A 72,089-nucleotide genomic window follows, 5' to 3' on the forward strand; every position below is an offset into this window, starting at 1 on the left:
ATAACTTAGAATCATATTGAAATTGAATTATGAACTTCGCCCTCAGGGCTTGGTCTGGTGGTTGAGGTTGCTGAAGATGGAGCCTCAGGTCCCTGGTTCGAACCTTGCTGCCAGCAAGTTGCTGAGGGTGGTGAATAGTCTGCGGGGTCCACTCCCTGCGGGACACACCCAAAAAAAAAAAAAAAAATTATGAACTTCAGTGAGCCAAATATATCAATGTGTTGAACTGAGCCGTAACATAGTCAATAATCAATAGTCAATCATTAAGGTGTGTGTCTATATGCACATATATGTATGTGCATATAAACATGTATGTATGCATCATAAAAGACGGATATAACTATAGATTAAAAAAGTTAACTCAAACAAGCATGTAAAACTTTAGTCATAAGAATAAATTATATACAATAATATACAATCAGTTTTGGGTTATCATAGAAATCGAAGATATGAAATCTAAATTTGAATTGAATTATCAAATGATGAACTTGGTTTTACTAGAAATCAAATTGAAATTGAATCCATTGAATTCAATTTATTGAATTAAATTAAATTCAATCAATTAACTACATTGTTGCTCACCTATAGCGAGCCAACCAGTTGAAATCTTGACCCCCTTATCCCTAACTTTGAAATCTTGACCCCCTGATCCCTAACTTTATCCGTATCGCAATTCAAATTTTGAAACATTGGTTTAGGGTAGGGACAAAAATCGAGAGAGAAAGAAATGTGACATGGTAATTTGTATATTTAATGTGGGTATAGGTCACATGCCGAATAGCTCAAACCATTGTGAACCAAATAGCTCGATTTACCAAAGTCAATTTAATTCATTTAGTTAATCAAATTGTTGCTCACCCATAGCAAGCCAACAGGTTGAAACTCTTGGAATCTAACTCCTAACTTCGGTCAAATCACGGTTCAAATTTTGAAACATTGGTTTTAGGTAGGGACAAGAGAGAAAGAAAGGTAACATTGGAGATCATAATGCCAAATAGCTCTAACTATTGTTAGCCAAATCGCTTGATTTATTGGATTCTTTAATTCATTTAGTTAATCAAATTGTTGCTTACCATTCATGAGGCGACCAGTTAAAACTCTTGATCCCTGACTGCTAAGATCAGGCTAATCACGGCTTTAATTTTCAAACATTGGTTTAAGTTAGGGATGAGAGAGAAAGAAAGGTCGAAAGGCAGTTTGTGTATTTAATTTGCAAGTAGGTCATAATGTCAAATAGCTCGAACCATTATTAGCCAAATAGCTCAAGTTATAGTATTCAATTTAGGTAATCAAATTGTTGCCCACACCTACTGAGCAACTAGTTGAAACTCTTAATCTCTAACCCCTAAGTTCGGTCGAATAATAGTTCAAATTTCGAAACACTAGTTTAGGATAGAGATTTAGAAAGAAGGCGACAAGGTGATTTGTATTTTTAATGTGGATGTAGGTCATAAGGCCAAATAGCTCGGGCCATTCAGAAAATCCGAGAATATAGATTATCATTCTGCCAACCTAAAAATTCAGGCAAATCTTCAACTTCGAATGCATGAATGCATTCCTGAATAAAGTGATCTTTTGGCTAATGAATATATATATATATATAGTCTCTAGGGTCATTTACCTCCAAGTTTACGTAAGTTCATTTCTTATTTCACATTATACTTCATCTTATAATGAATATTATCTTTGTTTTATAATGTTCTTGTATTGGTTCTCATTCTATTGGTAAATATATAGACCTACCCCCCAATTTGTCAAAACATCAAAGACTTTCTCTCCACTTTAAAAAATCAATTGAGGTACCCAATGCTCTGTATCACAAATATATTCATGTACAACTCACTACAGTTGGAAAAAAAATTGATCGCACAGTAAACAAATCAAGTTTAACTATAAGATTAAATTTGTTTAGTAATCAAGTGGAACTCGAATTTGCCTGTGAACAGATCTAATATATTAGTAAACATATGCATTTGATACACACACATACATGCATATATATATATGTGTGTGTATCTGTTGAGATATGCCAACTTTTCCTATAGATTTTATCAGATTGGGTTTGATATCAAAATAATTTAGTTATTAGAAAATAAGGATATTTGTTAACCAAAGATCATGTTGGTTTGTTAACAAATATATTAGCTAAGATTTGCTAGTAGTAGAAGATTATATTTTGTTAAGATTTTTAGAATAATTGTTAGTTGGATATTTTGCTAATTTGTTTCATGTAATCACTATAAATAGTGACTTGATGAATATAGAACACAAGCTTATTTTCTACCTTCAATACAAGTCTCTTATAAGTTTTTTTTTTTTTTTGCAACACCAAAGTGTTGTTTCTTAGCTTATGTCCTAAAAAACAACAAAGTGGTATCAGAACCTAAATCTTAAGGGCCTGTTTCTTTAAGAGTGAGTGAATCTGGTGAAAATTCCTTTTTCACACTTAAGCCCTCGACATCAAAATGCCAGGAAATAATTTCTTGTCAAATCCTCCAAGTTTCACCGGTGAAAATTACCAAATCTGGGCTGTCAAAATGAAATCCTATTTGGATGCTAATGATCTTTGGGATGTGGTAGAGATAGATCCTGTTCCTGAATTGCCGGAAGATCCAACTATTGCAGAGATGAGAGCCCATAGAGATGCAGTCAAAAGGAGATCAAAAGCCATGACTTGCATTCATTCAGCAGTTTCCGATGCAGTATTCACAAAAATTATGACTTGTGAAACTGCAAAAGAAGCTTGGGATGCTCTCAAAGTGGCTTTTCAAGGCAATGACAGAACAAAACAGATGCAAGTTTTGAACTTTAGGAGAGAATTTGAACTCCTTAGGATGAAAGACAAAGAAAACATTAAAGAGTATTCTGACAGACTCTTAAATGTTGTGAACAAAATCAGATTGATTGGAGAACAACTTCCAAATAGCAGAGTTGTGGAGAAAGTCTTGGTGAGTTTACCAGAAAGGTTTGAAGCCAAGATTTTCTCTCTTGAAAATTCAAGAGATCTCTCTCGAATGACCTTGCCAGAATTGATCAATGCTTTAGAGGCATAAGAACAAAGACGAGCCATAAGAACTGAAGGAGTCATTGAAGGTACTTTTCGAACAATAAATGAGGATCAAATTCGACAAGGTGATAGAAACGACCAAGAGAAAAATAGTCAAGATGAGAAGAAAAATGGCAAAAATCCTCCGTGTTCACACTGTAAGAAAACCTCACATCTTTCAATATATTGTTAGTTTAGACCTGACATTCAATGTAGGTTTTGTAAGCAAATGGAACATATGGAGAGAGTTTGCAAAAATAAAGGAAAAAGAGAACATCACGCTCAGATGGTTGATGAAAAAGATGAGGAGCAACTTTTCATGGCCACATGTTTTGCAAGCAATAATTTCAATACTGAAACTTGGCTAATAGACAGTGGTTGCACTCATCACATGGCATACGATGAATCTATATTTAGGAAACTTGATAAATCGCAAATCTCCAAAGTCAAAATTGGAAATGGAGATTCTATTGAGATGAAAGGCAAAGGTAGTGTTGCTATTAATTATGATTCAGGTACCAAAATTATTTCTAATGTTTTGTATGTACTTGAAATTAATCAAAATCTATTAAGTGTTGGACAGTTATTAGAGAAGAATTATTCTGTCATCTTCAAAAATAGGACTTGTGTTATACATGATCCAGTTGGGAATGAGCTTTTCTCAGTGAAAATGAGAGGCAAAAATTTTGCTTTGAATTTGTCAGAAATTGACAATTCTAAGATGCAGTATGGTGAACCAAAAAATTCAGATGTTGCTAAAATTCAGGAGGAGATCACTGATGAGGCAATTGAAGGAGGTTACATTATAAAAATTCATGAAATGCTACCCAAGGATGATGGTGGTGACATAGCTGATAAAAGGCCATACAAAAATTTAAAGGATTGTTTTATGTCTCTCATAGCAATCATTTTTTGTATTGTGAATTTCTTCTTCAGGTTCATCTATTACGTATGGGAGTTCCACTTTCAAGTTGCAAAGAAGTCATTTGAATACATCGGAAAATTTGGTATTGATTTTGAAATTTGGCCCAAGAAACATTGCAAGACTGATGGCCAGATTGTAGACATTTTTATGAAAGTCTTGTCTAAAACAAAGTTCAAAGATTTGCGAAGGCAATTGAAAATCTGTAGCAAAAGTGATAAGGAGGAGTGTTGATACATGCCAACTTTTCCTACAGATTTTATCAGATTGGGTTTGATATCAAAATAATTTAGTTATTAGAAAATAAGGATATTTGTTAACCAAAGATTATGTTGGTTTGTTAACAAATATATTAGCTAAGATTTGCTAGTAGTAGAAGATTATATTTTGTTGAGATTTTTAGGATAATTGTTGGTTGGATATTTTGCTAGTTTGTTTTATGTAATCACTATAAATAGTGAGTTGATGAATGTAGAATACAAGCTCATTTTCTACTTTCAATACAAGTCTCTTATAAGTTTTTTTTTGTAACACTAAGGTACTGTTTCTTAGTTTATGCTCCAAAAAACCAACAGTGTCCATCTATCCTATGCATATATATGCTACAAAAAATTAGATCCTCAAACCTCTGATTCTCTAGCCGCCGCTCAAACCTCAAAAGCCCTTTGTTGTCATCCTGTGGCTTAGTCTTCCACTCAAGTACATTCACATCCCCACGCCTCAAAACCCTCATTCTCATCCTCAAGACATTTCTACTCTTAAACTCCCTTAGATCCTTGCACCGCAGGTAGGTGGATGTTTACCCTTTTTTCCTACTCATTCTTCTTAACATCCCAATCTTTAGCCTTTATTTTCTTGTTATCTCTATCGTGCATATGGAGGCAACAAGGCCAGATTTTTTTTATTTTCCCTCCCCCCCCCACAAAACCTTCCATTCTTAAAAGTTTCCTAACTATCACTCTTAAATTTTCTTCAAATTAGTTCAGTCCTTTATTCTTCAAAAAAAAAAAAAGTTTAGCCTTTTTAAACTTCAAAGAGCCGAATACTCTTACAATGTTAATCAATTGAGTTCGAACAATCCCTTGTGCTCGTTTAATAATCAATAAACTCTAACCTTCGTTTGCATAACACTCGAACTGAACATACTATACGATGTGTTATTAAAGCAAACTTATATAACTGGCAACACTCACAAAACACAAAAGAACATGTAAACTAGAAGGCATGCCATGAGGATATTCGTGTCCAAGGAAAGAAAATAAGTGAAATAAAGAACACAAACACTAGTTACAACATACATTGAACCCATGTTCCGAGTTAAAGGGCTAACATTTACTCTGATAAAGCAAGTAAAAACTACATGTGCGTGTCCCTTAAAGGGCTCACATTGCTGATCTAGATAGCAAGTAATACATCAAGGACTGGTCTCAAAGGGCTCACATCTCTCCATGGTAGAAAGTGAACATACCAGGCAAACTCCAATTGTAGGGATCATAAGAAAATGCAACGAAAGCTTTAAGCAAATAATCCAAGATAACTATAACAATCACATATTCATTGTCACATCCCATTTTTTGAAATAAAAGAGAAATGGTGTTTACAAATGAACAGTAATTGAGTTGAAATTAAGAAGAATTTGGTGTCTACATTCATATCAATCAGGAGGTAATCAACATGTTAAATCAGTCCTACAAGTCAAGTAATTACCACATTTCAAGGATACAAGGTTTTAGGTAAGGTCACCGAGCGTAGGATTGAGCTAGAAAAGGCCTAGAATATCAAAGAAAGTCTAAAACTTGCGTCGCATGGAAGAGTTATTTCACAATTTAGGGTTAAAATCGTATTCTAAAACTTGCCATGCCAGCCCGGCTTTTTTCTGGCGGCAATAGTCAATTTGTTGTTTGGATAACGAAAGGAAAGTTTTGATTGGAAATTCTTGTGGATTATATTATATGTTTAAAAATTGTTTTTAATTTTAAAATAACCTTAAAAAGTAACTAATCTTATTTTAATGTATCTACTTTCTGCCAAATTATCACATAGAACTATAGTAAATTTTTTTTCAAATCACAATTATTGAAATCTTACAAATCCTATAAATTATTTCTTTTCACCACCATATCGTTGATTAGTATTCACATTGTTCATCATTTCTTCCCTTAATTTTGAATTAACTTAGTGTAAAAAAGAGAATTAACTGTTACACCGACATATTTCAATATTGTTAGAAATTGAATATTTATTGATGAAGAAAAATGGATTGTTGGATCTTTTCTACTTAATTAAATATGAATATATAGTTCTAAGTTTATGGTCATAATAAAAATCTAAATTATCTAAAAAAACATTTATATAAAAAAAAAAGAATATATACCAAGTTTTTAAAATGTGGTACATTATTTGATGTATACTATCATATTATAGTGAACATATATAAACAAATTTTAAAAATTAGTAAATAATTGAACATTTAGAATACATTAATTTTTTAAAATTGATATGAATAAACATGTAAGATTATTGTTAATTTTTTATTTTCAATTATTCATCTTTGTGTAAATTCACAATAAATAAAGAAAGATAGTGCTAAGGCACGAACAAATTTCTAGTTTTTGTGTTAAAATAAAGAGTAAATCTTGTATACACTGATAGTGTATACATTATTATGGTTGGATGCACAACATATATGCAAAATTTGGGTTTCAAATTTAAATTCGGATTAGATGCCATACATCCAATGGTAAAAATGTATACACTGTCAGTGTATAAAAGATTTGAGATTCAAATTCACCCAAAATAGAAGTCATTCGAAATTCCTCCTCTGACATCTCTTCTTTGCGGTCTTCCCGCTCCTACAATATCGATTCAACTTTTTAGATTGTACCAACGAAATTTTTTTTTTATTTTTGCGCCTGAAACATTTAATGATTTTATGTTTTACTCCATTGCTTTGTTAATTACAAACTATCTCCATACCAAGATAAATGCTATCCAAACAATATATTTTGAATTGGAGTGAATTTCAAATGTATTCATTTCAAATCCATTCACATCAAATCCTTCGTTCAATCCAAATAGACCCAATGTCTCTACAATTGGCAATGACAATTACAGAGCATAAATAACAATCCGGATTGAGTCCAACTTATGTTGACCAAATATGGGCTATCAACTTTAAAAATAAATTTTTAAGAAAATTTAAATTTTGAATGGCTCAGATCAACTCGAGACAATCAATTGGGCTCCATAATTACTAAAGGCCTTTAAGGCATTTTTGTCCAAATTGATCTAGGAGAATATCGTTTTACATTCTTCTTATTACCAGGGATTTTCCAAATTTTCGAGGGTGGCAGCCGCCACTGGTCCCAAATCTCATCGACTCATGACTCAGGAGTAGGAACTATTTCCCCATGTGGATTTCATAATCCCTGTAAAATTATTGACCAGCTGGTCCTATGAATGTTTACTAATGTTTATCCTATACAATTTGCACGGATGGGGCTTTGGTTTGGTTGATTAAGGTTGAGCACCTAGCAATCATGGGCACTTAGTTCAAGTCTCATTAAAAAATTCAAGTCTCATTAAATGTGAGTTTATCCTATTTATGGGATATCTAGTTGTAATTTTAGTCAATTATACTATTTACATATCGATCCCACCAATTTTACTTTTTAATAAATGGAAGGTTCTGAATTCAAAACTTCTTACTTACAATTCTTCCTACTTTATCATCCAATCCAACCCTTCGCACTCTTTCCCCCCAAATCCCATCAATGTTGCTTACTTGTTAATCAACAAATGGATCCCTTCCACCTTATTAACCAATCCAACCCTCCCTATTCCACCAATGTCTCTTAGTTGTAAATCAACACAATTAGATTTGTTGTCTCCTTTGCTTTAGATTCCCAAACCAATGGTTCCGCTGATCAATCAGAAGCAGCCTCGCCTTCGTTTTCTATCTCATTCACTTTCATTGGCTGCCTGTATTGTGAGAGCAACCATGATAAGAAGGGATATAGGCCATCAAAAACCCCACAGGAGAAAACAAATTATTTATGAGTGGTCCTAGTCCAAAAACTTTTACCCACCTTCAGAGCCACTTGTATGCTAAGTGCCAATTGCCAACTTGACATGCCTTTTTAAAAATAAAATTAGTGAAAAATGTGCCATACGTAAAGAACAAAGAACAAAATTAAAAGAAACTTCGAACAAAATTGAAATTAAAGGAGTTGAGTGTTGTAAGTAAAAGAAAGAAACATAAATAACTATGATACGCAGTTGAAGCGTGAATAGAAGATAAATCTGATGCTCCTTATTTATATCTCGCAATCTTTGTTTAGCAATATTGTAAGAGAATAGGGGGACAAAGTGGGTAGAAATATAAGTTTGTGGGGAGAAAGGAAAAAGGAATACGCAAACGAAGTTGAGGATAAGAAGATGTCCAATTGAGTGGCTAACCAATCATCCACAGATATTTTGGTAAGTTTAAAAGTAAGGCATATAATTGGGAACTTTTGGTATCTCACTACAGTTTTCTTTTAAAGTAATTTATGCACCATTAAAAAGAAATTAGTCACCATTTCAATTGAAGGAAAGGAAAGGAAAAGAATGGATATTAGTGGAAAAAAAAGAAGAAGTTGAGAGTAGAACGACAAAAAGTTCAAAGAAACAATATTGGTGGGATTACTATCTTATCCATTCACATCGCAGTCGCCCAATTCACCATTTTTTCTTAAAGTGAAAGAAAAAGTATTTTATGCTTTTTCTGATCTGAAATAAATTTTAGTTTGTTATACATAAAAAAGAATAGTTGTCGTGTAGATGCTTTGTGAATGTACTCAATATACATAAATTTCGAGATACTTAATTATGTTACCCAATTTGCCATGTTAATGTAGATTTTGTAGCATAATTAATTTTAATTGAAGATGGCTTTTGTTTAATTCTTCCTATACCATGTCCATAGTGGCTAAATTTATTTGCTCAAAACTAATTCTAATCTTAAATCCTATTTCTTTTCGTATCCATGATTCATTCATGGTATAGGATGAGGAGATGCTTATATCGGTTAATAGCTAGGATAAATATTTTTTGAATGACATCTCGGCACACTGCAGCATAAAAGCAGTTCAACCTAACAATCAAGATTTGGTCTAGAAAATGAATACTCAAAACCGTGTTTCATATAATTTTTCTAGAGATTTGAGTTAAATTATGCACCTATTTCTCTCTCTCTCTCATTGTTGTCTTAACCTGAAAATTGATATCTCTTGCACTTTATTTTCTTTTTTATTATATATATATATATATATAAAGTTTCAATTCTAGATTCTAAAAGAAAATTTCATGTCTCAATTTCAGCAGCATCTCTCTTGCTCAAGATGTTCCTCTTTAAACTAAATTAGGTGAGATACAAATGCAGTAGAATAGTGTTGTCATACGCAAATTGTGGACATTTGAAAATTTTGAAAGGAAATTTGTTGGTCGTTGATATCACGAAGCATGTTTTGTCAATCATATGATGCATGTTTCTTTCCTTTAGCATGTGGCTTTTTCATTTTCATTTTCATATGATGATGTTAGCTAAGTAGCTTTAAAGATATGCATCGATCTCCGTCTCTCCCTTAAAATTTTTCCTCTAAAAGGTCTCAACGCATCCACACAAAGCCCATTCATTAGTGCTGGCCGGGGTGCTGCCAATAAAGATGCAGAAAGAGTTGGGACTGTGTGATGTGGATGGCAAAATCTAGCAGAAACCAGAAAGATCACCTTTTTCTTTTCTACTTCTACGTGCATTTATTTTATAGTCCATGCATGCACTTGATACCTTGTTGGATAAATGACTACAACAATGTTAACACTATCTGCTTGAGTCGTGCGTAGTACTGTCCTAAGAAACTATTTCATGAAATTGAAATATTTTTCAAGAATTAAACAAGCTTTCTTCTATTTATTGTGAACAAGAAAGACAAGCTTTCTTCTTGTTGTAAACTAGAAGGACCAGAACTAGCAAATTAAAACCAGCAGATATATATAAAAAAAAGAAGATGAGAACAGAATTATCAGGAAGATATCAACTAACAAAAAATAAAAGAGAGAGAGAGAGAGAGAGAGAGCAGCTATCAAAAGATATCAACTGAAGCTGCTGGGGTGATTTTCTGAGGAGGGAATGGATCCTATTTATAGATTTTAGAATGAGGTGCAACCCTTCTCACTTCCGGTGTGGACAAAAGACTGCAACTCTTCTCACTTCTCAATGTGGGACAAAGAAAGCAATACTTCTCATTTTTCGATGTGGGACAAAGAATATTTTTTTGAAATACTATATATTTTACAACAATCTCCTTCCTATTTCAAAAAAATTCTTCGGATGGAGGACAAGAAAATAATCTGCTGGATTTATTTGGATGAAATGTAATTCGTTTGGTATCTTTTGGACTATGAACCAAACTTAGATTGATAAAACATGACCTACAGAATTATTGGTGAAATATAAATTTGTATGAACCAATAACTTTTGATGTATGACAGAGATTTTATCAATCACATTACAACCCATAATTTGCTGTTAACGCGGTTTTGCGCCTTTTGGCCGTGCGCCTGCCTGGTTATTCATGAGAACTATAAAGATTTGACCAATGAATCTTATAGGAACGGCCCCACTCCACTCTCATATAGGTGAATTTATCAAGTGTGTATTGCTTTAACTACACCTCCCTAATGGGATATGAATTCATTAAGAGTTTTAACTCATCCTCACAATTACTCAAAGCACTTATCTCTGGAGGGACTTAAATTGAAGTGCTTTACCATCAATATTAACTTGTTATTACCCATATGAACCTACTTCATGGGATCACCAATCACATAGGTTGGGTTACCGTCTCTATTGACAACTTGTTGGTCGAAGTCCCATTTCTTTTGTAGTTTGAAGAATCAATTTTCTTCCTACGGGTTTAGTCAGAGGATCGGCCAAATTCAACTCTGACTTTACATAATCAATGGAAATAATTTCATCTCTAAGCAGCTGCTTTACGACATCATGTCTCAATCTCATGTGTCTACTTTTACAATTATAAGATTTATTTTTTGCAATAGCAATTGCCGCTTGACAATCACAGTGTATAGACACAGGAGGCAACAGTTCCTTAATAGGAGGAATATTAGCTAAGAATTTTCTCAACCAATCTGCCTCAGAGCCAGTCAACTCCAGAGCTATGAACTCCGATTCCATAGTTGACCGAGCAATGATTGTCTGTCTGGCAGACTTCCATGCTACTGCACCACCACCAAGGGTGAACACATAACCACTAGTGGATTTTGTATCATTTGAATCAGAGATCCAATTAGCATCACTGTAACCCTCTAATACAGTGGAAAATCCACTATACAGGATACCAAAATTCATGGTACCTCTCAAATATTTCATTAGTCTGACTAATGCAAATCAATGCTCACGGTTGGGATTATGAGTATATCTACTCAGTCTACATACAGCATAAGCTATATCAGGTCTAGTGAAATTCATCAGATGCATCAGACTCCCAATAATCTGAGCATATTTAGACTGAGCAATTGGGTCACCATTATTTTTCTTTAATTGAGTGTTAGCGTTATAAGGAGTACTCACAGGTGTCACATCATAATTTTTAAACTTCCTAAGAAGTCTCTCTGTATAATGTTCTTGTGACAACATTATACCATCACCTTTCCTTATAATTTTAACACCCAGTATCATTTTGGCTTCACCCAAATCTTTCATATCAAAATTAGAAGACAAAAAATATTTAGTACTATTTACAATATCTAGACTAGTACCAAATATAAGCATGTCATCCACATATAAACTGATTATCACATATTGATCATTTATAATTTTCACATATACACATTTATCCACTTCTACAGACGAGAATCCATCTTTTATCAATACTTGATCAAATTTCTCATGTCATTATTTAGGAGCTTGTTTCAGACCGTAAAGAGATTTAATTAGTTTGCAAACCTTATTTTCTTGCCCAGATACAATACATCCCTCAGGTTGAAACATATAAATTTCTTCTTCTAAATCACCATTTAAAAATGCTGTTTTGACATCCATTTGATGAACAACAAGTTTATGGATAGAAGCTAAAGCAAATAAAACTCGAATAGATGCAATTCTAGTTACTGGTGCAAATGTATCGAAATAGTCAATATTTTGTTTTTGAGAAAATCCTTTTGCTACTAAACGAGCTTTGTACTTTTCTATAGAGCCATTAGAGTTATATTTTCTTTTAAAAATCCATTTGCAACCAATAGGTTTTTCACCAGGAGGTAAGTCTACCAAAATCCAAGTTTTATTTGTCAAGATAGAATCAATTTCAGATTTAATTGCTTCTTTCCAAAATTTTACAATCAGAAGAAGAAATAGCATCGGAGTATGTTAAAGGATCATTATCAATAAGAAAGGTTTGAAAATCATTTCCATATGAAAATTCTTTTCTTGGCCTTTTGCTCCTTCTTAATTCCTCAATTAGAATAATTTCCTTATTTATTTCAACAGGTGCATGAGAAATTTTACTAGACAGTGGAAAAACATGTTCAAAAAATTTGGCATTCTTTGTCTCAATAATTGTATTACAATCCAGCACATCACTTCTTAAAACAAGAAATCTATATGCAGCACTACGTTCAGCATATCCAATAAACATACAATCAGAAGATTTATAACCTAGTTTTCTTTTCTTAGGTTCAGACAACAATACTTTAGCAAGACACCCCCATACTTTCAAATATTTCAAATTAGGTTTATAATTTTTCCATAACTCATAAGGGGTTTTACCAGTTTTCTTATGAGATATCCTATTTTGTAAGTGACACGCAGATAAGATAGCTTCTCCCCATAAATTATCAGGAGCATGAGAACTAACTAACATAGAATTCATCATTTCTTTTAGTGTTCTATTTTTCCTTTCAGCTACTCCATTAGATTCGGGTGAATAAGGAGGTGTCATTTCGTGTATTATGCCTTCATATTCACAAAATTTATCTAAGGCTAAATATTCGCCTCCTCTATCAGACCTAATTCTTTTTATCTTCTTATTAAGTTGATTTTCTACCTCAAACTTATAAGATAAAAAGACATTATGGGTATCATCTTTATTTCTAAGTAAATAAAGTTTAGTATATCTAGAGTAGTCATCTATAAAAGTAACATAATATCTTTTTCCTCCTCTAGTCATAGTTTGTTTCAAATCACCTAAATCTGTGTGGATTAAATTTAATAGTTCAGTTTCTCTTTGAACAGTTATACAAGTCTTCTTTGTCATTTTAGTTTCTGTACATATCTCACATTTGTCCATTTTTTCATTAATACCAGAAATTAGACCACAAGATTGCATTTTCTTTATATAACTCATATTAACATGTCCTAATCTTGCATGCCATAAAGAAATTGAATCAATAATGTAAGCAGAAGAAGAAGCATTCTCATTGATCACATTGGAAATGTTAAGTACAAAAAGTCCCTGGTTACAATAGCCTTTCCCAACAAACACATTATTTCTTGTCATTATAATCTTATCAGATTCGAATGACACTTTCACCCCAACTTTTCCGAGCAAAACTACAGAAACAAGATTTGCCCGAATATTTGGAACATACAGCACATCATTAAGGGCCAAAGTTTTTCCTGAAGAGAGTTTCAAGAACACTTTACCCTTACCAAGAACTTTAGCAGTTCGTGAGTCTCCAAGGTAGACTACTTCTCCATCATCCTCTATTAGAGTATAAGAGGAAAACGCTTCTCGATTTGCACATATGTGCCGAGTAGCTCCAGAGTCTACCACCGACTCTTTCACATTGGCTGCAATGTTTACTTGTGAGATAACTGTAGCAATTATTTCATCTCCTTCGACCAAATTAGCCTTAGAAGGATTACCAGTTGCTTTGTCACCTTTATTATATCTGCACTGAGCAGCATGGTGACTTGGTTTTCCACAACTGTAGCAATTGCCTTTTTTTTTTCTTAAAATTGGGATTCTTTGGTTTGTAGTTGGGATTCCAAGACTTGTTACTTTGGGATTTATTGGCGTACCTTTTGTTGTTGCTTTGTACCAGATTAGCTTTAAATGTCATCTCCTTTATTTTGGTAGCTCTCTACTCCTTCCTGTGTGAATCTTCAATCAGGATATGTTTCACGAGTTCATCAATTGTGTAATTTTCTTCTTTGTGCTTCAGGTTATTTTTGTAGTCGGCTCATGACTCGAGTAGCTTTTCAATTAGCATGCCTGCAGCAAATTTCTCGGGTAGTTTGATCTCTTCATTTTTCAACTCCTCGAGTAACATTTGGTATTCTGTGACCCGAGCTTTCATTTCTTTGTCGTCGGTCATCTGCCATTGATTGTATTTTCCCACAACAAATTTTTGTTTGGTTGCGTCTTCAGCGGTAAACTTCGTTACCAACGCTTCCCAAATTTGTTTGGCTTCTTTGCAGCTACAGAATATGTCAAATAACTCATTAGAAAACGTTTGTAAAATTGTGCGTCGACATACCTTATTGGCATATTGACGTGCACAGGGTATACATATCAATTTAACCTCATTCTAATCAAGTTTTACATTTATAAACTCCTAAACACCCCACACGCGATTTATCGCAAGTATACGAATCGTGAGCGAGTATAGGGTATTAAGGGTCGATCCCACAAGGAAGATTGCAATTACCGGTACTACTAAAGCTTCTCTATTATTTAGACTATCAATGAATTATAACAAATTTTACCTACTCAAATTATACAAAATAACAAATAAAAGCTCCTTAGGTTGTGGTATCCCTAACTACTCATGCAAGTGCTATATTTGGATCATTAATTACTACATTTAGGTTAATTATGGTGTAATTTTCTTATGCATTTGAATCCTACTTTCGTAGTGAATCAATTATACCTATAACTAATCCATACCTATTTTCATGGTTATGAAATTAGCTACAAGTTCATTTCTTCAATGAAATTACATGATATGAATCACTAAAAACCACATAAGTGCACCTCTACTTTCGTGAGTGTACTCCTTATGTTTAGCACTTCTTGAACTAGTGTTAAATCTCAATTTCCATTGCAGAAACAACACCTTAGATAATCATAATTAATGGTACCAGATTAATCATGATTTAAAGAGTCAAAGTGCTAAATAACTTGCTCAAATCATAGCAATCAAATAACCAAATAATAAACACTAACAATCATAGAAAGTTCAACCAAACCCAAGGCTTAAACTTTAGATACACATATTAAACACAAAATCCAGAACTTGTATATTAACTAAACTTGGAATCAAATACAAAAGATAAAGAGTTTGGAAGGAATACAACCCTTGTCACATGAGCTTTCTTCCTTGCCTTCTTCATCCTCCATCTTCATCCTAATCTAGATAATAAACCAGAATGGAAAAGCTACACTACTCTATACTAAGCTAAACTAATACTAGGAAGATGAAAGAGCTACATTTCTGCAGACTCCAAGCTTCTCCCGTAGCTCACTCTCTATTTTTCTGCTATGAACTCCTCCTTTTGCTCTATCTCCTCTCTCTCCTATTTTGCAATGAATTTGGCTATTTAATGATGAAAGGTGGTCAAGAAATGAAGCTTTACACTTTCTCCTTACAGCTGGTAATGTCTCTCACATGTCTAGCATCACATGTGAGTTGGTGGAGGTGCAATTGAGTTTTACGCGTATAAAGCAGCCTTTTCTGACCAGTGATCCGAGCTGCTACAGTGCCTCGGATCCACTAACCCAGAAACAGCCGAGGGTTCGGATGAATAGTGGATCCGAGTGTGGATCACTTGCTCTGTTTTTTTGCCCAACTTCAACCGATCTTTTCTTGATGTTAGAGGCTTAACCAGCTCATGCCTAAAACACGAACGTTGTAGCCTTTTGATTTATCTTTCCAATGCATCAAGAATCACCTCATTTGGATCTGTGTAGGCTGAGATATGACTGAAATACCCTTGCCTGCTCCATGCCTTGTTCCAGTTTCGACCAATAGCAATTGACTCTGTACTTCGGCTTTTTGACCTGGAAAACCTTCAAACTGGATTCGGATGTCTTCACCAAAGTTGTAGATCTATCTCTTATCTTCAAATGGGTTCAAGAATCATCCCAATCCGATCATTGTAGCTCAAGTTATAGCCGAAATACGAAAATGTGTCAAAACTGTCAAAATACACAAAATCCAAGTAAAAAGTGATAAAAACCTCATTTAATCACTTAAAAGCATTTTTCACCAATTATAGCCAAAATGATTCATATTCTTCCAATAATATAACCAAAGTGACTAAAAATAATATAAAATGTCATACAATTATTACGCAAATTAGTCACTTATCAAACTCCCCCACACTTAAATCATTGCTTGTCCTCAAGCAATTCACACATAATCAAATGCAATGATTCAAGAGGTGAAACAATATATGCACTTTGTCCAATTTAATTCCTCAAAACTTGGAAAATAATCATTATACAATTATTCAATTTACACTAAATACTCATAATATCAAGTAAAGGAAAGATAATTATACCCTAAATTCAACAAGTTAAACTTAATCTCTTACCCTAACTTAATTTTACAAATAAGCAAATCACATAGTCAATTTATAGCTTTCCTCCTCCTATAATCATCTTTTTCTCAAAATTCTATAACTAAGAGGGATTTATTCACACAAATTTTACTTAAATAGTGAGAATGTCTTTTTACGCGAAAATCGACACTTTTAGGTGAAGATCCCCGGTTACTCAACATTTCACTTATTCAAGTTGCTATGCATACTCTTAATTCAAGTACCTTTTTACGCGAATGTCGACATTTGTTGATGCCAACCCCCGGTTACTCGGTACATGAATCATTGGAGTAGAACAATTTTTATTTACTTTCTCTTTTTTTTTTCTTTTTCAGAAATAAAGGACAATAAATAGATAACCCCTCTTAGAAAATATATAAGAATAATCAAAGGAGGAATATAACCTTTATCGACTATATCAATCACTTACTTGCAAAATTAAGTAAAGAGAAGAAATCTCATTAAACATGTAAAATTATAGGCATAATTTTCCTCACTTTACCAAATATACTTTCTAAAATGTAAAAATTCTAATTGCATAATACTATTTCCAAGTTAAATGAGGACTAAACCTTCCAACATACATATAAAGTTTCAACAATTGGAAGAATATAAACATTTAAAGTTGGAACAAATTAGCCCTTTTTGAATGAAAATACAAAAATTTGAAGAACTTTTGGGCCATAGTGAAATATTGGAAAAGATTTTAGAAAATTTTTTTACAGAGTTTCTCCTTATAAATGGATGAAAACTCTGTGCCAACAAATCCAATTTCAAGCAAATTATCCACATGGCAAATAGTTCAAACATAATTCCAACATTTCTAAGCATTTAAATCCACAAAATATCATCACATGGCAAGTAAATGCAAGTTTAATATTTTCCTCCCCCACACTTAAACTTCACATTGTCCTTAATGTGAGAAAGGAAAAATAACGAAAATAAGAGAAAGTCATACTCCCCTAATGAACTTGCGCTATCCGAATCCATGGCAATGTGATGAATTTCCAACTTTACTTGAAAGAATGGAGACTTCAATTAATGCACCTTGAAAAAAAAACAAAAATACAATTCTTAAGAATAAAAGCTTGAAGCTCGAATTTTTTCTGATTGCAGAAGTGGATCCGAGGCCTTGGATCCATACGGATCCGAGCTCGGATCAAGAAGCTCGAAGTTTTTCTCTGATTGCAGAAGTGGATCCGAGGCCTTGGATCCATATGGATCCGAGGCCTTGGATCCATTGAATCTGCACTTATTGCAGAATTTTTGCAATTTTCAGTTTGACCTCAATTCTTCAAAATACACCCTAGATCATTTCTATGTCAAAATAAACCATTCACGCACATGTAAAATGATCTAAACATGCATTCTAAACCTCTTTAATGCATCAAAAACCATAATTACTGAATTTGAGGTATTGAGATCTTTGATCAAACTTCGCCTTTTTCATCTCATTTGGTCACTTTTGCATTTTTTTCCAAAACCTACAAATGAAAAATAACAAAATAACTCAAACTCATACTTTAAACATAAAATCACTCCAAAGTAACACCAACTTAAACAAGTATTGGGTTGCCTCCCAATAAGCGCTTCTTTAAAGTCAATAGCTTGACTATTTCACCTCATTTTTCAAGGAGGTTTAGTTAACGAATAATCCACCATTTTAGGCCTTGGTGGATCATTGTAAGGTGACTTAATAGAAAAAGCCACATGATCTAATGATGTGAGAGATGGAAGTGACTTACATATTCTAAGTGTTTCATAGATATTATCTTGAATATATACCACTTGAGAACTTACCAAAGGAAATGTCATGAGAATATCTTGGGCAGGAATACCTTTAGAACCTATACTTTCAATGCACTCCTCAAGAGGGGTGAAAATTGAGCCATTAAAACTCACCTCTTGAGGTTCAAAGTTAGTTCCACAGATATTATCATATGAAATGGATATTTGCTCATTAAAACACTCTTGAGATTCATCATTTTCATCAAAATGCAACCCATTTTCACATACAACATTCCCACCATTCATGCTAGGATCATTTTGTACATTATTAGAGGAAATAACTTCACATAATGCACTCAATTGCTCATGTATTCGACCAAAGTGAGAAGCTAATTCATCTATTCTTTCCTCAATCCTATCAAAACGGTCGAAAGTCATATTAGCTAATTTTTCTATAGCTAACTCCCAAGATGGCTTAGAATCGTTAGCTACTTTTTCTATTGCCAACTCCCAAGATGGTTTTGATTCATATTGGACACATTCAGATTGGTAATCATAAAAATATGAAGAATTACTATAAGTAAATTGATTATCCCAACCATAAGCAGGAGAATTTCTCCAATTAGCACTATATTGATCAAAACAAGGATTGTAATGCTCTAATTCATAATAGTAATCCACATTTTGTACTTGCATACATGTATTAGTAGCATGATAACCTCCACACAAGTCACAAATCACATGATAAGAATTAAAAGCATTAACATTCCTCCCTTGCTCAATTTCATGCTTAATTGTGTCCATTTGAACTTGTAACTTAATTACATCAAATTTTGCCTTTAGGCACCTTAAACCATCTTCAAAAGACATACATTCAGTAAATTCTTGGTTACCTCTGTTGAAGGAGCTTTGCACTTGGTAACCATCCATTGTCAAACCTCCATTTCTCAAGCATTGTCCTCCCCTATTTTCTACTCTCCTTGATCCCCTAAACATGCTCTCAAAGTAGCTCAAAAACAAGTTTAGTCAAGAAGAATAGATGACTTTAAACATACAAAAACAAGACATTAAACATAAAAGACTCAACAAGACTCAAAACAAACAAGACACTTAACCAACAAAAACAAGTGAAATTGTCTAAATTAATAAAGTTGCTTTTCACACCGATATTGCCAAATCTTCCCCGGCAACGGCGCCAAAAACTTGACGTGCGCAGGGTATACATATCAATTTAACCTCATTCTAATCAAGTTTTACATTTATAAACTCCTAAACACCCCACACGCGATTTATCGCAAGTATACGAATCGTGAGCGAGTATAGGGTATTAAGGGTCGATCCCACAAGGAAGATTGCAATTACCGGTACTACTAAAGCTTCTCTATTATTTAGACTATCAATGAATTATAACAAATTTTACCTACTCAAATTATACAAAATCACAAATAAAAGCTCCTTAGGTTGTGGTATCCCTAACTACTCATGCAAGTGCTATATTTGGATCATTGAATACTATATCTAGGCTAGTTATGGTGTAATTTCCTTAAACATGTGAAACCTACTTTCGTAGTGAATCAACTATACTCATAACTAATCCATACCTATTTTCATGGTTATGAAATTAGCTACAAGTTCATTTCTTCAATGAAATTACATGAAATGAATCACTAAAAACCACATAAGTGCACCTCTACTTTCGTGAGTGTACTCCCTATGTTTAGCACTTCTTGAACTAGTGTTAAATCTCAATTTTCATTGTAGAAATAACACCTTAAATAATCATAATTAATGGTACCAGATTAATCATGATTTCAAGAGCCAAAGTGCTAAATAACTTGCTCAAATCATAGCAATCAAATAGCCAAATAATAAACACTAACAATCATAGAAAGTTCAACCAAACCCAAGGCTTAAACTTTAGATACACATATTAAACACAAAATTCAGAACTTGTATATTAACTAAACTTGGAATCAAATACAAAAGATAAAGAGTTTGGAAGGAATACAACCCTTGTCACATGAGCTTTCTTCCTTGCCTTCTTCATCCTCCATCTTCATCCTAATCTAGATAATAAACCAGAATGGAAAAGCTACACTACTCTATACTAAGCTAAACTAATACTAGGAAGATGAAAGAGCTACATTTCTGCAGACTCCAAGCTTCTCCCGTAGCTCACTCTCTATTTTTCTGCTATGAACTCCTCCTTTTGCTCTATCTCCTCTCTCTCCTATTTTGCAATGAATTTGGCTATTTAATGATGAAAGGTGGTCAAGAAATGAAGCTTTACACTTTCTCCTTACAGCTGGTAATGTCTCTCACATGTCTAGCATCACATGTGAGTTGGTGGAGGTGCAATTGAGTTTTATGCGTATAAAGCAGCCTTTTCTGACCAGTGATCCGAGCTGCTACAGTGCCTCGGATCCACTAACCCAGAAACAGCCGAGGGTTCGGATGAATAGTGGATCCGAGTGTGGATCACTTGCTCTGTTTTTTTGCCCAACTTCAACCGATCTTTTCTTGATGTTAGAGGCTTAACCAGCTCATGCCTAAAACACGAACGTTGTAGCCTTTTGATTTATCTTTCCAATGCATCAAGAATCACCTCATTTGGATCTGTGTAGGCTGAGATATGACTGAAATACCCTTGCCTGCTCCATGCCTTGTTCCAGTTTCGACCAATAGCAATTGACTCTGTACTTCGGCTTTTTGACCTGGAAAACCTTCAAACTGGATTCAGATGTCTTCACCAAAGTTGTAGATCTATCTCTTATCTTCAAATGGGTTCAAGAATCATCCCAATCCGATCATTGTAGCTCAAGTTATAGCCGAAATACGAAAATGTGTCAAAACTGTCAAAATACACAAAATCCAAGTAAAAAGTGATAAAAACCTCATTTAATCACTTAAAAGCATTTTTCACCAATTATAGCCAAAATGATTCATATTCTTCCAATAATATAACCAAAGTGACTAAAAATAATATAAAATGTCATACAATTATTACGTAAATTAGTCACTTATCACATATTGCCATGACTCTTGTATCTTGACATCTACGGTGGCAGCAGGTTGAGATTCTGTCAGTGCATAGGCCACTCCATGTATGTTGAATAGAGAGTAGACACGTTCTTGCCACCTTTTGAAGTTTTCATCAACAAAAACCTCAATTCTAGAGACGTCAGGAAATGGTTTCGCAAAAGGTAGTGCGACTGCGACTGCTGCGGAGGATGGTTGTGGGGTGTTAACACTGTCGGAGGCCATAGTTTCTTAGATTGTTGGATAAATGGCTACAACAATGTTAACACTATCTGCTTGAGTCGTGCGTAACACTGTCCTAAGAAACTATTTCATGAAATTGAAATGTTTCCCAAGAATTAAACAAGCCTTCTTCTATTTATTGCGAACAAGAAAGACAAGCTTTCTTCTTGTTGCAAACTAGAAGGACCATAACTAGCAAATTAAAACCAGCAGATATATATATATATAAAAAAAAGATGAGAACAGAATTATCAGAAAGATATCAACTAACAAAAAATAAAAGAGAGAGAGAGAGAGAGCAGCTATCAAAAGATATCAACTGAAGCTGCTGGGGTGATTTTCTGAGGAGGGAATGGATCCTATTTATAGATTTTAGAATGAGGTGCAACCCTTCTCACTTCCGATGTGGGACAAAAGACTGCAACTCTTCTCACTTCTCAATGTGGGACAGAGAAAGCAATATTTCTCATTTTTCGACGTGGGACAAAGAATATTTTTTTGAAATACTATATATTTTACAACATACCTTGCCAAGGAATTCCACTTGTAGCAGCCCCAAAGACCGACAATTTGTTGCAAGGGGATTTACTTTACCTTCTCTCTCTCTCTATCTATTCAACATGTACTTGAGAAAATATCGTGTGATGCTTTTCATCTGTCACAGATATTGCTACATTCTGGAGCTCAAGCTAGTCCCGCTAGTAAGTCGTACCAGTACATCTTACTGTGACAACAACAAATGGCACTGAATGATTAAAAGAGAAGAGGGAGGGCCAGTTTGAACTCAGCTGTTAACGAGTTCAGGTCCACTCCTTCAGCAAACTTATGGTAGAAGAAAATGGGCAGGAAGGGATGGTTATTACAGGAATTCACTAATGACATTTTGGCTTCAACAGCATGCACCATCCCTCATGCATTTGTGACATTAATTTCATGGGCTTTTCGAAAAACAAAAAAGAAAAGAAAAAAGTTCAAATCGCACTCAAGTTACCTTCGTCTAATGCAAGGATGTTAATGTCTTTTGACTAACAAAATCTCTGTCATTTTGAACGCTCAGCATTTACCACCATTTTATAGATTAACCTACTGCAACAATTATGTTTGCGATTATATTGCAAGACGCACCAAATGTGAGGGACTATATTGCAAATCACACTCTCAGACTACAAATGTCTTTTAGCTAACAAATATCTTAGGTGTTACGGTCGCCAGTTGAGGGAGTAAAGTGGAATAAAAATAATGTTCTAGACCATGTCACCAAACACGCCAAATGCTAGGGTATTTATTATGTTTAATCCATTCTGATGCCAAAGTGTAAAAGTTGCAAAATGTCAATCCGGATGAATCTTTTTCTTTTTTTCTTCAATTATTTACTTTCATTTTTCTGGATTCGTGAACATCACATACATTTGGAAACTACAGCATTTGCAAACATGAGGCTTGACTACTAGTATAAATAAGCAGCTCCACTAGCTAAGTCCTCATCATCACTTCATCCACTGAAGCAAATTAGTACCAATACTATAGTAGTCTCGTTGAAACCAATGGCCTCTTCAGGGTTTGCTATCGTTCTCTTTGTCATTGCCCTCACGTTTCCTACACCCCTTTTTGGTGCACACACTCCATCTTCTTCATTTACTGCGTTGAATCAGCTCAAATATTGGTCAGAAAATGTCCAAGGTACCATGCCTGGAAATCTTCTGTCCAAACTATCTCCATTGAATAAGGAGCAAGCTGAACATTTCACTTCATTAGTGTCCAAGAAAAATCTTCCATTCAATGCAAATCATTGTTCTCTTGCAAACCTAGCTTGTTCGCCCAAATCATTCGTTAATAATTTGATGCACAATATTTTTTATGGCTATGGCAGAATTAGCCCATCTCATGTGCAGCATGTTGATCCCTCTTCTTTCCTCAGAATCTCGCTTCTCAAACAAGGAAGCATGGTACATCTCCCAGACTTGGAAAACCAATTACCTCAACATTCATTTCTTCCTTCTCAAATTGCATCAAAGATCTCTATTGCAGAAAATGACCTACAAAAACTTTTTCCTCAATCCTTGAAAAACCCACAAACAAAAGATGCAATTCAATCTACCATTGTTTATTGCAACACTCCTGCTCTTAAGGATGAGATTCAGAGCTGTGTAAAATCCCTTGAAGATATGGTTGAATTTGCAAAGACTGCAACAGGTAACAACCATTTGGTCGCATTGACTTCAAAAAACACAAAGGGTTCTGGAAAAGATTTGATAGTTGGACAGATTAAAAAGCTTAAATTTGGGAAAACTGTGTCATGTCATGAATTATTTCTTCCTTTTTCAACATATTTCTGCCATTTGCTGTCCAAAACTGAAGTGTATGCAGTGGATGTTCTTGAACCTAAGACTAAAATTCCAATTAATACAGTCACGGTGATATGTCATATGGATACTTCAGACTGGTCCCCTAATCACGTGGCCTTTAAGGTATTGAAAACCTCTCCTGGCCAAAGTGAAGCATGCCATTGGATATCTCAAAATGATCTCATTTTCATTTCTCAAGAAGATAACTAATCAGACTATCAAGCGCTGCTATACATGGATTTGTAGTAGCTGTTATTCTCTACTTGATCAAGTGTTCATATGTATCTATTTGGTTTGTGAGTGCTTTTTCAACCAAGATAGTGGGAGTAAAATTCTGATGTCTTGTAATTAAGTTTGGGTTTGAGTGGATTTGTAAACCAAGATATGTGATATATGACATCATCTCTGTGACCCTATTATACTATGGATTAAGTTTGGGTTTGTTTCTTTTGCTTTTTTAAATTAATTTTATCTTTGGTTCTACGCATCAGTGAGCATGAAAAATAAATTAATATCAACTCCAATATGAATCTGATCTTGGAAAAGGACAATAACAAAATCTCAAACATGTGATTTGGAAGCTATAATATAACTTAATTGACATTGCTTTCTTCCCTGCTTAACCTCCCAACCATGATGAAGGATTAAAATGTGACCAATATTACGGACTATGAAGAAGTAACGCAGATGGCGGTGGAGTATTATATAAATCTATTTAGTCAAAGAAATGTTCCTGCTCCAGACGTTAAGGACAGGTTGTTACAAGTGGTGGATAAAACTTTGTCATCCAAACAACAATGTTTTTTTAAGGTATCATATTACTTCACATTGGTGGTAGTTACCTTCGCCAGTTTTTATAAGAGTAAAAAACAGCAAAAACCCCTTGTGGTAAATCTAATATATAGAAAAGTCCTCCATGGTATCAAATTGTACAAAACGACAACTCATGCTTTGAACTAAATTATAAAGGCGATGGAATCCGTTAAATTTAACGGGGATGGATGAAATGACAAAATGCCCTAATATAACTAAGCAAAAGACAGTTCAACAAAATCATTCGTTTCATTCTCTAGAGAGAGAAAATTGGGGGTTAAGAGATAGAACAAGTATATTTGTTAAAAATTAGATATAAAAATTTTTTTTAGGTTCTAATAAGCCATTTTTGTTAATTTTAACGGATATCGTCACCTTTACAATTTAGTTCAAAGCATGAGGTGTCGTTTTGTATATTTTGAAATCACAATGAGCTTTTTTATATATTAGGTTTACCACAAGGGATTTTTTTGTTTTTTACCCTTTTTATAAATACAATGGCTAAAACTGCATTTCTGTCTTAAAAAAAACTAGGCAAATTCCATCTCTAAGATGTTAGGCAATAGATTAAATGTAATTCTTGTTGGGAAAGGGGTACCAATTCAGGCACACAATATTAGAATTAACTCAAGACAAATTACTCTTTCTCCAAGTACCAATTAAAAGAGAAATAAACCAAATCACCAAGCAACGATCAACAGTAACAATAAAATGCAAAGTAAAAGGCATAGAACACCAAGATTTTTAATATGGAAAACCCAAATTGAGAAAAACCATAGGACATAGTCCAATCAAAATCTCCACTATCATAATAATGGGCATACACAGGTGGAGTATCTAGATGACAACAACATCATCAATGTCAACCAATTGAAAGTGTTACAAATTCATCTCTCAAAAACTGCAGTTGCCATAGAAATGGGTTGAAAGGATGTTACCAAGTGAAGAAGAAATCCAAAATCGGAGTAGATAGATGGATAGAGCTTGGCGAGAGGATCGCATGCCTAAAAATTGATTTCAGTTAGGTTTCAAATTACCATCCGATCAAGGCCTTGAAGTTGCAGTGCTTCTCTCTTTCTCTAGCTTCTTTCTCCCCAATTTACTCTTTCTCTCTTCTCGAAACTTACAAGATTGACGGCTGGAATAATTAAATGTGTTGTTAGATTCGGACTAGACCGGTCGATTTGACCGGTCCGACTATGAATCGACCATCTTTCCGAGCTAGTTTGTAGTACAAAATCGCTTTGGTTAAAACCATCAAAAATTAACTAAACCAGTGATCCGGTTCAACTGGTTGACCCAATTTTCAAACTTTTCTTTCTTCTTTTTCCCAAACATAATTTGAGTCTTATTTATTAATAGGAATAAGAAAACGCCATCCACTTAGTGTAAATACCAAAATCATTTGCTTTCCTGAATGATCTCTAAATCAAAATGTTTTTATCCATATGATCTTATCATTTTAGCATCAGTGATTCCAACTTGCATTAATTTGTTTTAATTTAGTTTTTCAAGTAGTTTTGGAGAATGGACATATTTTAGCCATGAATTTACATTTATATATATAATTATTAGGTGTATATTTGATTGCAAGTCTAATATTTTTGAAACATTTTTTTATGATTGGTTGAATATAACTAAAAACTTAATTTCAATATTTCTGTAATTTATAAAAAAATATATAAAATAACTATGACGTCATGTTGACATGAGCGGGTTTTTAAAAACAGTCCAACCGATCTGACTAGTTGACTCTTGCTTCAATAGTTTAGCCAAATCGCTATTCGGTTCGAGTTTAATAACATTGCAATTAATCTCACATGTTGATATTTATTCCCTTTTGTGCGACTTCAAGTTTTAGTTAATTGACTAGTCACTTGCTATAATCTCAAGTCAGAAACTGACTCGGAAACCAAATGAACACGGGCTTTGGGCTCTAATTGTGACTTGGCCCAACAAATGGGTTGGACTCACAAACCCAACAATTCTCCCATAAATTATCCTTCTGTCCCCATTGCAGACGGGATTTATTCTGGGAAGACGAATTAATGATTTCATGTTGTTAGCTCAAGAGCTTGTGGCTGAGATTGATAAGAAACTCCAGGAACTGAATGTGTTAAGAGAAAGCATTTGATTAGGTGAATTGGCCTTTCATTATGCAAATATTGAGATTTCTGGTTTAGCGAATATTAGAATGATCTTGTGTTTCGCATTGTCTCCAACAATTGGTTTTCAATTAGTTTAAATAGTGGAGCTGTGGGATTCTTAAAGTCCTTTCGTGGTGTTCGTCGTCAAGGAGATCCATTATCACCAACTTATTTGTGATAGCTGCTGAATATCTTGGTCATGGATTGATTTATTTATTTGAAAATGGGAGGAGGATGTTTTTTGCATTATCAGGAGGTCAAGTTTTGCATCTTGCTTTTGCTGATGATACAATCATTTTTACACATTGCTTGAAGAGGTGTTTGAAGGCGATAAAGTACTTTCTTTCTCACTACTAATCTGATCAGCGGATCAAGGTTGCAAATAGCTTATTTATTTGTTCCGATAAGATCTTGACTGCTAGATGTGCATGGTATCTTCTATTTGGGATTTCAACGCCAATGTCTCCCCTTTTCCTATTTGGTAGTTTCTTTATATTAGAGTAGATCAAAGAGAGTAATGTTTGACAGCATTGTATCGAAAATCAGAGGGAGAATTCTGGTTGGCATTCTAAATTCTTATCTGCTGGTGGGAAAATAATTATACTGAAACATGTCCCTTCTTAAATTCTTATGTACTTGTTGCAAGTGCTATCTCCTCCGAAAGTGGTGGTTAGAACTATTGAATGTACGTATAATAGCTTTCTGTCAGATTTTAAAGATAATTCGAGGCATATTCACTGGTCTTGGGAAAACTTACGTTTTCTAGTAGAGGAGGTCTAGGGTTTAGATCCATGCTTTCAGTATTAAGCTACGATAGAATTTTAGGAAAAAAAAAATCAGTTTAAGCAAAGTTGACGTAGCGGAAATATCTTCATGCTCTTCATCCAACGCAAGTTCAATCTTGCGTGGGTTAAGTTGTTTGAAAACATTTTTGTTTTACATTAAAGAAGTTGCTGAAGTGAATATCGATTGGCGCGTAGAGTAGAGAATGATAGATTTTTGGTTTGATAGATGGGTCTTGGATGAACCCTCTGCTGTTGTTTGTGATATGGATTATCCACCATATTGTCTAGTAGCTGAGTTTTTCTTATGAATTTCCATTGGAATGTTGCTCGGCTGAATGACCGGCTTCCTCTTCGTATAGTGGCTGCAATTTTGAAGTTATTAGGGTTTGATCAGATCAAGAAGATATGTTGGTGTGGCAGCTGTTTACTTTTGGTTGTTTTACTCTAGCTTCGGCTTGGGAGGGGGGAGGTGAGAAAGAAGAAGAATTCTTCCATTGTTTTGAAGATCACATGGAATTCCCTCTAGCCGTTGAGATGAGGATATTCAGGTCCGTGGAATTATTTTGGTTTCCAAATAATGCTCTTCTTGTTCAGATAATTTGGCTAGTAGCTATTCGATTGAATCTTTGCCGCATACTTTAACAGAAGGCTCGATTCCAGTTCAAGTTTGCCGGGCATTACTTCCCAGTTTTCAGAATTCCCTTCTGGCCTCATACATGTATCTCATCACAATAGATGTATTGTACCTATATTAGCTTTGTGGTTTTCATGGTGTGGAAAGAACGAAACACATTTTCAAAGAATCTCTTCGCACGTTTCTAAGATTATTTTTAAGGTTGATTATTGTCTTACTGACGTGTTAGCAGCGGGTTCCTTGGTAATAGGATTTTACGTAACAAGTGATTTGAATACTTATACTGCAAAGTTTTTTAGGCTAGAGACTTCCATGAAGACATCGGTAATGGCTGTCTCATGGTTTCCACCATGGAAAAGCATTATAAACTCAATACTATTACCAGTACTAAAAGGTTAGCTTCATCTCGAGAGAGTCTTCTACAAGACCATCATGGTTTTTTTTTTTTTTTTTTTTTGCTTTTTTTAAAATAGTTTAGATAGGAGGACTCGAACCCAAAATTTCTCATTTTGCATCATGATATTGATAGGATTGTCTTTGTATTTTATGAAGAATTTGATGAGGCAAATTTTTTGCTGGTAGAAAATAATGCACTGTAATTGGTTTACAATTGTGTTGTGAAAGTGGCTTTGATGATGTACTGATACAGGTGAATGCTAAGCTTTTTTTTTTTTTCGAAGACGACAATAGTTTTATAACCTAATTTATTCTACACTAAGGGGGAGGGGGCGGACCTAAGGAGGCCCAAAAATAATCCGGATGAAACTGAACCACCACCGAACCAAACGGGTGCACAACACACCCGCCTGAATTTTTTAAAGCAAACCACTTTAAATGTGTCATTTTGGTGGGAGGCAAGGGTTTGAACCCTTGCCCTTTGCCTCCCACCCACCAAGTTAGGTGGTGGCCACCAGCCGTGCACTTTTATCAACCAATGCTGTAGCTAATTGGCCAATGTGTAGTGCTCTAGTTCAAACTCGTCATTTGCTTCAAGGTGTTATTGGGTTCTGTTCATCACATTTATCGTGGAGCAAATGTTTCAGTTTACTTCCTTGTTTCTTTAACTCTCTCTGGGCAGCAGATTTACACTTCTACGTCGGAATTGCCTTCACAGTGAAAGCTATTATTTCTGTTGATAGTATTAGTTTGCCAAATATTAGTTTCCATTTCATTAGCTTCTTTTTCTTGTATTAGAGTTTAGATTAATACCTGGCCCTTCCTTTCTCTGTAAGTAATAAATTTGGGGCTGGCATCCCTTTCCATTAGTGTGAGCTTTGTCCAATAAGAAACAAAATGAGAACTCATCGGGTTGATTCCGGGTAAAATTGATAACTCCTACCACAAATCCGACAAGTAATAATTATTTTGGATCCCAGTCCATTTACCTAATGAGTCTTAATATGTATTCCTGGATCCAGTTTCTGTTGGATTCAAATCTATTTCGGATATATCCAATCCATAAAATCAATTTAGGATAACAAAATTTTTGATAATATTTGTATTCTATTATTACACAAATTTTGTTAATAAAATAGGAACTACAAAATGAGGAAAATTACAAAGATTATTTGGTTCTTAGAGTACCTCTTTTTTTATTTTCAAGGAGAAAACATGTGGGTTAGTGACAATTTATAATGAATATTATAATTTATTACTTATATATGTCCAATTAATTGGACCGGATCCAAACGAATTGGAACATGTAATTCCATACCCGATCCATTTAGAATGCATATAATTTGGATTTGGTCAGGTTCGAACAAACGAGCATATTGGGTCAGATTTGGGTCTGGACCCATTGATAGCCCTAAAGTCACCCTTTTGAACATATTCCTGCCCCAAAACAATATTTCATCATGGTTTTGCTTCTGCGATATGGGACGAAGATAGCGTGAAGGGAAGAATAAGGGGATATAGCAAGATAATCAAGATTGATATGTAGGCAAAAATTGTTGACTGGGTTTGTGAACGAAGGGTGGAGTAAGCTGCGGTGGTGGTCTTTTGATGTGGAAGGAGGAAGAGAATTTATGGGATGACTGTTTTACAATTCAGGGATTAAGATGGTCTTTTAAAACCTTCCATGGCAATTGGCTTCTTTTAAAACTAGAGTACACAATTGCTTGGCATACGCACAATTAATGGTTCAAATCAAGTTTAGCTGATGTGGTCCAAATCTGGGCCATTAACTTTGACAACAAAAAAAAGAAATTTTCTTTAGAAAAGAGATGGATGACCTAGATTAGCTCGAGCTAAAATGGCCAAGATCTAGAATATTAATTGGACCTTACAATTATCAAGGCTGTGATCCAATTTTTTTCTCCAAATTGTCATTTTCCATTCTCTTAATTCTGATATAAATAAGAAAGAACTGTATAAGACATAAAAAAAGCCTCCCACCAATTCTTGAGAGAAGAAAGAGAGAATTAGTTTCTCTTTAGGAAAATTCTCTAACCAAAACTTCATTCAATTCTTTCGGGTGAGAAATCACATTTTTTTAATCTTTCTCCATAGGAGGAGCTTTATCTATAGTTTTTTTTTTTCATTTGTACAAATAAAATTTCTTACAATTTTCTAGTGAGAATTTTTTCCTCTCTTAGTGTTGCCTAGTGAGAGTTTTCTTCTTTCCTAGAGATTTCTAGTGAATGCTTTAGGTAGTTTATTTTTATTTTCTTTTATTCGATCTAACTCTTTTTTTTAGATTTTATTTATCAAATTTGGAATTTCTTGAGTTTATTTGGTAAATCTCACCATAATATTCAGAATTCAAAAAATTAATCAATAGATTTGACGATCACAAGCATGCATAGATATTCGTGAGATTACAATTATTTTATCTCATTTTTAAACTATATTTTAGAATTTTACAGTGTAATTTTTATCTGTTTTTCATATCTATAGTATCCACTTTTCAGATGATGTAACTTATGCCATTAATGCAAAATTTAATAAAATTATAATGTTTTACAAAAAAAAATCTGATATAAATAAAATTTTAAGCTTTGTTTGAATTGCATTTTTTTAGATTTTTTGTAAAAGAAATACTGTGACGATTTAATATATGTGAAATAAAAAAGTGATTGAAAAATATATCCACGAAAAACGTAATAATTTTTCTTTAAAAAATTACAATCCAAACACAAACTTTTTAAATTTTCGAAGGGCGGCGGCCGCCACCACTCCACTGTCTCATCGGCTCATGAGCAGGAAAGTATTTCCCTGTGCGAATTTCATAATTTCGCACTGTAAAATAATTGACAAACGACCAGCTGGTCCTGTGGATGTGACATTGCATTATTGCCCTTTCTAATATAGAGAGTTCTTGAATTGATCCAAAAAAATTCAGATCTTTTCCGATTCGCATAATTGCATGCATTTGTTATCTCCTTCGCTTTTAGATTTCCCAAACAATTGGGACCGATGATATATCAAAAGGAGCCGCCGGGCCTTCGTCTCCATGCGCCCATTTCTCTTTCTCATCCTATTTCTTTGGCCGGCTGCATTGTCGGAACAAACATGATAAGAAGGAGATAAGCCACCAAAAACCCCACTGGTGAAATCAACTTAATTATCCATGAGTTGTCTTAGTCCAATAACTTGTACCCAGCAAACAAATGATACAAGCTATAAGTGCCGACAACCAACTTCAAGTGCCATGTTTTATGCTTTTTTTTTCCTTACAAAAATGGTAGGAAATTAATATGCCAATTTTGAAGAACTAAGATCAAAATTAAAATAACATTCAAATGAAATTGTAAATTAAAAGAGGTTGAGTTTTACAATTTAAAAGAAGAAAAATGATTAACTATTTTACTAAAGTGCAAATATAAAATGAGAAAATGGTCTCACTCCTTGTTTTTCCTTTTTTTTTTGGAAAAATACACTTTACCCCCTATGGTTTAATATTTTTTCACATAATTCTCCTATAGTTTCAAAAGATACACATACCCCTCTCATGATTTGAATTAAAGTCTTCAAATGACTGAATTTGTATTCCATAATGGAGTCAACTAGAATGTTAAAAATACTCTTATGTAAAGTTAAAAATTATTTCCATAAGAGATTATGTATATATTTTAAAAATTATAAGGGGATTATATAGTAAAACACTAAACTATAAGGGAGTTATATAGTAAAATATAAAACTATACGATGTTAGAGTGTCATGCATATTATATTTATATTTTTTGATCAGTTCAGTCATTTTAGGTTTTAAACAAGGGCAATTTCAATATTTTGACGGGTTTCATTACAAATAATCACTTCTGTCACTTTGAAACTTTAATACAAATTATGAGGGGGTTATATATAGTATTTGAAACTATAGGGAGGTTATGTAAAAAATCACTAAATCACAAGAGAGTTAAGTGTATTTTGCCCTTTTTTTTTCTCTCCACTTTCTATCTGATAAATTCACGTCCTTATTTTGTAGTAAAGAAGTATCGCAATTTTTACTTGCATTGGTTGCAATTATAGGTGGCAAATAAATCCATTTAACTAAATTTACCCATACCCGCCCATGAACATATGGATATGGGTATCTTAAATTTTTGCATATGGGTATAAATGGATTATCCAATAATACCCATTTAAATAAATGGGTATTATTGATAAACCATCAAATCCAATTAACCCATTTAGAATTATCTTTCCCCAAGCCTTCTCTCTTCTCCCATCCATTTTTTTTTTCAGATTCTTCATTTTGTTATGATGTTAACTATTTTTGTTTCATTATTATTATTATTGGTTGGTTTTATCTTATCATTTTATTTTCTCTTAGTTTGTTAACTTACTCTTCAGCGTTACCAATTTATGACAAGTTTTAGCCTCTTTTCCTACTTTTTCAAAATGAAATTTTAAATTTACACATGAAAAAAATGTTAGGAGTTTAAAATTTTTGGATTAAATTTTTATGTTAACTTTTATAGTACTTAGTTCAAATTTTTATATTCTAATTGTTCAATTATTAAATAGCTTGTAATTTTACGACATAGAGTACGGATGGAAAAAAATTTGGTAATTAGGCTTATTGAGCATTATAAGTAAATATTTAAAACTAATGATGGGCGTAAAGGGTGGTATAAATTGATAACTTAGTTTGCAAAATGAATTTAAATGAGTTTATAAAAATTAAAATAAATGGGTTATAAATGAGTAATTGGGTTATTCAATTCATTTTTGGCTTGCCTATTTATACCCATTTAATTAAATAGGTATAAATGGGTTGACTCACTTATACCTATTATCCATTTTAGCCAACCCAAACCCTTCCAAATCACCCATTTTGACACCTCTAGTTGCAATACTGGTAAGGAGAATAAGGGGGCAAAGTGGGGCAACAATATAATTTTTTTGTGGGGTTCAATAACATATTCAATCTGCTTGCACCCAAATTTGTGTGTTGGCTCCAAATCAATCTTGTTTTCGAGTTTTATTTGTTTATTCTGTGATTAAACCTTTTCCAAATTCAAACGAGTTGAACATGAATAATAGCATTGCTGTTTCTAATTGTCTATTCTGGAAATGAATGTATTTAGCACATAATTTTGCGGGAAAAAAAAAACATAATGTTTAGGTACAAAACCTGTTGAAGCAAAAAGATAAGTGAAAGACGGAACTGCTAGTTTAGATAGATTTGAAAATTTTTGTTTTGTCAGCTGTGAGATTGATAAAAAGGAGAAAAAAGGACAAAAGTACTTCGCTCTCTTACGGTTAATCCAAAAAAAAAAAAAAAGATTTTGGAGTAGAAGATTGGAAGAAATACTTCGCTCCATTTAAGTTAATTAAAGGAAGATTGTGGTTTTGTTGTATTGGCACTGTCAAAATGCTTGCGGTTTTTTTTTTTTAACTTTTTTATATTAAACAAAAGGATTGCAGGGTTTTGTGGAGATCTTTTATTATATTTAGGACAACAGGTATTTTTGTCATAGAAATCAGGGTAATTTTAGAAATGAGTACCATTTAACGGCAAATGTTGAGGTTGACTAACACAAGGACTAAAATTGGAGTTTGGGGTGGAGGGTATGGTTAAGTGGTGAGGTGGAAGGAATTGTAAGTATGAAGTTTTGAATTTAAGACATCTCATTTAAAAAAACAAAAGTACTAAATGGCACAAAATCAACGTTAGAGACTGTAGTGCAAGTGCAAAGCATCCCAAAAGTTTTGGGGGCTTATTGCTTCAAACCCTAGAAAACTTTTATTAGATCATCACAGTTTCCAAATTATCCATGGGCGCACTATAAAAGTTTAGGTTATGTTTGGATTGCAATTTTTTGAAATTTTTGTAAAAAATAAACTGTAGCGATTTCATATATGTGAGGTAAAAAGGTGATTAAAAAATGTGTTTACGGAAAACGTGTAGATTTTTTGATAAAAAATCTCTTTCTAAACAAGGCATTAGTTTTTTTAGTATCAAACTTGGGTTATTTATAAGAAGGGTAAAAAACAAAAAAGCCCCATGTGGTAAGTCTAATACACAGAAAAGCCCCCTATGGTTTCAAAATATACAATACGATACCTCATGCTTTGAACTAAATTGTAAAGGTGACGGAATCCGTTAAATTTAACGGAAATGACTTATTGGAACCTAAAAAAAAAATTTATACTTAATTTTTATCAAATATACCTATTCTACCCCTTAACCCTCAATTCTCTCTATTTAGAGAATAAAACAAATGATTTTTTTGAGCTGTCTTTTGCTTAATTATATCAGGGTATTTTGGTCATTTTGTCCATTTCCGTTAACTTTAACGGATTCCGTCACCTTTACAATTTAGTTCAAAGCATGAGGGGTCGTGTTGTATATTTTGAAACCATGGGGGGCTTTTCTGTGTATTAGGTTTACCACAGGGGGCTTTTTTGTTTTTTACCCTTATAAGAATTCTCCCATAGAATTCCAAATTTATTATCTTTTTCTCACTTTGTTCCCTCATTAGTTAAATTAACCAATATCTATACTACATATAAAGTCTAAGGAAAGGGTTTGTGGTTAACTTCGGGATTAACATTTATGATCACTTTATGAACTTCCTTTTGCACCCTTATAAAAACTACTTTAACTTTAACTACCTATACCTACTCATGATTATTTTTACTTTCAACTATTTAAATATATGTTTTCAACATAACTACCCCTAAACATTATAACTACCAATATAAAATTATTTTATGAAAATCATTTAGAAGATTAAAGTTTGCTTCAGTAATAAAAACTTTATTTAATATATATGACCATAAAAATTATGTATTTTTTTATTGCACACACATTGGGTGTGTATTGAGCACTTGTAAAATAATGCCTCTGTAGTAAACCGTTGAAGTTTGAGAAAAGTGCCTTTAAGCATTACAAAATCTATATCTTTAAAATAATAAAACATGTGTAGGTAGTTAACTTGGTGTTAGTTTTGTGTGTTTTCAAATTTACCCTTATTTACTCTAGGAAATGAAAGGGTGGGGTAAACACCTTTTGTCGCTTTTTAAACTTCCATTTTTATCCTCACAAAATTAAATTTTATCCTAACTATCCAATTATATATAACCAACATAATTTTTGTTGCAACTACCAATAAGTTTAAAATTTAAACATCCAAACTTTTTATTATGAAAAAAGGTTTAATTACCAAGATAACTACCAATTGACATAACTACCAAAATAACTATCAATTCATTAAAGAAAATTTCATAAAAATTAATTTATTCTTAAATTGCATACATGTGGGTGTGCCTTTGGCACTAGTTATATGTAAAGCTTGACAAAGAGATTTGGGGTTAACATTAGGGTTAACATTTATCGTCACTTTATGAACTTTCTTTTTTGCCCTTATAAAAATTACTTTTACTTTAACTATCTATAACCACCCATAACTATTTTTACTTTTAAGTATATGCATTCAACATAACTACCAATATAAAATTATTTTATGAAAAATATTTAAAAGATTAAAATTTGCTTTAGTAATAAAAATTTTATTTAAAATATATGACTATTAATATTATATATTTTTTGATTGTACACACGTCGGGTGCGCACTGAGCGCTAGTGACAATAAAGCTTTGGAAGCCAAATCCATCATGTTTTTGCCCTTTTGTAGTGTTACTAACAACAAAAAGTGTATATTTTTTATGCAAAGCAAAAATGTAGCCATTAAATGAAAAGCAAACCTATATGCACATTTGAAAAGAGAGATTGACAGTTTTTAAGCGGTTTTTACAAATTTAGTAATATTTTCAGTTTTCATATTTTAATTTTTAAATAATATTTTGTTTATTGTTCCTCCTTAAGGCATAAAATGACCAAGAAATTTCCCTCTATCTTAAAAAAGTGTAATTACGAGATGAAATTTAACTAGACTCATATCCATAAAAATATTATTCAGTTCACTATCATGTCAAGGGTATAAATGTCTCTTAGATATTGTTTTTTCTTGGCTGTTACAGAACATTGGAGTTAACTAATGGTCTTGGGGACAAACCTACAAATTGAGAAAAGATGATTTTATAGAGTAAAGTATAAAACATGCAATATCTTGAGGGGATTTACTGTAATTAACCCTCAGGATGAATTTTTTTTCACGTTATGGGTATATAATGTTTAAGTTGACTAATAGTGGAGTAAAGTCAAAATAAGATAATTTTAAGGAGTAAAGTGCAAAATTTGTTATAATTAAGAGGTAAGTTTTGCAACTAACCCATCGAACTATGGTAAACATATTTTATGGAAAATTTTAACAAAATAGAAAAAAGAAAATGGTTCACCAAAAAATGAAAAACTTTTCTATTTTTTCCTTGTTTTTCATGTTCAAACTCGATTTTTGACTAGGTCTTTGCAATTCAAAATATTTAGTAAAACTCAAGCTGAGCAGCTGAAGGATTTTTTGATTCAGTGATTTGAGCCATTCAATCTAGTTTAAGTTTCAAAGCAGTTCCCTAAACAACGCCGCTTCTTATTTCTCCCTTTCCAACATAGGCTGTCTCCTTCATCTTCCAACATCTTTCTTCTCCAACAAACTAGCCCTTCTGTAGACCCGCAGGCACAAAATAAAAAAAAAAAACGAGAAATATAAGCCAAGTTTCTGACTTCCAAAAATTTCCTACATCAAATTTACTTTAAAGATAAGTAAAATTGAGATTTTATTTCTTAAAAGCAATTAATATCATTTTATTTTCTTATGCAATAATGTTTGAATAGTAATAAATATGCAACCCAATTATGGATCTCTAATCACTCTGATGCAGTTTTATTAGCTGTAAACTTTACAAAAAGCAGATTAATCAAAATCAACAAAATTGCTCTTGGGTAGATTTTAGATTTTGACTTTTTACCTTTAAAAAAATCTAAAATTTAGAGGCAAAAATGCCAATGATAAATCTAAAAGGATTGACTTTGTTTCAAAACCAAAATCTAAAATTAGGTGATATTATATATTGAGGACACTTCATATATGATAAAAACTTGCTCTTATCCCAAAAGAATATTTCATGGGTATTGCTTCTTTGATTTGAGTGGAAGGAGATTGTAGGAAGAAAAGAAAAGGAGAGGATAGAACTAGACAATTTAGTTTGATTTGTTGGCAAAGTTGTGGATTGGAAATGGAGAAGTAAGGGTTGATTCTATATTGATGGTCTTCTGATGCAGAATGACCAACAGACAAGCAGTGGCAAGAACTATGGGATGGTTGCTTCTTCTGAATAGATAAGGGCGCGCAATTACAATTAGGATTGAAATATGAATCAAATCACTCGATATTCGGGGAGGGTTGGATTGAGTGGTAAGAGAGAAGGAATTATACTCAAGACCTCCTACTTAAAAATAATAAACAAATAAAAACTATTTAATACTTGAATCGAATTCGTCTTGATAAGAGTTCGTTTGACTTTGGTTTACCAACTAGTTAAACTAAACTTAAATAGTATTTTATGCTCGATAACTTTTGAATTTAATAAAAAAAAATTCGTTTAAATTCGATTTGATATCTAAACAAGTCAAATTTGAATAAAATTTTAAATTCATTAAAACAATCAAACAATCTTGAATATTAATATATTTGACTTGATTACTCTCCTTCACACTCCTAATTACAGTTTTCGAGTAATGGCCTAAATTGAGCCGAATTTATGTGGACCAAATATGGGCCTTCAAAACTTTTTAAAGCAAAATTAAATTTGAATGGCCCAGATCAACTTGAGATAATCAGTTGGATTGTGTAAATGCCAGAGGCCTTCGATCCATTCTTGTGACCTTGTCCAAATTGATTGAGCAGAACATATTTTTAATATTCTTCAAAAGCAACTGATGGTGTTGAAACATGTCTTGTCGTATGATAATGTCTGAGATGGCGGCCGCCACCAGGCCCACATCTCATCGATTCATGACTTGTGTGGGAAGTATTTCTTCATGTCAATTTCATTATTATCTCGCCTTGTAGAATAATAGAGTGGCTGATCCTATGATGTGATATTGAATTTTCGTCCTTCCTAATTTAGGGGCGCTCCAATAATTCAAAAACCTTTGTTTCCATTACTATTTTCTACAAATAATTTTTATATTTTTCGTAAACAAAATTTTTAATCACTTTTTTATCTTATATATATCAAATAACCACAGTATATTTTTCTATAAAAAATTTTTAAAAATAACAATTCAAATAATTTGTACAGTGAGATCTTCGTCTAGAAAATCAAGGTTGAGATTCAACAATCATAACCATTGAGTGAAGTCTTATTAAATGTGAGTTTTTCTTGTTTGTGCATGTTATCAGTTGTAATGTACACATTTATGCATTGATTACACCAATACTGGTTACTCGTAAATTTGCACATTTACATTTGTTTTCTCCTTTGCTTTTAGATTTTTCGAATTCCCAAAGTATTGGATCATACGATGAGACACGAGCAGCCTTGTCTTTGTCTCCGTGCGTATATCTCTCTATCACATTCACTTTCTTTGGCTGGCTGTATTGTAAGAGCAACCATGATAAGAAATACCGCACAGGAGAAAACAACTTTATTTATGAGTGGTCCAAGTCCAAGAACTCTTACCCAGGAAAGAAAAGAAACAAATGATACCGCACATACAGGGCCACTTGTATGATAAGTGCCAATTGCCAACTTCACGTGCCAATGTTTTTTCTTTTTTTAAGAAAAAGTAGTAGGAAATGTGTCATGTTTACAGCACCAAGAAAAAAATTAGAAGAAACATTGAAGGAAATTGAAGTTGAAGGAGATTGAGTATTGCAAGTTGAAAGAAAGAAAAATGATCAATTAAAGTGTAAACAAAAGACAATATAGATTTCTTGTTCTCCCATTTGTTTTCTACGCCCTCTATTTCATAAATCTCATGTTTGTATTTAGTAACCTTCATCCGTGTTGTATAGTGGGGTAAAGTGGGTAGCAATATAATTTTGTAGGTGTACCGTACTGTAACATAAAAACAAAAGAAGACAAAAAAGGAAAGAAAGGCAAAAGAAGTTGAGGATAAGAAGATGTCGAAGTAACTGGCCAACTAATAATGCATAGGTATTTTGCAGCATGGCTGCATTTAAGGACAATAGTAAGATTGAGGACAAGTTAGCGTTCAATTTTGTTTAATTAGTTTAGCGAATTTGAAATTATATTTAATGTTGACTTATTTATTTATTGAACTAAACTCAAATGAGCTTTAGTTAAGCCAAATTTGAGTTGAGCTCGAGTAGCTTGAATTTTTTACTTATAAAATCAAGTTTTATGCTAATTATACCAAGATTAATTAAATAGAGTTTAAAAGTTAATTGAACACAAAATGATGTTCAAACTTTGTTTGATTAATTTGCAAATCAAGTTAGAACAAGTTTTTACTGAACCAAACTTATTTCAAATATCGAATAGTTTGGTTTGACTTTTAATCCTACCTAAATAATACAAATTTAAAACAAGTGGAACTACTGGTAAGTTTCAAAGTAAAGCATATAATTGATTGGAAATTTTTGGCATCTCACTAGTTATCTTTGCTTTTAAAGTAATTTAGGCGCCATTTGAGGAAAAAAAATTTAGTTACCTTTTGAATTGAAGGAAAGGAAATGAAAAGAAAGTATATTAACAGAAAAGCAAAAAGTTGAGAGTATTACAACAAAATGTTTAAAGAAACAATATTGGTGGGATTACTATATTATCTGTTTTCATTGTAATTGAGAATTTAACCATTCTTCTTGCAGAAAAAAAAAGTATTTCATGCATCTCAATAATTAAAAATTTGCTAAACAAAGTAACTAACGCATTCAATATGATGCGGAAAGACATCTTTTACGTGGTTGACAGCCTAAGGAACTGTAGCATACAAAGTTGTCGATCTAAAACTGAATAGTTGTGGTGTAATTGCTTTATGAAAGTGCAAAATGTGAAGATTGTCTAATATACAACTTGTTGGGAAAGGGGTACGGGTACAGACACATAATATCCGAGTTAGTCCAAGACAAATTTCTCTTTCTCTAAGTACCGGTTAAAAATAGGAATAAACCAAATCACCAAGTAATAATACCGGTAGTGATAATAAAATGCAAGAAAAATAAAAGACACAGGACACCAAAATTTTTACGTGAAAAATTCAAATTGGGAAAAATCACGGGAACTACTCCAGTCAAAAATCTCCGCTATCACAACAATAAGAATACACAGGTCTATCCAAAATATTCGGATGACAACAATATCACCAATACCAACCAAGCGAAATTGCTACAAAATCATCCAAAAAAACTATAACTGTCAAAGAAATGAGTTTGGAAAGGTGTCACCAAACGAAGAGGAAATCCAAAATCTGAACCAGTAGATGAGTAGAGCTTGATGAGAGGATCGCATATGTAAAATTTTGTCTCAATCGGGATTCGAATCACCCTCCAATCAAGATCTCCAAGTTATTTTTCTCTTTTCCTTCTTCACCAAGCCAGTAAGAGCGCCGGCTGAAATCTTTTTTCTCGCACAAGGACCGAAGAATCATACTTCATGCGGCTGCTCACCATTTTTATTTAAGTCAAATTTTTGACTTAAACCTAAAAGTATTTGGTTTTCTAGTTTGGCCCACAAATGAGCTGGCCCACACCCAACATTCTGCAACCTAATTTGCCGTGTTAATCTAGATTTTGTACCCCAATTATCTTGAATTGAACATGGCATTTGCTCAATTGCTTTTATACCATGTTCAAGTTGGCTACATTTATTTGGTCACAACTAATTTTACTTTTAATCCTTTTTCTTTTTGTTTCCTTGCTTTGGTATAGCATTAGACTATCTTTCCGTTGCCGCCCTTGTTTAACATCCATATATATTTTCAGTCTCAAATGCTCTGCTGGTAGATCCACAAGTCAAATATGTCCTTTTAAATCCTATGTTTTAAAATTTGGATTAGACTAATCAGTCTGACCGGGCAAACCAAGACCGATCAAGCATTCGGTCCAAGTCACCTTAAAAAATTGCGTGTTAAACTGGGAATCGACAAAATCGGGAAAAACCTCATTTTACCTGATATTTTCCTTTTCAACTGACTTTCATAGCATATGACTTTTTCATTTTCGTTTTCTTTTTCCAATCTTGTTTATAGGGAGCATGCATTTTTTACACAATTTTCAGCGTCTTTATCGGAGAATAAAGTATCCCCACCTGAGATGCTTTTGTCTAATTCAAGGATATAAATGTCGTTTGATTAAGAAATTTGTTGGTCATTTTGAACGATTAGCATTGACTAATATTTTATCAACTAAACATGATACCAATAGATACATATATACATAAATACTTCTATATATATAATTATACACACACATATACATCTCATTTCACGAAATTTCTGTATTTGGAGATGTAATTCCTCAATCTGGATGAATCAATCGTCGTTGTCCATATACGCACTAAATGTGCGGGACCGTATCGTCTGTCATTCTCGAGATTACAAATGTCTTTTTAACTACCAAATATCTTATGTTTTATGGACCGCTAGCTGAGAGCCTAAAATGGGACAAATAATGTCCTGGACCATGTCCAAATGCTATGAATGATTAGTGTATTTAACCCGTTCAAATGCAAACGTGGAACAAGTTGCAAATTGTCTATTCAAATAAATTTATTTTTCAATTTTTGTCACTTTTTTTTTCTGGATTAGTAAACATATAGGTAAATTTGGAGTTTTGTTTTGGATTAATTGTACAATATATGCATGTGAAGATGAGAAAATTGTTCAAGACGTGCCACACATTTCATCAAATGAATTTTTTCGTTTTTCACTTTTAAAATATAAATTTCATGTCACTTAAAAATTCAAATTAGCAAAATTTAGTTCCAACATAAATATCTGACTTGTTTGAAATCACCATGTGACCTATATATGGTTAGTTTTTATGTCCAAAAAGGGTAGATTCCATTTTTTGTGGCAAAAATAAATATGGATTGGGTCATATTCCACCTTTTTTACGGAGAAAAATGAATATGGTATGAATTAGATTCTACTTATTTAGGGACAACAAGAAGGGAAAAATTCATATGATGAAATGTAATGAATATTTTGAACAGTTTTCCCTTCAGAGATTATAGCTGGAGCAAACACAAGGCTAGAGTGGGGATGAGGCCTCACAAGTTCCATTTCCAGCCAGTTTAGACTAAGGTACAAATAAGTTGGAGTGGGATGTAAATAAATTGATGTAAAGATATATACCAACTAAAACAAGATGTAAAAAAAATTTAGAGTAACCATTTTATCCTGAAATGGGCAGCTGAGGCCCTGTGTCCAGGCTCGAGCACTAGTATAAATTAGAAGCTGCACTAGCAAAGTCATCAGCACTTCATCCACTGAAGAAAATTAGCTCAATATTAGTGTCGATGAAACCAATGGCCTCTTCAACGTTTGCTATCGTTCTCTTTGTCATTGCCCTCACGTTTCCTACGTCCCATTTTGCTGCCCACACTTCATCTTCTTCATTCACTGCATTGAATCAGCTCAAATATTGGGCAGAAAATGTCCAAGGCACCATGCCTGGAAATCTTCTGTCCAAACTATCTCCACTGAGCAAGGAACAAGCTGAACATTTCACTTCATTAGCGTCCGAGAAAAATCTTCCATTTGATGCAAATCTTTGCTCTCTTGCAAACCTAGCTTGTTTATCCAAAGCACGTGTTGATAGTTTCTTGGACAAGAATAATTACGGCTATGGCAGAATTAGCCCAAATGTTGTCCTACATGTTGATCCTTTTTCTTTCTTCAGACTCTCACTTCTCAAACAAGGAAACATGGTGCATCTCTCAAGCTTGGAAAACCAATTGCCCCAACAGTCATTTCTTCCTTCTCAAACGGCATCAAAGATCTCTGTTACGGAAAATGACCTACGAAAATTATTTCCTCAATCCTTTGAAAGCCCGCAAACAAAAGATGCCATTCAATACACCCTTATTTATTGCAATACTCCTGCTCTTAAGGAAGAGCCTCAGAGCTGTGCAAAATCCCTTGAGGAAATGATTGAATTTTCAAAAACTGCCATAGGTGACAAGAATTTGGTGGCATTGGCATCGAAAAACACAGAGGGTTCTAGAAAAGAATTGATGGTTGGACGCGTGGAAAAGCTTAAATATGGAAAAACTGTGGCATGTCATCAATTATTTCTTCCTTTTGCAACATATTTCTGCCATTTGCTGTCCAATATTGAAGTCTATGCAGTAGATGTTGTTGAACCTAGGACCAAAGTTCCAGTTAATACAGTCACGGTGGTATGTCATATGGATACTTCAGGCTGGTCCCCTGATCATGTGGCCTTGAAGATATTGAAAACTTCTCCTGGCCAAAGTGAAGCATGCCATTGGATGTCTCAAAGTGATCTCATTTTCATTTCTCAAGGAAAGAACTAATCAGACTATCAAGCTGCGATACGCAGATTGCAGAAGCTGTTATTCTCTGCTTAATGAAGTGTTCATGTGTTTCTATTTGGTTTGTGTGTGCTTTTATCAACCAAGATGGTGGGAATAAAAGTCTGATGTATTGTAATTATGTTTGAGTTTGAGTGGATCTGTAAACCAAGGTGTGTAATCTATGACATCCTATCTATGAACGTATTGTACTATGGATTAAGTTTGAGTTTGTTTCTTTTGTTATTTTCGTTAATTTCTTCTTTGGTTCCACGCATCAGCATGCATGAACAATAATTTAAACATCGCACCCGAAAAATGATATATCAATTCCAATATGAATTTCATGTAGGAAAAGAGGGACAATAACAGATTCTCAAACATGTGATTTGGAAGTACTTCCAACCTCCCAAACTAAATGTTATTTTTTTCTTTCCTTTTCTTACAATTTAGACATATCCACCAGTTATTTTTTAGACACTTGGGCTATTATATGAAAATCTTTTGCATTAGAGAGTAACATTTTTTGTTTATACTTACAAGGTCCAAAATCATGCATAAAGTATGTGATCCTAGAAGAGTCCAAAAAATAATGAACCAATGAATTTGGAACTCCAAATTGACTTTGAGACACTCAATTCGTACTTTGCGTTCACCAAAATAACTTGATACATAATCTATGTTTTCTCATAGTTTATATGTCAAACCTGGCCAAAGACACGAGGAAGAAAAAAACTTGAATAAACTATTTCCATTAAAAATAATCTTGAACAACAAGTGATAACAGATATGTAAGAAATATTTTTTTTAAACCAATAAAATTGTATTTTATCACATTGCTTAAAGAATTTAAAACGCCAAGACAATTTAACTTAGAAAATCATGACATGTGCATTAGTTCACATATTTCTTTTGCCAAGGCAATAAACCATATACTTAACAAATACATAAACATATGCGCTTTTTCTACTGCCAAGTTCAGAGTTCGAATTTTGGTCTTGATAGTTGGGGGTGGGGAAGAGCGTGGAGAGGAATGGGAAGTTAAAAAAAAAACACAAATGTCTATCATTAAAGTCATTTTCATGGAGGAAAAAATAGTGGAGGATTGGCTGAAGACTTATTGTTGAGTGCCAAAATTATTAGTATTTGAAGTATTATGGGTATTAATAATTATTTTGTGGTGGTTCATATTCATATTTTCAAAAAGCTTCATTAATATTTGAACTTCGTGTTTTTGGATTTCTTTATTTGTCATGGGTAACTTAAAATTGCATATGCTGTCTTGCTTCTACATTTACCCATGAGTGACAACCTCTTAACCCAGCCATTGAAATGAGCGAAATGACAAAAATACCTTTTGAAAAGCCAACATTTACTTGTCTTGACGTTTGTCTATATTACAAGACTGACCATATAGTTTGGCCATATAAATTTAATCATTTGAATAGCAAACTATTTATAAGAAAACTCATGATGTCATCCAAGGAAAATTGAATCCCAAATTAAAAGAAAATAATTAATTGCTCAATACTAAGAAATGACAAATAAAAGAAAAAAATTATTAAAAAAAACCTCTTCCTTTTTTCTTTGCTACAGCTCATTGTAGCCGCTACCAAGCTCACCCAACCCAATTTCTCCGTATGACAAGTGTCCATTATATTTTAGATATATAATTTAATTTCAAAAAATAAAATTTATCTAGACTAATTGAATAGTATAACCTGGCACTCAGGGATGAGGAGGGTGTCAGGAGGGTTGAACCGGTAAGAAAAAGAAAGAAAAATAATATATATTTTTAGGCAAAATAACTCTTTTCATTAGACAAGCAAGGAATGGTTCCAACAACAAGAAAAGCTGCCCTATACAAGCTTAACGGAACAAGACACCATACTATAATGAAAACAAATTTTATAACTACGAAATATTAATCTAAGAAAAAAATCTGCTAATCAAAATCCCAGCCAATGCCAAACTCCCAGCTGCTATGTGTCACTTGCACCCTTCGCCAACCTATTGTAGTTTGCCTAACAGTAGTAATTATCTGCTGTATCACATAATCAGCATTCGACACCTTACTGTTGAACTGCCTTTGCTTGCGCTCATGCCAAAGGAAATAAATAAAAACCCCAAAAGCCAATCTTTTGATTGAGCTAACAAATTCATGAAACCAATCCACGATGCTAATTCTTCGGACCAACCAATACGCCTCCATAAAGCAAACAGCACTTTTGTATCCTACTCCAAACATAAGCTGGCATACCCCATTTAAATAACCTATCTTTTGTAGCCAAACTATTTTTACAAACAAGCCAAGTGATAATTGCATGTCTAGGAATATGTTGTTTAAACCACACCAGTTTATGCCACTCAACATTCATACAATGTTCTCTCAATGAAGCAATAGCAGACTTTGTAGTAACATTCCAGTTTTATCTCATAACCATCAGATGGTATCATCTTCCCTGGGAAGAGGTACACAAGCAGAGGGAAGATTATGGATGAAATCCTCCGCTTGAGAGGTTCTTCTTCTGCCATGTGGCCAACACCAAGCACTTGTGTTCATAATTGAAGCCAGTCTTGCATTCTCAAAACTATTAATTGGGCGCTTGGTTCAAGCTTAGGAATTGGAATTGTAATTGGAATCATACAAAAAAACTTGGTATGGGTTTTGGACAAAGATATGATTACAAATGGGGGTGCTTGGTAAATATTGGTAAGGAATGGATATCAAATTTAATAATCAATTTTTTACCTTTAATTTTTTTTTTCTTTTCATATCTTTCTTCTTCCTCGTTCGAATGCTTATCCCGCATACACATCCACCATAATCCCTGATAAGTGACTAATTTACGTAATAATTGAATGACATTTTATGTTATATTTAGTCACCTTGGTTATATTATTGGAAGAAAATGAATCATTTTAGCTATATTTGGTGAAAAATGTTCTTAAGAGATTAAATGAGGTTTTTATCACTTTTTACTTGTATTTTGTGCATTTTGATAGTTTTGACACATTTTCGTATTTCGGCTATAATTTGAGCTACAGTGATCGGATTGAGATGATTCTTGAACTAATTTGAAGATAGGAGATAGACCTACAACTTTGGTGAAGACATTGAAATCCAGTTTGAAGGTTTTCTAGGTCAAAAAACCGAATTACAGTAGCTAATTTCTATTGGTCGAAGCTGAAACAGGGCACTGAGCAGTCAAGGGTATTTTGGTTATTTCTCAGCCTACACAAATCCAAATGAGATGATTCTTGATGCATTCGAAAGCTAACTCAAAGGACTACAAGTTTTATGTTTTGGTCAAGAGCTAACTCAGCTTATATTATCAAGAAAAGTTCAGTTAAAGTTGAGGCAAAATCGGAGTAGAGCTGGAAATTGAACAGAAATTGCACAAAAAGTCACTGCAGTAATCCGGCCGGAACTTGGCCGGATTTATGGCTGGATTTCTGGCCAGATTGTGGTCAGAAAAGGCTGCTCTCTACGTGGACAACTTATTTTCAACTTCAAAAAGTCACAGCTAATGCTAGACATGTGAGAACCACTTTGCAGCTGTAAAAGGGAGGTGAAAACCTCATTCCTTGACCACCTTTGTCTTGAAATAGCCAAAAAACTTGCAAGATTGGAGGAGGGAGATACGAGAGAAGCTTGGAGTCTGCAGAAATGTAGTTCTTCCATTTCCTTAGTGTAGGATAGTTTAACGAGTTAGTTCATCCTTTTTGTATATTAGTTAGATTAGGATGAAGATGGAGATGACGAAGGAGGAGTTGAAGCTCAAGTGACATGGTTTATCTCCTCTCCAACTCTTTATCTTTTGTATTGGATTCTTAAATTTGGTTAATATGCAAGTTCTGGATTTTGTGTTTATGTGTCTTTAAAAGTTTATGTCTTGGGTTTGGTTGAACTTTCTATGATTGTTAATGTTTATTTTTTGGCTATTTGATTGCTATGATTTAAGCAAGTTATTTAGCATTTTAGCTCTTTAAATCATGATTAATCTGGTATCATTAATTGTGATTATCTAAGGTGCAATGAAAATTGAGATTTAACACTGGTTCAAGAAGTGCTAAACATAAGAAGTACACTCACGAGAGTAGATGTGCACCAATGTGGATTTGGTGATTAATTTCATGTAATTTCATTGAAGAAATGAACTTGTAACTAATTTCATAACCATGAGAATAGGTATGGATTAGTTATGTGTATAATTGATTCACTCCGAAAGTAGGATTCATATGCATAAGGAAATTACACCATAGCTAGCTAAGATAGGGAGAGTTGCAACTTTGAAAATTCAATTGGTGGGAGCTTAAAAAGATGGGGAGCAATACTGGAGCCAAAAATCTAGACTTAGCTGGCTTCGGGAAGGAGACAAAAATACTAAATACTTCCATGTAGTAGTGAAAGGGAGGAGGAAAAGAAATAAAATAGGACACTTGCAGTGAGAGAATGGCTCTTGGACTGCAATTGATGAAGAGATTATAGCTGAGGTTGCTAATTATTATAAGCATCTCTTTAACTCCACTAAGATAGAGTGTTTGGAGGAAATTTTGGATGGCTTGCCTAGTAATATTACTGACCACCTGAACGGTAATTTGACTAGACCTATGGAGGATAACGAAATCAAGATAGCAATCTTTTCTATGAATCCCAACAAGGCACCAAGGCCTGATGGGATGACACCAATCTTTTTCCAACATTTCTGGCCTACCATTAAGGATGAGGTGGTAAAAGCTATCAAGTCTTTCTTTTAGTCTGGTCATATGCTTAAATCCTTGAACTATACCACCATTTCTCTCATCCCTAAGGTAGAACTACCTACTGACTTGAAACACTACCGGCCAATTAGCCTCTGCAATGTTCTATACAAAGTCATCTCCAACATCCTTGCCAATAGACTGAAACCTGTCCTTGAACATTGTATTAGCAAAAACCAATCTACCTTCATTCCTAATAGACAGATTTTGGATAACATAATTATATCACATGAATGCCTACATTTCTTAAAAAACAAGAGGCAAGGCAAGGATGGATATACTGCTGTTAAACTGGACATGTCCAAAGCTTATGATAGGGTGGAGTGGGGTTATCTGAGAGCTGTGATGGAAAAAATGGGGTTTTGCAAGCTATGGGAGGAGTGGATAATGGAGTGTATTACTTCAGTGTCTTATTCCTTCAATATAAATGGAGAGAACAAGGAGTATGTGCTACCATCTCGAGGTATTAGGCAAGGTGACCCATTGTCACCTTACTTGTTCCTATTATGCTCTGAAGGTCTCTCGAATATGTTTAGCAAAGCAGCAAGACAGGGACTACTAAGTGGGCTAAGGATTAGCAGACAAGGGCCAGCTATCACACATCTTTTCTTTGCTGATACACTGGTATTTTGCAAAGCAGTGAAAGAAGAAACAAGGCAGCTAAGACAAATTCTGGGTCAATATGAAAGAGGGTCTGGCTAGGTAATCAATCTGGACAAATCCTCTATATACTTCAGCAACAACACTAAGGAGAACGATAAGGTGGAAGCCTATGAACCACTACCAGGTGTTAGAACCGTTAATCAAGGGAAATACTTGGGACTTCTTATGGTGGTTACAATGACAAAAAGTCAGCTCTTTGGATTTATAAAGGACAACATCAGGACTAGACTAAATAGTTGGAAGAACAAGTTTTTGAGTGCAGCAGGCAAGGAGGTGATGCTTAAAGCTGTAACAATGGTCATGCCAACTTATGCTATGTCTTGCTTTAAGTTGCCAGTTAGTCTTTGCAAGGAAATCGCATGGTTGATGGTTAACTATTGGTAGGGTGAATCAGAAGGAAAAAACAAGGTACACTGGTGTTCTTGGAACAAAATAATGAAGGCAAAACAGGATGGAGGCTTAGGGTTCAGGAATTTGCAATGCTTCAACGAACCATTATTGGGCAAGCAGTTTTGGAGGCTGATACGTTTCCCTAATCTTTTGGTCAGTAAAATATTGAAGGCCAAATATTATCCCAAGGCAAATATACTGAACTGTAAGATCCCCAAAAATTCCTCATGGTTCTGGCAAAGCATAATGTCAACGAGAGATACAGTTGAAGGGGGCATTTGGAAGAGAGTTGGGTTGGGGAAAACCATAATAATATGGAAGGATCACTAGATACCAAACAATCCAAATGGACAGCCAACAACTAAGATTCTAGACAATGAGGATGAGCAGAAAGCTGAACAGTTGATCAACTTTAGGTGGAATGGGAGTGTCATCTTCAGAAGATTCAACAGAGAGGATACTGAGAACATTTTAAAGATACCTATTAGCCTTTCAAGGACTGGAGACCAGCACTTTTGGATACACAGTAAGCACGGAGAGTACTCAGTTAAATCTTGCTATCAAATTCTGTTGAAGAAAGAGAAGAGGAAGGAAGAAGGAGTAAAAGGGGGATTCAGGTTCTAGTTATGATGACTCCAACACACAAATTTAGAAAACTCTTTGGGGACTGAATATCAAGCATAAGATTAAGCTATTCATTTGGAGGTGTATTACTAACACATTAACAGCAAGGGAAGCAATATTCAGGAGAACGAAACAAGGCTCACCATGCTGCTCGAGATGTGGAGACAAAATAGAAACGGTGGAACACATTATGTTTCATTGTTCACAGGCTCAGAAGGTATGGAAGCTTGCACCAGTTCAATGGGACGGTATCCAGACTCAAACAGGTTGTTTTAAGCAGTGGTCGGCAGCTTTAACTCAAGCTAGGAGTAGGAAGGAAGGCAAATAGCATATAGCTTTGACTGCTAACATACTTTGGCAACTATGGAAAGATAGGAATGAGCTGGAATTTGAAGGGAAAGAGAAGGATGAAATAAGAGTAGTGCAAAAGGTGAGTACTGAGTGGATGGAGTTTGAGGAAGCTAGTACAGGAAAGGAAGCTCGGAGTACATCAGAAATAGATGCAGCAAATGCAAGGCAAAGGGAGGAAGGAATGGAGACAAGGGACTTGATGGAACTTCACATCGCAACACAGAAAGCATCCGAGGGACACAAGATGGGGATTGGCATTGTGGCCAAGCTGAATGGAACAAGAATCACAGCTGGCTGGGCGCTAATGGACAGAACCTCGCTACTGGACATCCAAGATGAAGCTGCAGCAATGAGACTGGCACTCATCAAAGTAAGCCAGCTTGGTTGGCACAGGATTAAAGTCATAAACGTCAATAAACATCTTATTGCCATGCTGAAAAGTGGGAAAGGAGACAATCCGAACATAGTCACGTTAGTGGAAGATATACTTGTTCTAGCTAATCTGTTTCAAATGTGCTTTTTTGAAGTAGGAAAAAATAGTAATATGTCTCTATATAAAAGCATTAGTCGTTATGCTCTAAGCATAGTTATGGATGAAGAGAAAATTTTTGTCTCTTCTTAGTGTCATCGTACACTTTGTATAGGTGGTTGAGCCATTGCTCAAATATTGTAAAGTTTGGTTTGCTGTAAAATTCATCTATCGTTTCCGAAAAAAAAAGTCAAGATAGTAGTTTTCAATAATTCAAAAATGGCACTTGTATGAGTAGTTAGGGATTCCATAACCTAACGAGCTTTCATTTGTTATTTTGCATAAGTTCAGTAGGTTTCATTTCTTACAATTTATTGATAGTCTAAATAATAGAGAAGCTTTAGTAGTACCGGTAATTATTCAATTTTTCTCATGGGATCGACCCGATATATACCCTAAACTACTAGTTGACCTATATACTTGCAGTGAAACGGGTGTAAATCGGATTTTTTAACTTGTACGTATATCAAACCCCATCAATCCCATTGAACCAGCACCCAACCATGACAACACCCATTAAACCAGCACCTAACCACCACCAATTAGTATCAATATTCAATTTTTGGTAAAGATAATGCAGCTTCAGAAGCAACAGTCCATTGATGTAACGAGGAAGCAGATTTGGATTTGATTTTGTCAAATCCCCACCATTGTCAAGAAACTGACCTTCCTTCAATTGCATCCAACATTTATGGGTTGTTAATTTATATGCTTTCTTGCAGTTTGTCGGTGGATTGGGTCTATCTTGGTAGCTTTCTTTTGGCATTCTTGTTCTTCTCTACTTCTATTCTCACTACTTCTTTGCCAGTGGGGCTGCTCATATTGGTGCCATGTTCACAGCTTTCTTATCTGTTGCCAGTGCTTTAGGCACTCCATCATACCTTGGTGCATTGGATCGGCACCTGTGTTGGATTGGCACCTGTGTTCTATGGTGCAGGCTGTGTGCCCCTTGCACGGGTTTTTTTTTTATAAAGATTTTGGAATCAAATGTGGGATTCATCAAAACCCTCCAATCTAGTTGGGTACTGAGAGTGGCTGGATTTTCATGATTCATTCCAAGATTTCAAAACCCATACCCATTAGCCAAGCAACAATTTTGGGACTCAATCCAATTCTTGATTCCTATACCCTCCAACCAAGCACCCCCTAAATTGTTTAACAATATCATACCCATGGTATTGTAACAGAGGCCCATGTGGATGCCATGAATCCTGCCACATATGTACAGTGCGCCCATTGCTTACTACTGCCTGAATATATCATCTTGCCAGGTCTTGCATTTGGAGCAATTTCGTCCAAAACCATGAACCATCAACAAGGATTGACTTAGCTTAGAAGGAACTTTCTTTTTAGATTGTCTTCTTTTTATCAATCTTACGATGTTAAGCTTTTATTCTAAAATTTCTAGATAATTTTTTCTTGGACTTTAACTAATGAATTCCAAAATATCGTTTATATAGAAACCTTAAATTTTAGTGCTAAGGTGGATTTAAGTTTATGGTGTATTTTATTTGAAAAATGGATTTTGACAATTTGCACACTAACATGGAGAAAAGTTTCAATTTTGTATGTAGCAGTTGTGACTAAAGAATCAATTGCCGAAAATACTGTTGATATTTGATATCATGCAAGGCCCAACAATGTGCGAAATTCGAATTCAAGTTTTTGGGTAGAGTAACTATAACCTACGAGGAGAAAAAATGGTAAAAAAACAAAAAAGGTAGTAACTAATCGGTATTTTGAGAATTGTTTTAGAAGTTTGTTGCAACTAATTAAGTTGACTATGGGGTATTTGAAAAGTATTGGGTTATTTATAGCTTTGAATTGATTTGGACAATAATAGGCTTTACTTGTCATTTGTACAACCCTCACGAGAGATGAATGTAGTTTGGACAAAATTCAAGGGAGATTAGTGTAATTAACTCAAGGTGTAAAAGGTTATTTTCGGGCTTTCAAATATGTGGTTTTTTGATAATGTAAGCATCATTTTTAACAGCTGTTGATATAAGGGCGCATTTGATAAATATTTTGCCATAGGCTTTGCCTGTACTCTTAATTTGGTCAGACAATATGGTAGATTTTTGTAATTTGGTTAAGGGCTTTGCCTCTGCCCTTAATTTGGTCAAACAATATAAAAGATTTTTTTTTAATTTGGTTAAAGTAAAAAGGAGATGAATACAATTAACCTTGAATTTAATCTTGCAAACCTAGGAAACACAGCAAGCATAGTTATTAAACCTGATCGGTAAACAGGGTTGGATCTCTAATTGGATCGAATGTGAATAAGTCTCATCGACTTGTCAGGAAATCGATGGTTCAACCGGATTAAATCAGAAACCCGACCGATTGAATCAAGTAGAACATTAGTTGCTATTGGAAAAATTAGACAAGATTGTGGTTTTTTTAATGGTTCAAGCTCAAAACCTCGTGCATATAAACAACGAGTACTTACCGCTAGGTGAACAGCTGACATGCTAGTTATTCACCTGTCTTATATTGTATGTTAGTCAATTGTTTCTTTATTTTTATAATTTCTCTAAAATAAAAATTACTTGGGATATTTTAATAAAATATATTATTTCTCAAACTCTATAAGTTATGAAATGGATTTCAAAAATAACATAGTATACAATTCATTTAAAGGCAAATATTGTTCCTAATAACCTCTTGCACTTAAAATTCATAAATAAACTAAATAATTACACTAAATATAGGTAAATATTTGCACTTGAAATTTGGTGGATTACTAATTAAATTTTGATTTTATAGATTTTTATAATAATTAATCATTCTATAATGAATTAGACTAAAGCCCTGTTTGATAATCCAATTCAACACTTTAACTTAATGGATTCAGATCTTAACATATTCAAAAATTGAACATCTGAATTAATTAAATAGCAATGAATTATCTAGGCAAAATTTATTGCTAAAAATAAGTGATAAACTATTCACTTATTACTTAATGTGATATATATATATATATATATATACACATATACAAATGTATCAGATTTAGCACTTAACAATTTAATAACTTAATAGATTCACATTTCAGATTTTAATTTCAAATTTCAATTTTATTAAACATACCCTAAATAACCATTTGCTTGGTATAGTTCATTGTAGTTTAAACCAGACACCCTATATGAAAAAATTATGAGACATAATATTTAAATATATTTAGTGATCCACCAATTCAACTACTCATCCATTGATTGAACCAATAATCCGTTGACCCACCTCCTTCACCGAATTCCTCTCCAAGGTAGGTTTATGATAGCAAGAAGTCTGAATCAGTCTCCCTTTTCCTACAAAAAAAAAAAAAAGAAAAAAAGAAAAAGAACTCTGAATCAGTCCCACGCTCTCTAGTGAAAGCCGCCTCCAACAAAAGAAGTCTTGTCTTTGTAACACCCGGTTTGAGCGTTCGATATTTAGACCAAGCCCACTCTCAAAGAAGCCCATGATCACTTATTTTAGGATTAAAATGAGACAAGGCACGAGGCTATTAAATGCTATCCGTTGGGAATGTAAAATGGAAACAGGTAAATATATAATATATAAATATTTAACATATATAATATATATTAATGTTAATTATTAATATTATAAATATGGTGTTTATATAATATTTTAATTTGTAATATTTATTGTATATTTCATTATATAAGTATTTATATAATATATAATATGTAAATATATAACATAAAATTTACAATTTGTATAATATACATAATATTGTATATATATAATATAATATACATTTATACATTATTACATATTATGTATATTATATATTATACATAACATTATTAGACATTATTATACACAATAATGTACATAATAGTGAAAGTACATTAACAAAGTATATATTATAATATAATGTACATAATATAGTATGTATAAATATTTATACATTTATGTATACAATATTACATATTATGTATAATATACAATATTATGTATATAATTAATGTATATAAATATTTATATAATATAATATATAAATATATAATTTTCAATTTGTATATTTCAATTTATATTAATATAATATATATAATATACATAATTGAAATATACATATTAAATATGCATATTTGGAGTTGTTTTTGGTATAATGTTTGGATATGGTATTTTTGGAATTGTTTTTGAAATGCATATTTACTGTAACATTTGGAATGTGAAAAACAGTTTTTAAAAAACAAAAGAAAAAAACAAGGAATACAAACGTACCCATAAAGTTCGAAGAATTTACGTGGTAAAAAAAAACTAGAAACAAAAAAACCAAAAAGAATCAACAAATTAAATTAATTGAGAGATAATTCGACAATCATTTTGGCACAAACAGACCACAAGCTATAATATGAGAAGGCAGCAGTGCTGTCAAGCCGTGGAGAATCTTGTGCTGGAAGGAATATTTGGCCATATTCAAATGGCTCTCTCAAATTTTTCAGACATTGTCGGCTACCGGGCACTGTCAGCCCGGTAGCCGACAGCTTTTTAAAAAAAAAACAAATTTTTCCTGCTACCGGGCTGACACAGTCCGGCAGCGGTGTCAGACCTAAAAATAAAATTTAACTGACTTTGGGTGCCGGGCTGACACGGCCCAGTATCCATAGATTTGTACCACAAACTTGTCAGAGCGGTACATGTCCGAATTTTTTTTTTCTCGACCATAATCTGAGTAATTAGCCCAAGGCACGAGGCTATTAAATGCTATCCGTTGGGAATGTAAAATGGAAACAGACGAGTCATCCGGCAAAGATGGAAAACTTTGATCATTCATTCTTTTACTTTTGGAAAATTTATCGCTTAGAGAACTATTCCTTCAATGTGTATTTCTTAATAATGATATCAGCTTCTATTTTAAATATTTAACATTATTATAATTTAAGAATTCAGAATACTTAGGCCTTGTTTGGATTGCTATTTTCCGTCGAAAAATTACGTCATTTTCCGTAATCACATTTTCCTATTACCTTTTTCCCTCACATACATCAAATCGCTACAGTAATTTTTCCATGAAAAATCATAAAAAATGCAATCCAAACGCACTCTTAATGTGTCATCCAACGTTGAATTGTTTGTGTTCTGCAATTGAATGGTTTAAAATATAGTATAAGCAATATTTTTAAAAAAATAAATAGATGTTTTTGAGCAAGTTTTGGAATCAATCAGTTAAGGCAATATTGCATCCGACAGGCAAACTAGGCATTAGAAAGTAACCAAAAAGAAATAAAGTAGCCCTTCTATGAGATTAGTTGGGATATCAAGAAACTTGCAAGTCACTAAAACCATGATTTGATAAAACTTTTTTTGGTTGACTTGGTCAACCAAAGTAATAAATCCATTATCATTTACTTCAATATGGAATGTACTTGAGTACGGGAGTTAGTAGGCTGAGTAAATTCCTCTGTTAGTCAATTAAACCATCATAAAGCTTATTGAACTAACTAGGTCCCAATACAAAATCCTTTTATCATTGCATGATGACGAAAGTAAAATAAAGTATACTCAACATTTTGTTGAGAGTAAAGTAAACGCTTTCGTAACTTACAGTCTTCCCTTGGGTGGGGAGGTCTTCATGGATATCTTTTTATATGAACTTGAAAACCAAGCTAATCAATTATGAAAATATTACTTGGTGCCCTACTTGGAAACTTCTATTAACTATGAAGCGCATTAGTTGTTGACTTCGCTCTATTTTCAAGAATCAACCAACTATTCTCTAAAAATTGTAACAAAAAATTAGTAATATAAATCACTTACATATAACTAGAATCATGTACTAGAATATACTGATTCTGGGAGAAGATACAACGGGGACAGTAACCTCCACTGACCCACCAAAAGCATATAACTTATATACAATTCATGTCGTCGTTGTTAGATAATATTTTCCCCACTATGTTCTAATAAAATATGTATCTAATATTATCCTTTGTTTATCACTTTGTCCTCACCATTTCAATAGATTACAAATAAAAAACAACTCATTTCACCTCTTACAAATAAATAAAAAATAACCAACAAAAACTCAACTTTATGTTTATTCCTCTTTCCTTCTTTCTCAATATGCTCCAGTGATGGAGCTAGGATTTTTTTCTTCCAGGGGGGGGGGGATTTTTCTAACAAAATTATCTTAATATGTTATGTTCAAAATAAATTTCAACTATTTAAATATATAATATCTAAAAATATCCAATATTAACTTTAATTATAAGTGTATGTCTATTTCATAAATATGCAATACAGTCATAACGAAAATTAAGACAAGAAATAACATTGGATTAAATATCTTGTAACATCACAAACCACCCAAGATGCACATTATGAAAAGATACTCCAATATGTCACCTGTGCAAAAAAAAAAAAAACATATAACTATGCAGTATAAATATATCTATTTTCAATTAAAACAGGATAAAAGTTATGTAAATATACCTTAAAATTTCAACCCTTTTTTCTTAAAAGTAAATTGAACTTTACATTCTTTCATAGAACTAAATTCATCTATGATTGAATCAATGCTAAATTTTTCAGAAATTTTCATTTCTATGTACACAGTTAGACAATCATTCAATTGGGTTAAGTTGTATATTTGCATATGGGCCAATAAAATAATTTTTTTTGTTTTAGCCCATTGATATTGTGAATTGGGGCTTTTTATTATAATATATCATATTGGATCAATTTACTATGGATCATCAAATTATATGTTTAATTTTTTGAAAGTTAAGTAATTAGTAAAAAATAAATAATTTTTTTGAAGAAGAAAATTAATTCAAAGGTGGCTATATATATAAAGTCTCATAATATAAATTAAAATTGTAAAAAATTAAGGGGGGCCAACATTGTTTTATATATATATTTACACACTATGAATTAAACTTTTCAAAACATGGGCTGGGAGGGGGGCATGTTCCCCCTCAGCCCCCCCTTGGCTCCATCATTGATGTGCTCCCAACACACAAGAAATTCATTTGAAAATGTTATTGTAACTTTTTTTATACACTGAAAGTAGTATAATTTAACAGTATGTTTAACCGTACTGAATTTTGTTTCTAGCTCCACCTCCCAACTAAATATTTATCCTCGTTTAGTAATTTTCATTTTTTTTTGTGAATTTAGTATTGTGCAATCTATAATTTTTTAACTGTTGCTTAATAGGTCTGTAATTTTACTTGAAAATGGTGGTTTAACGACCTAAAGTGTACACTTTCAAAAATATATCAGAAGCTAGTCATTGGGCTCAATAAAGTCTTAAGTAGTTATTGATGGATGGAAATTCTTTTCATCATACAATTCTAGACTTATATATAGTGAAAATGCTAAAAAAAATAGTAATCGTGAGCATATTTTAGAAGGCTTACTTGCAATAAGATATTTGAAGGTTAAAACGAGTTTTATCTAATGGATAGTAATTCTTAATTGTCTGAAGTGGAACTGTGAAAGCGATTGATTTTTAATGTATTCTCATGTACTAGAAGTATGATGTCATGTAACCAATGTCCTATTGGGATGTTGGCCACCATAAAGGCCTTGGAGTAAAAGATCAAGAATTCAAATATTATTTTCTAGCAATTGTGACTAGTATGTGGTTTCCTCCAAATCCAAACGTTGGTCTAGAGGTGGGGACTACTCTCTCTAGGCCCCCTTGATCCAGCTAGACCCTTCCTTAAATAGGTTAGAATGGGAGTGAAAATAGAACTAGGAATAGGATTTTTGGCCCTGTTAGACCAACCCTTAGATAGGTTAGAATAAGAGTAGAAGTAGGAGTAGGAGTAGAATAAGTGTAGAAGTCATCGATTGACAAGAAAAAAAAACTTTGAAATTCTTAGAAGGGAGAGAGTAATTCAGCAACGGGTACTTGTTTCTAGCCACACAATGACAGACATAAGAGAGGGCCGGTAGGGCAGCTTGCAATGGATCTTCTGTTTCACACCTTATGCTACTCTCCGTCTCACTTTTTAATATATTGTTATTTTTCCTTCATAAATATCATATTTTAGTTTTTTTTTAATTTCCTTAGTATCCAAAAACTATTAATTGAGTAATACTGATAGGGTGCATTTTAGTGGGGTATTTTGGGCATTATTGCACAATTATTTGACTAAATATTTTCATTAATAGGGTGGATTCTACTGATATTTTATTTTGGTGCTAACTGCAGGAATTCGTACTAAAAAGGGCTTGAAATCAAAATTTAGAAGATTCATCGTGAGCCACTTCAAGTAGTGGGATCCGCTCGAAAAGCTGAAGAAACTAAATTGTAATAGATATTATTTTATTTTATTTTTAGGGAGTCTTGTTTTAATTTTCAAGTACCAATTTCCGATAAGGGAGAAATCCCCTCCTTAAATTGCGGACCAAAAACAGAAAGCAGGGAGTATTAGACTCTAGGAGGGCGGCTTGGCGAAGGGGAAGAAAAATAAACCTTTCGTCTGGGTTAGGTTCTTCTTCTTTTTGGTTCTTTTTGTTTTTGAAGGGGGCTGGCCGTGGCTTTGTAAGGGGGAAGAGACAAGAAGGCTGCAATTGTTGACTTTGTACTTTGGCTTTTCTATCTTGTGTGAATTGATTTGAAGAAACCAAGCAAAGCAAGCCGCAATTATGGCCCTTTGGAAAAGCTTTTCATTCTTGCTTTGACCGAAGGAAATTGAAAGTGCATGCTCTCTGTTCGATTAGCTTTGGAAGTCAATTGAAAGCAACCATAATCAATTGTTTCCTTTTCTTTCTTCGGTTGATCGAAGTGAACGAGGGCCAATTTCTTCCGTTTGCTTTGATTAAGGAATCGACGGCTTCTTCCAGCTTTGCCCGCATGGCCTGTACTCTAATTATGGGGAACTAAATCCCTTATTCTAGTTAAGGGGATAACTTACGAATTGGTTCAATAATTATTGTGAGATTTAAATTATTTTTAATTACTTCTTTCATTTATTGATATTTATATGTTCCCTGCTTTTAATTGCTATAGCCTTGTGTATGATTGGTTAGTGCGCAATAATTAATTATTCATATAGGCTATTTTGCTAAATAGGAGTAATTGAATCCGTAATTGTTCGTTATCTCTATCTCAGTAGCAACTGGCGTAATTGAGTTTATGTCAGGGGAACATACGATCTAGTTTAAACAAACCCTCGTAGCGTGTTTGTTTGTTAGCATTGGGCCTTTCTGATTATTAATGCAATCTAGAAATTAAATCCTACGGTCGTACCTAGAGTTGTTTTTGGGTTAGAGAAATAGTTAACGGTCGTACCTTAACTATCGAAAAATTAAGGAAAGGTTGGTTGTTTATCGCGTGCATGACAACTATAACTAATCTATAAATAAATGTTGGAATTATATTTGAATCGATGATCAGTTGCATGAACCATTTCTGAAGTGTATCCTTGGCTAGAGTTTCTCTAATTATTTCTTTTAATTAATTATTTTCTGCATTTGATTTGTTTAGTTGGCATTTAATCCCAAAAACCTCCCTTTAATCTTTACTTGAAAAGAAACAAATTCCTCGCTAGTCTCTGAGGAGACGACCCTGCTTACCACTGTCTACTAGTTAGTGAATTCAGTTAAATAATTAATTCAAGTATATCGGATTAAGCAAACTCTTCGGGAACAGGGTGAATCAAGTAACCCATTGCACACCTAGAGTCCCTGCTCCAGTACTAGAATTGATTATTGACTGCTTCAGGTGGTAGTTAGGTTTTATTTATTATTGCATAGGTTCGGCACCTGTCAAATACACAAAATTTAACAAACTCAAAAAATCAAAATGCATGAAAAATGAGATTTTTTTATAATTTTTTTGCTGTATTTTCTAATTTTCTATTATATATTTTTTTTTTGAGATTTTGTATTTATTTTTTACTTAGTTAATAGTTATTAGATCTTAAATAAATAAAGAAAATAAAATATGATGTTTATAAAGAAAAAATAATGATATAATAAAAAGTGGGATAGAAAATAACACAGAGAATGAAACAAAAGATCTATTGTGGGGGCAGTCCCCCCCCTCCCCCAAAACAACAAATATAGAGTTTTGTTTCAGATTAAAAATTTATCAATCCCCCTCCAAAAAAAAAACATATTTATCATTAGTTAGATTGTTAATTTCCTTTAATTTCTCCTTAAAAAGAGTGTCCTAAAATAAATTAACTCTAGTTTCCTTAAGCTAAAAAGTATCTCAAAACAAAGCAAATCTATTTTCCTTACAATAAATATAAGTTTTAAATACTATTTTAGCAAATATTAATTTCACTTATGTAAGTTTCCTAAAGAAAAAAATTTTAGATTTATTATATTAGTTAAGGTTAGAAAAACATTATACAAATAGGAAACAAATGACAAATATTAAAGGTAATTTAACAATGGCAAAAATTCTATTTATACATCATCTACTTGAAATGATAAAAAAAAAAGAGAACAATCGATGTATTATGCATATGTCAGAAGCTAACTCCTAAAGCCAATGAATTTCTTGATCAACCACGCATCAATGTTTGATCTTTCCCAATGTCATTCAACTCATTTCGGATATTTACTCTTCTTAAAGGTAAGCCTAATTTTTTCTCCTTTACAATCCCTTTAACTATATTTTAATTCATAATCATTAATTCTGTGGAACTTATATTTATTTTAGTTTTGTCATTTAGAATTTCCAAACGGTTATTAATTTATCAATTAGTCTTATGCTAATTTTTATCTTAGAATCTTAATCTTAATTTGCATAGCCTTAATGTGATTTATAGAATTTAGTTAAATTTTGTATGATTTTGGCCCATGAGTTAATTTTACCTTTTATAGTCAAATTATGAAATATTTCAGGTCATAAAACAAACAAAATAAGAACGCCTCCAAAATAATTGATTCTTTTTGAGGTGAAAATGATTCTCCCATAGAGAAGAGGCCTCTCATTCTAAGGAAACTTCTTCGTTTTGTATGCTTCGCATTGAGAGGAAATAAAGTGTAGAGAGTCCAATTTGGTGTTTTATTTATATGGTGTCTTTTATTAATAAAAATTTTTATTTGTTAGTTATCGTATATTAAACTTTCATTTTAAGTTTGTGTGCTTTATTTACTATGGTTTTTTTTTTTTTTTTTTTTTTTTTTTTTTGTTTCTTGATTGTCAGTTTGCCCCACCCTCCCCCCGCCAAAATCAAAATCCTGCATTCGTCACTATGCACACATGCTCATAGAGAGAGGATATAAGTAACATCCTGTTTAGGAATAGCAACAAGGGGTTTAGGGGATGGGATGGGGGCATCCATTTAAAGTTGGGGCAGAAAAATTCTCCAATCCCCCAACAAACATGTCAAATGAAACATACATATAGTCATAACTCGCCCAATTTACAGCGAGATGTTTCTTGACATGGTCAGCCATGAAGCTCCATTCTAGAAATTGTCATTTAACCAACTAATTAATGATAGGGAAAGACTTGTATATTTTCACGACTCTGCATGTGACGATATGTCGATAATTCACTATGACCTAATACTGCTTATAAACTATAGTGCTGAAATCTTGCACCAAAACATTTTGGAGCATTTCATTGCTAACAATTCAACACGTCCAACAAACATGTCAAATGAAACATACATATAGTCATAACGTGTACTAACAAAAGCCACATAGTTTGCCATGCATGATATTTTATATATATATATATATATATATATATATTATATCGGCCACTTGATTCTTTCTGAACTTCTCGAAATGCTGATGACCACTTACGTCAATTTGTAGAAGTATTTCTTTTCTTTATCATTTACCCTATAAATTATTCTAATACATGTTGTATACGATTTTATTTCTGGAATTGCAATTAAATAAATAAGTATGTCTCGTATTTTTCTGTTCTAATTCAAACACAATTTTGAAGTATTACTAAAACACAGTTAGGCAAATAAACTCAATAACAAGCATGAAATTAAATGATTTAGGCAACTTCAAATTATATTTTTGCACACATTATAGTGGGGACTTGTGAGTCTACATGCCTTATTCTCACAATTGTTCATACGAATTGGCCAAAATCTTTCCTTTTGACCTTTCCCATTCTAGAAGCCAAGAAAGAAAGTTTCCGCTTCATTGACAATGTCAAAGTCAATACACTCGATAGACGTCAACCATTCACGCTTTCGTCTTCTGTTCTGTTTTCTTTAATTGCTCAAATTCAATATTTTCAACAATAACAGCTGTGGATGCTTCACACAAGCTGATCAGTTTTCAGTTCTCTTCCCTATATATACCCTTTTTGCTGATACAACTTCTGCTCACAAGCTTCTCTCCTTTATCAAATCCAAAAATGAAGAGTTTTCCAACCATCATTTTCTCCATTGTAGTTCTTGTAGGAGCCTTTCCACAGCTGATTTCAAGCCAAAACTGCGGCTGTGCATCAGACTTGTGCTGCAGCAAATTCGGCTATTGCGGTACCGGCAACGACTACTGCGGCTCTGGCTGTCAATCCGGCCCTTGCACCGCTGCTCCGAGCAGGGGTAATAGTGGCGTTTCAGTTGCTGATATTGTGACGGACGCTTTCTTTAATGGGATTGCTGATCAAGCTGCTTCAAGCTGTGCTGGAAAAGGGTTCTATACTCGATCAGCTTTTCTTGAAGCTCTGAACTCGTATCCCCAGTTTGGAACCGTTGGTTCTGTTGATGATTCTAAAAGGGAGATTGCTGCTTTCTTTGCTCATGTCACTCATGAGACTTTACGTAAGTTTTGAATAACACTAGCTTGGAAATTAAATTTTGAAGATATTTTCTACTTTTTTAGTAGCTCCTGTAAATTTCTAGATAGTATATCTTGGAATCTAAATTATCCTGTGCACTATTATCCAAGAATTTTTTCTTCAAAAAATAACACTTGAATATGAAAGATTCATTACTGTCAAATAATTTATCATGATGAAGGTTTAATCCTTATAAGGGGATAGAAGGATTATTATCTCCATCTTCTTTTTACTTTTCTTGTAGTGGTCACTTTTATATCTACAAAGCATGTTTTTCTGCCTTTACATTCTAAGCTTAAGGTGGTTGTGTATTTTGCTGCATCTAAAAGTAGATCATGTGGCTTTATCTTTTGGATTTCTTTTTTTTTTTTTTTTTTAAGTTAAGATAGGCTCACTCATGAGTATGACAACTGACTGATACACATTTCCGAACTTCCAATTTACCAAGTAGAATTAACTATTTCACCTAAATTTGGCCGTAAATTAGTTTAGCCAAATATATTTTAGACGTCCATGATACCTTTGTAATTCTTATATCACTGTTAGTCCCTTCTTAATCTTGCTATTGCCAATTTTTATTTATCTATCGTATAACCCTATAATGTTATATCATTCTAAAATTTTACCTCATAAAAAAGTGTTTACTTTAAGTCTGTCCAATCCAATTTTTACAGAATGGGATAAAAGTCTTTTCTCACCAATTGAATTCATCAGTAAAACAATCAAATCTAAAAATTTACAAAAAATTCCAGACCTCCTGATTTTCTTTGATTCTAACCCTTTATCAATCATTTCAATTGAGTGACAATATTTCTTTATATTGCGTAGATTTGTGCTACATAGAAGAGATAGACGGCCCCTCCAAAGATTACTGTGATGAGAGCAACACTCAGTACCCATGTGTGCCAGGCAAGGGATATTACGGCAGGGGTCCAATACAGTTATCATGGAACTTTAACTATGGACCAGCAGGTGAAAGCATTGGATTCAATGGACTCAGCCAACCAGAAACTGTAGCTACAAATAATGTTATTTCATTCAAAACTGGCTTGTGGTATTGGATGAACCATTGTCATGATCTTATCATTTCTGGCCAGGGTTTTGGGGCTACAATTCGTGCCATTAATGGTCGGCTTGAATGTGATGGTGCAAATCCAAACACAGTTAGTGCTCGAGTTGAGTATTTTACTGAATATTGTAGACAATTGGGTGTCGAGACTGGTGATAACCTCAGATGCTAGGGTATTTAATCCGAGGAAAAACAAGTTTTTGACGTGAAATAATGTTGAGGTACACAGCTGATTGGGGGGAAAAAGCAATAAATTGTTTACCTTTAATTGTTCTTTACAAGCAAAAGTTATGACTCTTGAAATCAAATAATTGATTATGTTGATCTTGGTTCGACTTAACTTGTTGGAGTATTTTACCAATAATCATGTTCTTATTTTGATCCGTTGATAATATTTTTCGAGCTTTTGTCTTTGGTGTTTAAATCTCAAGGCATATATTCATTAAAGTTTCCTCACATCTTTCATTTTGTGTTCATGTTTCGATATGCTATTGGCAATTTTGGCCGTGATGTTTCGAAACAAAACAAAGGCTTATGCTCTAAAGCACCATGCAGCTGACAAAGAAAACGAAAAATCCCACTGCAAAACCAGTACCCCTAAGACGGAGTTTAATCGCATATTCCACACTTTCAACCATAATCATGCAACCCAATTATACTATCAATAACATTATGACACTTGAATAAACAAAACATGATAACACTTGGATACGACCAATAATATTGATAACCTAATAATAAAGTCTTGTTTGGTTTTCAGCTTCCTATACACAGTGCATTTGCTTCCTATATATCCCTGGATCTCTTTAGGTCCGCTCCATCCCCCTTAGTGTAGGATAGATTAAGTTATACAACAGTTATCGTTTTCGAAAAAAAAATATAAATAATTAGTGAATTTCAAAATCAGTTGTACCATAGGGAAAATTTCTTTTAGTATTGACATCCGAATTGGAGTTCCTCGAAATGGTTCCCAAAGAAATAAGAATTTTGAACAGTATTTTTTCACTTGGCCACGGACACATAAAGTTTACAAAGGATAATTCCATCAACCTTGTTTTAGGTTTTTGACTTCATTTAGCTGCACCAAAGTTTTCAAACTTACTGTTACCTCTCTTGATTTAAGGTTTCCTTAACATGTTTGTTTCATGTTATATTTTACTTCCATGCTTACCCTTGCCATATTTTAAAGAATTTGTAACCCTTTTTTGTATCTCCTTTCCATTCCCTTTTTTCTATTTGAAAAGAGTTTGCACAATGCGTGCTAGAAGGTAATGATGGAAGTGGCATACTTTTGAGTACTTTTTCAAAAGCCTATTCTACTTACTTTAGCACACATTAAATTGTTAAGTGTATAGTTGAGTATATCTATTTATTTGAATCAAAAGGGTTTTACGAATGCCTTTGTTTATGAGTTATAGCTCGGAAGTATAACATTTTCACAAATCTCTTATGTATAATTTGTATCGCTTTGTATAGAAAGTGTCAATGGTAAACATAGAGGTAAAATTCAGTATTTACCTTGGAAATCAATAGCTAATAGACACAAGCGTCATGTCATAATTTGAGGGGAACTATGATGAATTTGTTATAAAACTCAGAGGAGATTTGTTCAATTATCCCAATGTCCAAATATACCACATTATTTCCCCAAAAGGTTGCTTACTCGCCTGAAAGATCTATAAGAAGAATTAAAAAAAAAAAAAACCAAGAAGAAGAAGACGTGGCCAGGCCAGAAGATCTCATTCTTATCTTTGGCCCGTAAAGTAAACATAAATCCTAGCTGGTCGCCTCCTAGTTGAGACAACTACTCTGAGATTGTTCTTGAAATTGCAAAGAGATATCAAAAGGTGAATGAAGGAAAAGGATTGCACTTCACATAACTGGCCATACACACCTGTTTATTCTATCACTAATAGAACTATATTGCTTAGCATTCAGCTTCCTCAACTCACCCTTCTTCTTTTTTTTTTTTTTTGGAGCAAATGATAAAGTTTTTATTGAAAACCCCATTAAACAGCTTGTATACAAGTGAAAAACTCATCTCACCCTTCAACAACTTCAGTTTCACATAATCGGATAATTCGGATTACAAGGGACAACATTAACATTCCAAACTTTCTAGCAAAGTCTCAGGATAAGTGGCATATTTCAACTTTGCTATTGATCTGTTTTTATGGCCAATTAGTGAACTGAACTTCGATACTTTACAAAATAAATTGAAGATTTTGAAAATGTGCCGGAATCATTAAAATATAGGCACTGCATCTGGCAGTCAAGTAGGCATTCCACATAATCCAAAAGAAAGTAAAATGGTATGAGATTAGGTAGGGTATAGAGAAGCTTATAAGAAGCTAAAGACATGATTTAATAGAAATCAGTGGCTAACATGGTCAGCAATAGTAACAAATCCACTAACATTTACTACTAATGTATGGAATGTATAGACCCTTTGACAAAGATGATGACCTCTTGAGTATGACATTTAGTAGACCGAATTGATTGCCTTGTTAGTTAATTAAATCATTATAAATTCATTACATCGACTAGGTTCATCTACAAAGTCCTTTTGCCATTGCAATATTGATGTCTAAATCGAAATAAAGTACAGCCAATAGATTATTTTTCTTCATGAATCTTCTTCTTTTTTTTGTCATAGAAAATTCTGATTAACTATGAAATATTAATGCACTATTAGGACCAACTTCTACGTATGAGACTGGAAAAGCTGAACTACGAAGCGCCATAGTTGATCACTGGGCATCTATTTTCTAGGAAAATTTGTAATTGATTTCAAATCTATAATTTTCCACTTGTGCCAAGAGAATTTTTTTCAATTATGCACTAAAATATACTAAATTTGGGAAAGACTAAATGTTGATTTTCGTATACAGAATACTGATAATGGGAGTAGTTGCAGCAGCGGTTTTGTTTTTTGTTTTTTGTTTTTTTGGAAAGACAAACCCTGTACACGTTGGAGGACTTCACTCCAAATTTTATTAAATCGGCAGTGGTTAAAATTGTTCAACTTGACTTGTCTCTCATGGGCTAAAGCTCCTCGTAATAAGGAAAATTGGGAGTTGTTGTTAGAATGGGGGATAGATCACGGACGTTTGCTAGATTGATCTTGGTTGAATTCTGTCTGTTTTGTTTGTTTTCACATGCATAGTATTGTATAATGGGTATAGCTTGCTCCAGATTTTTTGTTGTAGTAAGAGGTTTTGCTCCTTTGTAAAGCTTATGTTCCAATGATAAACGGGAAGATGTTTCATTTGCTCAAAAAATAAAAAGAACAAAAAATCTCTAAAGAATTGTTCAAGGATGGCAGTTTTCTTTGTTTTCTAGAATTTCAGACTTGTATATCGTCAAAATCCAAACAAAAATTAAGGACCATATGTTTTCAATGAACTAGATATTTCCAAATGAATTTTATCCTCGAGTGCACTAATTCTTAGTTTTTTTTTTTTTTTTTACGGAAGCGTTAGAACTTGTATTGAAATCAAAGCAAGCTATACACCTTGAGCAACGGCCCATGCGGAGCTTTACAATTGTGTCATTCGACACTAAGGACTTAGATATTCCTCATCTTGTACTAAAGTAGTAGCATACATGCTAATTCTTCTACCTAAACCATTACACTGATTGCCAGCCAAGCTAAATGAGCAATTCATAAACAAAGCTTTGAGCATGTGGATATCCTCTAGATGAGCAAAAAGTCTGATATCACGAGTCTTGTTTATTCTCAAAAGTCGCAGCATCTGAATGGATGGAACCAGCAAATTTACCTCTGGCCAAGACAGTTGTCTTACCTTGACCAACGCTAACTTGATTGCTAACTTGATTGCACTAATTCTTAGTTGTTTAAACTACAATTGTCCAAATGATCGACTATTCATGGCTTTTGAATGTATCTAGAAGTATGACATCACATTGCTGAGAACATATATATAGATCCATGAAGCTAAGTTATGGAGTAGCAAGTTGAAATTTGGGGAAAAAATGAGTTGGATGATATGAGGAGAGAAAATGTAAGTAAGAGGTCTCCACTTCGAGATCTTCCATTTACCCTAAAAAGAAAAGTTAAAATTCTTATGGCTAGAAATTTTCAGGGAGACTAATTCAACAATGGACTTCTGTGAGCTGTGCTTGGCTTAAGCCGCACTTGCCGAGAGGGAGAGAGAGTACCTATCACACTTCTCAATTCTTTCCTTTTTCTACGGAAGATAATAAGCTTCTTCCTTTTTCCCCCTTCCTCTTCTTCCCAAAAAATGGAGAAAATTGCTGTTGGATTTTGATGTAAGTGATTATAATTTATAAGCGTGGTTTCCTTTAATTTAATAAGATAATAGTAAACATGAGGAGAAAATGAACTGATTTTTTTTTCTTATCTTAATTTTTAGGCAAGGAGGTTTGCCCTGCCAAATTGTGAGCATATTTTTTTTTCCCAACTTCTTTGTCTGCAGAATTGTCTTTAGACAAGAGCAGGAAAGAAACGAAAATTTGACTTTTGACTCTAGTTGTTTTCTGAACACAATTACTTACTAGGGGCACCAATTTGATATCTTGACTTACAATTCTTTTTTGGAAATACTGTTTATAAATTATAGCACTGAAATCCTGAATGAAAAAAGTTCAAAGCATTGAATTTGTTAAAGATTCAATCTAACAGTGGCACTGCAGTTATATTTTTATCTGGTTCTATGTAGTTATTTTACTTGATACTATTTGATTTACAAGTACATTATATTATTATATTAAAAAATTAACATATATAAATTAAATATTTCATATATATTTAGAATATAATATTTTGTTATGAAATAGGACATGATGCAAATGGACATGCCGGTATCCCCAACAAACACGTGAAGTGGAATACTATCGTAACGTGTACTAGCAAAAGCCACATAGTTTTGTCATTCATGATACGCAAGTGGCCCAATTAGGTTGCGTTTGATAAAAGTTAAGTGTGAAAATTGAAATCTAAAATCTGAAATTTGAATTTGAATCCGTTAAATTATTGAGTTGTTAAGTATTAAATTTAATATATTTGAGTACATATCACATTCAATGATAAGTGAATAGCTTATCACTTAATTTTGGGAATAAGTTTTGTCTAAAAAATTCAGTGATGTTTAATCTTTGGTTATCAAACGGTCTGAATATATTAAGATTTGAATTTATTAAATTTAAGTGTTGAATTAAGTTATCAAACAGGGCTTTAATCCTTTCTTAGCTTTTCCAAAACTGACTACCACTTATATTGCTGTGTAAAAGTGTTTCTTTTCTTTACCATTTGACCTAAAATTATTCTCATACAGGTTCTACACTATTTTATTTCATGAATTGTAACTGACAAATTGATATGCCTCATATTTTTGAGTGCTTAAACTCAAATGCAAGTGTGAAGTGTGACTAAAACATGGCTAGGCAAGTTAATGTATTAATGAGAACTAAATTAAATAGGGTGGCGGACAGTTTGGTAAAGGTGGGTGCGTCCAGCCATAACCGGAATGTCACCATTTATGATGAGTTCAATGCAATTCCAAGACAGATGCGAGGGAAAATTCGCATAGACAAATTAGACATGCCTTCCCTTAAGCGGAGGAAAGTAGGCTAACCTAGGAGGTTGGCTAATTTGGGATTCTTTAGAAAGAAGTAAAAGATAAATTTACTGCTTCAAATACAGGAGATGGTGTTCTCGTACCAGTTGCTTTGCTCTTTTAAAAAAAAAAAAAAGAGCACTAAATTAAATGCTGTAGACAACTTCAAGTCATAAAAATACACACAACAGTTGTGACTTGTGATTCTACATTATTCAATTCCAAAATTATTGATATCAATTGATCAAAATCAATCTTTCACAAATACCATTCTAGAAACCAAGAACAAAAATTCCCACTTATTGACACTGTCAAAGTCAATGCACAAATTAAAGTCAAACGTGATTTCTTGTTTTCATTCATTAGTCAACTTAAATTTTTTCAACAATAACAGCTCTCCCTTCTTCACACAAGCTGATCCATTTTCCAGTTCTCCTCCCTATATGTACCCTTTTTTCTCAAACAGCTTCTGCCCACATCCATTTCTCTTCCTTCAAGCACAAAAATGAAGAATTTTCCAACCATCATTTTCTCCATTATGGTTCTTGTCGGAGCCTTCCCACAGCTGATTTCAAGTCAAAACTGTGGCTGTGCACCAAACTTATGCTGCAGCAAATTCGGCTATTGCGGCACCAGCAACGACTACTGTGGCCCCGGCTGCCAATCCGGCCCTTGCACTGCTGCACCCAGCGGTGGTAATAATGGTGCTTCAGTTGCTGGTATTGTCACAGACGCTTTCTTTAATGGGATTGCTAATCAAGCTGCTTCGGGTTGTGCTGGAAAAGGGTTCTATACTCGATCGGCATTTCTTGAAGCTCAGAAGTCGTATCCTAAGTTTGGAACTGCTGGTTCTGTTGATGATTCTAAAAGGGAGGTTGCTGCTTTCTTTGCTCATGTCACTCATGAGACTGGACGTAAGTGTTTTCAACAACTCTACCAAAGAGAATTACTTTGGAACTTTCTATAAAATATTTTTAGTAACTTTTCTAAATGTTTTTAGTAAAATATTTGGTACAGTAATATATAGATTATTTTTCTGGACTCACACTTGGGTAAGTCCCATGTTCAAAAATTCAATAGTCCAAATTGTGTCAAACCACTTGGTGAGATAGTATAGCACACTTTAGTCTATTGAATTTTTGAAAACCGGATCTACCCAAGTTTTGACTATTTTTCTTTGCAATATTATCCAAGAACTTTCTTCAAAAACTAAAACTTTAACAAGAAATACT

General features: G+C 33.4%; 5 protein-coding genes across 5 annotated transcripts in view; all 5 read left to right on the forward strand.

Moving 5' to 3' along the window:
- Positions 1–2,465: 2,465 nt before the first annotated feature.
- On the forward strand, positions 2,466–3,053 carry LOC113766746. The gene has a single exon (XM_027310902.1). The coding sequence runs from the start codon at positions 2,466–2,468 to the stop codon at positions 3,051–3,053; it is 588 nt and encodes a 195-aa protein (XP_027166703.1).
- A 20,049-nt stretch (positions 3,054–23,102) lies between these two features.
- On the forward strand, positions 23,103–37,970 carry LOC113766747 (BURP domain-containing protein 16-like). Its single transcript, XM_027310903.1, has 2 exons — positions 23,103–24,026; positions 37,914–37,970. The coding sequence occupies exons 1-2, from the start codon at positions 23,103–23,105 to the stop codon at positions 37,968–37,970; spliced, it is 981 nt and encodes a 326-aa protein (XP_027166704.1).
- Positions 37,971–43,126: 5,156 nt separating this feature from the next.
- LOC113766748 (BURP domain-containing protein 16-like) lies at positions 43,127–44,137 on the forward strand. Its single transcript, XM_027310904.1, has one exon. It carries the CDS (start codon positions 43,127–43,129, stop codon positions 44,135–44,137), a length of 1,011 nt encoding a protein of 336 aa, XP_027166705.1.
- A 19,605-nt stretch (positions 44,138–63,742) lies between these two features.
- Positions 63,743–65,597, forward strand: LOC113764694 (endochitinase EP3-like). The gene is made up of 2 exons (XM_027308661.1): positions 63,743–64,171; positions 65,017–65,597. Exons 1-2 carry the CDS (start codon positions 63,763–63,765, stop codon positions 65,427–65,429), a joined length of 822 nt encoding a protein of 273 aa, XP_027164462.1. The 5' UTR covers positions 63,743–63,762; the 3' UTR covers positions 65,430–65,597.
- A 5,718-nt stretch (positions 65,598–71,315) lies between these two features.
- LOC113764692 (endochitinase EP3-like) overlaps positions 71,316–72,089 on the forward strand; it is a 2,001-nt gene continuing 1,227 nt past the window's right edge. Inside the window, exon 1 of the mRNA XM_027308660.1 lies at positions 71,316–71,771. Coding sequence (XP_027164461.1) covers positions 71,363–71,771 — 409 coding nt within the window. The 5' untranslated portion in view covers positions 71,316–71,362. The remainder of the gene's footprint in view (positions 71,772–72,089) is intronic.

Source organism: Coffea eugenioides, chromosome 3 (assembly GCF_003713205.1).
Source record: "Coffea eugenioides isolate CCC68of chromosome 3, Ceug_1.0, whole genome shotgun sequence".
In the NCBI taxonomy this organism is placed as follows: domain Eukaryota; kingdom Viridiplantae; phylum Streptophyta; class Magnoliopsida; order Gentianales; family Rubiaceae; genus Coffea; species Coffea eugenioides.

Excerpts from the sequence above, each read along its gene's own strand:
- LOC113766748 (XM_027310904.1), top strand. The coding sequence starts at position 43,127 with ATGGCCTCTTCAACGTTTGCTATCGTTCTCTTTGTCATTGCCCTCACG.
- LOC113766746 (XM_027310902.1), top strand. The coding sequence starts at position 2,466 with ATGCCAGGAAATAATTTCTTGTCAAATCCTCCAAGTTTCACCGGTGAA.
- LOC113764694 (XM_027308661.1), top strand. The coding sequence starts at position 63,763 with ATGAAGAGTTTTCCAACCATCATTTTCTCCATTGTAGTTCTTGTAGGA. Across the intron at positions 64,172-65,016 it reads TGTCACTCATGAGACTTTAC|ATTTGTGCTACATAGAAGAG; the intron begins GTAAGTTTTGAA and ends TATATTGCGTAG.
- LOC113766747 (XM_027310903.1), top strand. The coding sequence starts at position 23,103 with ATGGCCTCTTCAGGGTTTGCTATCGTTCTCTTTGTCATTGCCCTCACG. Across the intron at positions 24,027-37,913 it reads CTAATCACGTGGCCTTTAAG|AATGACCAACAGACAAGCAG; the intron begins GTATTGAAAACC and ends CTTCTGATGCAG.